Here is a 72,089-nt window from a genome sequence, read left to right as displayed (position 1 = left end):
TCCCAAAGAAACCTAGTACCTACCTGCCTCCTCAAAATAGCCCCTAGTGATGGGATTTATCTTCTCTAACTTTACTCATTCTAAAAGCTAAGTCTCAAACTAAGGTAGTAAAAGAGAAACTAGCATCTCCAGAGGAGAGTTCATCCTATTCTGAAAGAGATGTCTTAATAGAGATGTATCAACTGTGAGGTAAGACACTGGTCACTCTCCTTACCAAAGGATAATAGATGGCTTGAGGGCTGTCCTGAATGACACACTCAAGACCAAGATGGGTAAAGCTAAATGGATGAACAGTGTCTCAAGAGTCTGGGCATCTGATATCCTGAGCACAACAGGGCACAAGCAATCCAAGCAATTTCTGGAGTGTGCTGATGATAGCTTCCTTCTCCAATTAATACAGGAACCAACGAGGAGAGGTGTTATGCTGAGCCTAGTTCCCTGATGCTTTATTGAACCTCGTTCTCACCGACAAGGAGAAGCTGGTAGGCAATGTGAAACTCAAGGGCAGCCTTGGCTGCAGTGATCATGAAATGGTGAACTTCAGGACCCTTAGGGCAGTGTGGAAGGCACACAGCCAGCTCATTGTCCTGGCCTTCAGAAGAGCCGACTTATGCATCTTCAGGGTCAAAGCCCTCAAGAGAACAAGGGTCCAAGAAACATTCAAGGATCATCTCCTCTCAGCTCAGGAATGATGCATCAAAATTAAAAGGAAATCAGGCAAAAATGCCAGAAGATCTGTGTGGATGAAAAAGAAGCTCCTGAACAACTTCCAACCAAAAAAGGAAGCCCATAGAAGATGGATAAAAGGAAGGACAGGTTTTCTGGAAAGAATTGCCCCAGAGATTGTCCAAGCATTCAGAGATCAGGTTAGGAAAGCTAGAAAACTGAGAGAATTAAATCTGGCCAGGGACGACAAGAACAACAAGAAAAGCTTCTACAGGTACATGAGAGATAGAAGGAAGATTGGGGAAAATGTGTGTCCTCTCTGTAAGGAAACAAGAGACCTGGTTACTGAGGATATGAAAATGGCTAAGGAACTTAATAAGCTTTTTGCCTCAATCTTTACCAGCAAGTGTTTCAGCCACAACTCAAGTCATAGAGAGCAAAGTTAGAGACTGGGAAAAACCATACACTATAGGAGGTCATGCTTGAGAACATCTATGGATCCTGAAGGGGCAGAAATCCTTGGGACCTGATGAGATGCATCCACATGTCCTGAGGGAACTGGTGGAAGAAGTAGCTAATATTATATTTTATAACACTATTTATAATGTTTGAAAAGCTGTGGCAGTCTTGTGAAGTTTCCACTGGCTGGATAAGGGGAAACACAGCTTCCATTTTTCAATTGACAGGCCAGTCAGTCTCACCATGATGCCCAGCAAGATATGGAGCAGATCTTCCTGGAAACTATGCTGAGGCACATGGAAAATAAGGATGCAATTTGTGACAGACAATATGGCTTTACTAAGGGCAAATGATGCCTGACAAATCTGGTGCCCTTCAACGATGAGGTTATAAGCATTGGCATTTTACAGTGCCCCACGTGACATCCTTGTGTCTAAACTGAAGAGACATGGATTTGACAGGTGGACCCCTTAGTGGATTAAGGAATTGGTCACAGTCAAAAGTTTTGTGGTCAGTGACTCGATGTCCACAAGGAGAGACCAGTGATGAGAGGCATTCCTCAGGGTTTTGTACTGGATCTGGTGCAGTTTAACATTTTTTTTGCCAACATGGAAGGTGGATTGAGGACACCCTCAGCAACTTCGCAGATCACACCAAGCTGTGTGGTGCACTTGACATGCTGGAGGGAAGGGACGCTGTCCAGAGGGATCTGGACAAGCTTGAGAGATGAGGTTGTGCAATCCTCATGAAGTTCAGTAAGTACAAGGTTCTGCACCTGGGTCAGAATAATCCCAAGCACAAATACAGGCTGAGCAGAGAATGGACTGAGAGCAGCCCTGAGGACAAGAACCTGGGGGTGTTGGTTGATAAGCAGCTCATCATAACTTGACAACCACAGAGTCATGGAGTAGTGAAGGTAGGAAAATACCTCTAATATTATCAATTGCAACCATCACCCTAACACCACAATCATGTTCACCACTAAACCATGTCCTCAGGTGGCATAGCCACACAGTCATATATCTATGTGTGCTTGCATTCCAAACAGCCAAGTGTATCCCGGTCTGCATCAAATGCAGTGTGGGCAGCAGGCAAGAGAGGTGATTCTGCTCTGCTCTGCTCTGCTCTGCTCTGCTCTGCTCTGCTCTGCTCTGGTTAGACCCTTCCCTAGAGGTCTAAGTTGCTTTGTCCAGCTCTGAAGACCTTCAGTACAGGAAGGATCTGGACCTTTTGGAGTGACACCAAGATGAAGGTCGTGAAAATGACCAAGAGGCTGGAGCAGCTCTTCTATAGAGACAATCTGAGAGTGCTGGGGCTGTTAAGCCTGGAGAAGAGAAGGCTCTGAGACCTTATAGGACCTTCTAGCACCTAAAGCTGGGCTACTGGAAAGCTGGGAAGGGAGCTTTTAGAGGGATGGTGAAAAATCAAAGGGGAATGACTTTAAACTGAAAGAGGGTATGTTTAGATCAGATAAGGAAGAAATTCCTTACTGTGAGGGTGGTAGCCACTGGCACAGGTTGCTCATAGAACTTGTGGATGTCCTGTCCCTGGCAGCATCCAAGACCAGTTTGCATGGGGCTTTCATCAATGTGTTATATTGGAAGGTGTCCCTTCCCATGGCAGGGGCGTTGTAACTAGATTATATTTAATGTCTCTTCTAAGGAAAACCATTCTGTGATTCTGTGAATAAAGAATATTTTATTTCAAAATCATTATCTTGTTGTTTGCTCCCTGACTCTAAACATTAGCATTCTTTGCAGCTGTGGTACTCCATAATATAAGGGCAACCCTGCACTACAAAACAGTGGAGTTTGGCTTTGGTTGTTTCACAATCAAATTCACAGTGACTCCTCTAGCTAACAATAAAAGCACCTGCCACCCACTCCAGGAATAACATTCAACCAGCTTTATATTCCCTAACAAGCAAGGGTCTTCTGATATTTACAGAGTTTATTATTTCATTTGTTACAGAGTTTGTTTGTCAGCAAAGAAGAAAAATGTTACTTTACAGTACATTCACCTAAATAATACTTAGTTCCAGCTGGTTTAGTCCATTTTTTTTAATGTTCTTTGAAAGAAGGTTAAGCAAGAGGAGCAGGACTTTATTTTGACCTTAGGGTGTAGTGTTATAAAATATTATATAAAGGATAGATACGGACTTGTCAGAGTCAATTATGAAGTTGCGTTGAAGTTAGAAAGCTCAGCTGAGCTGATAGCCAGCCCACACAGCAGTGAGTCATTTTTGCCCCATCACACACAAAAGCACGCAAGTAAGGCATGTCAGTAGTGCGTCATACACATCTCACCAATGGCTGCAGATCCACTTGTGGACAAAATGCAGTTACTCACTGCACTCAGCTTCTTCTGAGACTCCAATAGCCCATGCTCAGGATGTCACACTGACATTTCACAAACACAAAGAAGTTACTTCTGCTCTGCTCAGCCAACTCTTTTCTGTATAAATGCACTAACCAGAGAAAAAAGAAAAAAGTACGTGCAGGGTTGCTGCTTCTGATTGAAATGCCTCTGCTCAAAACCATTACCAATTAAAATGTGTTGTTATTTAATATCTAGAGTAGAAAAAATAAAATTGTACTTAATGAGTATGAAGAGTGCAGAGGGACCTCAGGGATCTGGTGTAAGACCACACAATACGCGATTGCCAGTTTGTTTATCAACAAAAAGAACAAAGCAGTGTCTTGGTCAAAATGAAAGGCTTGATTCAATTGCCCACACAGAGACATCTAATGTCATTTAGGGTGTGCCACAGTGCCTGCTACAGACACCCAAGGCTGTCACAGCAGGTAGAAAATGCTTGTAACCAGTAGTTAGGCAGCCTTTACAGCATCTCTAGTGCCACAAGTTGATGTTTAGGGAAAGAAACTGATTTCTAATGTAGTGAAGCTTCCTCCTACAAAAAAATACATAAGTTTGTAGTGATTTTATTTCCAGCATCCAAACTGAATTGTTTTTCATGTCTAAGATCCCATTTTAAACAATGGATGAACTACTACTAATAATATTCCTATTAATCAACGAATGAGCAGTGCAGTGAATGTAAGCTGCTGAGCACTTTAGAGATGCCTGCTGTTGGATGATTTTCACTGTTCTCTGATCTTCTTTGATTGCTATGGGAGCTCAGACTCTTGTTTCATCTCCAAACACCTACATGTAGATATCTGCCTCTGGATATGCCTCCTACTAACTTTCTATATTGCATTTCCCCAAATACAAATGAGGATAGTAATAGGTGTCCTTTATTGATGCCACTGTAGGGAACATTCATTAGCACTTCAGAAGCAGAGCTGTCATGGTACTGTGAGTACAGCACCATGAGCAGCTGAAGAACACAACTGATTTAGGCAGCTTGCATTCAGTAATTTCACTGTTCAAGAGTTCTCTGAGCTTTTATAGAATGAAGTACCTACAAATATCTGTAACACACCGAAGTCACTAGAATCACCTTCTTGGGCTTGGGTGGGGATTAGGCAGAACAGGCAGCCCACCAAGCTATCCAGTATTCCAACTTCAGTTTCCAATTTCCTGCAAACTTCAGGTCCTTGGACAGCTAAATTGAGGAAGTAGGCACAGTCACACAACATCCTGCTCTAACTTAGGATACCACCATGACTTGTGGTGGTATCAGCTGGACAATGCCTCCCATGTAACTACAGCATGCAGCTTGAGAAAAATTTCTCAGATTTTTGTACATGTGAAGTATAATCTTTTTTTTATTCTTCATTTAGGACATATGATGAATAAAAAGTTCAATAAGATTCTTTGCTGAAACATTCTCTACTTTTATCATGATGTCATGGTTCAGTTCCTTAAATTAAAGGAGGAAACAGAACACGAAAATATGATATAATGAGGAAATTAAGCACTTTCTTTCCTAATTGCACTTCTATCTTTTGCTGAAAGATTCTTGCTCTTTCCTCCTATTATTAAAATAACATAACAATTTTGTTACCCCAGTTCTCAGGAAATCTTCTGATTTTTTTAGTTCTTTTTTTCACTGGGTATGACAACAAAGAGAAAGAGAGAAAAATTACTACAGGAAGAATTGTACAGCCTGAAAATTGCTTTTTCATTCAGTGGGGACAAAAATTTTCATGTTCACAGAGTCATATAATAGTTTTAGTTGGAAGGGACCTTAAAGACCATTAAGTTTCCAATTTCCGCGTCACGTACAAGGACACTTTCCCTTATATCACGTTGCTCAAAGCCCCATCCAACCTAACCTTGAACACTTTCAGGAATAGAACACCCACAGCATCTCTGGACAGCCTGTTCCAGAGCTGCAACACTCTCACAGTATCTTCTTTTCTTTTATCTTGTCTAAACCTACACTCTTTCAATTTGAGGCCATTCTACCTTGCCCTATCACTATATGCCCTTGTGGCCTTTTTAGGTACTGGAATGTTCTATAAAGTGTCCCTGGAGCCTTCTCTTCTCCAGGCTGAACAACTCCAGCTCTCTCAGTTTGTCTTTAAATCAGAGATACTCCAGCCCTCTCATCATTTTCATGACTCTCCTCTGGACTGACTCCAGCAGGTCCGTATCTTTCCTGTACTGATGTCTCCAGAGCTGGACCCAGCACTCCAGGTGGGGTCTCACCTGCAGAGTAGATTAAAAGGGCAGAATTCCCCCCCTTAAATTGCAAGTTTCATTTCACATAAGGCTGAGCATGTCATAAATATGTACACACACAAAGATGTGTTTGTGTATTATCAATTCAGGCTGCAGCCATACAACTTTGTACGGACTGCACTTTATTTTCATATTTATGTTTGAAGGGAGACTGCTGGCTTGCCGTAGTGATGTTGCATTTGCAAATTTAAGCTGGGACAGGGTCCTCTTAGGAAGAAAGAAGAGAACACAGTCCAGTGTAGAATGATCTGGTGCAGGAATATGAGGTCTGGTGTGAGGTGCCTCAGCCTGGGGAGGCAAAGATTTTGTAACAGATTAGCATTGTTAAAGTGAGAGTTGTGGCTTTAAAGTCCAGGAAGAGTAAATTCCAACCTCTGCCTTGGAGGATGGGCCCTGAGAGCCCAGGAAAAGTTGCTCCACCCTGGAGCAACCCTTGTTGGGGGGTAGCCCAAGGAGTTCTAATTTGTTTTGTGCCCCTGGGGTTTCTCCATCGCTATGTTCCTATTAGACCCCTATGTTAAACTCCAGCCTGATTCACAACCATAACCTGGTTCCAACCACAAAACCTGCCACTCTGCCTCTGTTCTGTGCTCTTTGTCTCTGGATTTAAGCTGAGTTTGTTCCTGTGTTGAATAAATGGCTTCCTGAGATTAACCAAGCAGAAGCCCCTCTCGTTGAGTCCCATGCTGGTCACCAGTAACTGTAGCCTCCCTGGTCATGATCCTGCAGCTGTGGAACACTACAGTCTGGAATCTCTCCTTAACTCTTTTATAATTAAATGCAGAGAGTTTTGCGGTCTGTGGTCAGCAAAAGCCCCAGAAACCGTAGATATGATGCAACACTTTGTGTATAGAAGAGGAATACTGACTGAGTGCTTCAAGCATTAAAATAAGTCTAAACATCTAAGAGATATTGCATAACCCTGATAACTAATTTTTAATACTGATTAACTAATAGCTGTGGGGTCCTGATTCTGGATCAGACCCTGTACAACATCTAGGAGCCAGTTTAGCATAAATCTTACCCAGCTAGAGACACTCACATCTCAGTTGGCAATGGAGAGGTGTTTCCAGGTGTTTCCATAGAAGCATTTACATGACCCATCTTACAGACATCAAACCAGAGTAAGATGAATCATGACTACACAGGCAAATTGGGGTGACTAACTCAGATGTGAATGCCTGCAATGCAAACACTTGGAGGTGGTCAGATGAGTCCTGCCTTGACAGACCAGGAGCATTTGCAAGATAACCACAGGACTAGAAAACAGCCAGGAGGTGGTACAACAAATATTACAATGCAATTAGTCATCCTGATAGCTACTAGTGCAATAAAAAGTTGGTCAATCTTTAATTGTCTCCATCCTTCTTTAGAGGGATGTGATTTACTAGGCTTTCCCCTTTTCTCATGCTTTTTCTTGTCATGTTATATCAGTCTGGGCAGAATTTCAGATAGATCTCAGGGGCCCTTAGCCTCCATATCAAGTTTTTTGGCATATTAAAAATAAAACTGAGCATTTAATCTCATAAAAGCCTGGATGAGGATTCCAGTGACTTCAGTTATCATCAGAAGGGAAATAAAATTTAAAAAAAAATGCCAAAAACAAAAACAACAAGCCAACCAAAATAGCAACAAAAACCAAAACAACAACAAACAAAATAAAGAAAAAAAACCAAAACAAGAAAAGAAAAGAAAAGAAAAGAAAAGAAAAGAAAAGAAAAGAAAAGAAAAGAAAAGAAAAGAAAAGAAAAGAAAAGAAAAGAAAAGAAAAGAAAAGAAAAGAAAAGAAAAGAAAAGAAAAGAAAAGAAAAGAAAAGAAAAGAAAAGAAAAGAAAAGAAAAGAAAAGAAAAGAAAAGAAAAGAAAAGAACAACAAAACCTGACAAAACTAAACAAAGCCAAACAAAAAGAAAACTATGCCATGCCAGAGAAAATCTAGGGAAAAAGTAGGTAAGTATAGTATAATTTTGGTAACAGAAATCTTAAATCTTACCAGAAGCATCAGTAAAAAAAAGGTTAAAAAACCCCATTTTTTGATGGCTAGTACCAAGTCTTACAAGCATACAAAGTTTTTCAGAAGCTTTGTTCTAACATTATGATTAAATGCATTAAGTAATTCAGGAAAAATAAAAGTTGAAAAAGTTGTTGCTTTATTTTCTTCAGAATTTTCTACTTGTGCAGAAAATTTTTACGTCACTTATGGACTCCTCATGCTGAGAATGCACCGGAAGTTCATAAATATGTTTCTAATGCTATTTCCTTTACAGTGGCTCTACTGGATCTTCATGGAGGTGTTTTGGCCATTAATGATAAAGCCAGCATGACAATCAGCAAAGCTGTCAAATGTTCAGCTCAGTCCTTGAAGCTTTATCCCTAGGATGTGACAGATGTTAACTGCAACAACATTCTACAAAACTAATCACCCAAAGTTATTAGCTTATGAGTTTACAGTTCATGTGAGTCTCCTGCATTTCAGGTAGGGATTTGAAATAAAAGGAGGTAGCTGCTGAGGCTTGATTTGTGGCCTTCCCCTTGCAGGGTGGTATTGTGTGAAAGACTGTTAGGGAATACAAAATGTGTCATGTTCAGATGGGGACTTCCAGATAGGCTCACTGAGCTCAGTAAAGTGACACTGAGAATGATCATTAGCTGAATTGCTCTTTGAAGACAAAAGATTTTGCAGGGTGTTTGGTCAAGTTGACGGCATCAATCATGTTGTCAATTCTTACCAAAGAAATTTATAAATTATGCCCTCTACCTAAGATACTTCAGACCACATTTTGGCTGCATTCATGCTTTTAGACAAGTGGTAAATGTTCATCATCACTTTTTTACTTTCTTGGCATATCTGTCCTACATTAGCATATCAACGGAGCCATAAAATCTGCTTCATTGTCCAAATATTCATCAGCATGTTCCCTTTTGAAAATGCTGTAATACTAGTGAAATACAGCAAATCAAGCTGGTGCAGAAAGCTACAAGCACATTTGTGTGCCAGCTTTGATGATCTGCCTCTTCCAGGTTTCAGTGGGTTTTCATCTATACTGACATTGTCTCTTTGTAGTATGCAATTGTTAATAAAGTCTGGGAGATTATTTGTGTTTTTTCATCAGCTGACCATGTCCTGTGGCTCCATGGCTGCCAAGAAGAAACAAAGCCCACAGACAGTTATGTCCCACACTCTCTGACCTCTAAAAGGACACAGATGAGTCATAAGCTCATGATGCCTTTCTTCTGAACTGCCTGTTGTAGCAATTGCATGGTAGATTTTAGATATTTTCCATCAGAATCAATATATACTGGCACTCATTTCTCTGAAACCTTTATTTCTGACAAGATAATCACTGTTTTTAGATACTCTTCTGGAACATGTAATAGTTTTACTAGTACTATACAAGCATTTCAGACTTTAGGAGAACTAGCTATTCTGATCAGAGAAAGGCCGAACATGACTAAAAACTGTCTTTAGTCCTGGAGTTAATACAGGCAAATTGTAAAGCTCTATCTATTGGTTTAGAAACCTACACTATACTTTTCCATGTATGCCATATCGCTACTAAAGCTCCCCTGGGCCTCATAAGAATCCTACACTTTCTTGGAGAAGATACTTATAAACTGCCTCTGTTCCATAAAGTTCTTTGCTACAGTGGGGAAGCCTTAGTCCACATTTTACCACTCCCATTGTAAAAAGGCAGGGGTATTAAGATGCAGAAAAAGACACCAGCAATGCTTTACAACTTATTCAGTAAAACAAAAAAATAAATAAATTTAAAAATAGAGGAATGATAGGCAGTCTGATGTCACTAGAAAATAATTTAGAAGTATGGACTGAGATAATATCCAGACTAAAAATACCTGAATATCTTCTTTTCAGTTCATCAGACTGCGTAGCTCTCAGAGGTTTCAGACATACATCTGTGCTTTTTGTCCATTTCCAAAGTTCCATAAGTTGTAGGTCATTGGAATTTCTTCTTAGCTTCCAGTGAAAAGTCCAAGGAGTTCACCATCCCAATGAAGACCCCACTTTGTGGTTTCAGCACTCAGGGTATATAGGACAGCCAGGTCCTGAAGTGCATCGTTGAGATGGGTTAAATAGAATGCTGAGTTTTTAGGTTAACATTAGGTTAACAGGTCACAGAAAAGGTCTATAATAACCTATAAGAAGGCTGTTTGAACCAGGCAAGATTTAATGTGGCACCATTTAAGCTGTTGTCAACTTAATTATCCAAATAGAGTGTTTAAAGCCAACACAGAACCAAATAGTATATCCTCACGCCACTTCTGTTCAGAGCACCAAGTAATGTAAAAGATATGCCATAATTTTGAAATGAAACAGCAAAACTTTTTATCATATTATGTTAAAATAATTATTAAATTAATACTAATTATATTTTTACTACATTTTATTTGTAATTTTTTTTTTTTCACTACACAATTACTATGCTGAGAAAATAAAACATGGAGAAACACAAATCCTATTTCAGTTCTTCCTGTTCTTGACAAATTTTTACTCCATGCTCATCAGCTTACTTTCTTAGTTCTTCCCAAGGCAATTCCAAGAGCTGAGGTGTGCAGAGTTCACTGTTTTGGAGTGTGTTGTTCAGTGCTGTGTGCTGCTGAATGCTTTGTTGGAGAAATGCCTGGCCACAGAAATACCCCTTTTGGTGACAGCAGAAAAGGCAGAAGTGTTTCCAAAAGCCATTTGCTCTGACTGGAGATCACTCCACAGCCTGGAGGACTCCCCAAAGAGCCCAACACCTTGGTGTGTGATCATCCCCCGTGGCAGAGGACTGAGGGTGACCACTGAGCAGGGATGAACACCAGCACTCCTCCAGTATCTGGGCTGCCTGGTTCTTACTCTCCCCAAACCACTTCCTCTAGTCCAGGAGATCTTTTCTGTGCCCTCCCAGTGCTGACCACAGCCTTTACTCTTCTCCCCACCAAGGTTTCACTTAAAGGGGGTCTGGAGGTGTAAACACTCTTGATGCGATCTCATGCTAGACATTCCAACCAGCTGTAAGGGAACAGAAAATAATTTCAGCTCAAAATCTTCAACATAAATCTGCACTAAATTTGATCATTGTTGCTCTTCTACTAAGAGGACTCAGTCATAATACTGGTAGAGATCTTACTGGCCCTAGGATTTATAATAATAGAATAGAATGGAATGGAATGGAATGGAATGGAATGGAATGGAATGGAATGGAATGGAATGGAATGGAATAGACTAGACTAGACTAGAATAGAAAATATAAAAATTAAATATATTAATTACATCAATACATTAATATGTAATAGATATTAATATAATATATAATATTAATACAAAGTATTATATAATTTAATACAATAAAATATTGATATAATATATTAATATATTATATTATATTATATTATATTATATTATATTATATTATATTATATTATATTATATTATATTATATTATATTATATTATATTATATTATATTATATTTGTATTATATATATTATATATATGGAAACAGCTATCAAACCTAACTTCAGAGCTCAGATTTTCAAGGAATATTTTGATGAGTATGGGAATTATCCCATATATTGTTCTAAAGATTTAGATTTTAGATTTAGATTTTAGAATTAAGTTCATTGTTGAATAGAGAAGGCAAAAACACAGGGACATTTTAATGGGAAAGAGAAGGCATTCACGTGCCTTAGGTCTTCCTGGTGTCAGAATTTTCCTTTTTACATGGCAAAGAGTCATCCACTTACACTCTGCCTTCACCCAAGCCTGACTGGATTGTTTAATGATGGATTTGTGTGCTGCTCAGCACACAAATACATAAATAAATAAATAAATACATAACATAAAATGTATTTACATTTTATGCTGATACCACAGACTGCACATAGGAGTCTTCCTGATCTCCCTTCCAACCTGAATTATCCTGCAATCCTGTGATTGCATAAGGGCTTTGGTGGTCATCAGGCAAAAACTGCCTGTGGTAAGATGAACTTCGGATGCAACCTGGGATATTTATAGAGGACAAGTCACTAGAGAAGTACAGCTGTCTCTGTGTGCGAGCACTCCAATTTAGCTGCACTGGCTCATGGCACTTGTGTGTTCACACAGGCAAGTGATTCTGTCTGGTGCTGTCCTTTTTACAGTTTCGAATACAAGCAGCTGGGAAAGCCCGTACTTAGTCATCTGTCTGGTTGTCTCCTTCCAGGAACTCCACAGAATGCCCATATGTTACCCTGTCAAAAATGGCATCGCTGTTATCCACTGAGAGCAGAGAAACAGCAAGGGGAATGTTCACAGAGCCCAGTGCTGAACAAGATCTACTTTAAATAACCCAGGTTCTAATCTGTGCTATCACTCTTTATTTAGGTATAACAAAATGATATGACATTTAGATGAGTACAATCTATAAACATTATTTTTATACTCTTAGGCCAACAATGCTTGCATATAAAGAGCATATAAACTGTAATAAGCCTAACTGTAATTGCTGGGGCCTTTTAGTGATGCCTATCACAAAGTAAAAGACCAGATGCTGGTTTCTGTCAGCATCATTACAACCATGGAAGAACTATGAAACCAACTGAAGATGTCTCTGGATCAGAGAGGATTTGGGTTTTTTTGGGGGACTTTGATGTTGATGTTGGGGATTTTTAATGGTATCTTTAATCTTCTTGACATCAGCTGGAAAAGCAATACAACAGATTCAAGCAACCCAGAAGATTGCTGTAGGATTCCACATCTCTGGAAAAGATGACAAACACCTGGATCTGCTATGCACTATCAAGATAAAACTGGTGACAATCTTGGCTGTAGTGCCAATGAAACAGTGGCCTTCAAGGGCTTGAAGGGTCTGAGAAAACCAAGGAGAAGAGCACACAGCCAGGATTTCCAGCCAGCAGATTTCAGGCTGCTCAGGAAGGTCAGAGGTGAGTTTCCATGGGAGACAGCACTGAGAAGAAAAGTTGTTCAGGGTAGCTATTGGATGTCTAAAAGGAAAGATTGATAAAGTGATTCAAGTTCATCATAGGACCAAAATGTTCAGGAGATCATAGAATCATAGCGCTCTAGAATGTTCTGGGTTGGAAGGGACTTTAAAGATCATCTCATTCCAACTCCCCTGCATTGGGTAGGGACACCCACTAAATCAGGTTGCTCAGACCCACATTAAACCTGGCCTTGAACACTTTCAGGGATAGGATATCTACAGCTTCTCTGAGCAATCTGTAGTTGTGACTGACCACCCACACAGCAAAGAACTTCCTTGTAATAACTAATCCAAATCTGTTCTCTTGCAGTTAAAAGCCATTCCCCCTAGTCCTGACACTAAATGCTCTTGTGAAAAAATCTTTATCCATCTTTCTTGTAGGCTTCCTTCGGGCACTGGAAGACCGGTTAGGTCACCCCGAAGCCTTCTCTTCTCCAGGCTGAACAGTCCCAATTCTCTCAGCCTATCCTCACTGGATAGGCTGAGATATCCTCACTATCATCCTTCTGATGCCTTGGAGTGGCCACCTAGAGCAGAAGCTAGACAATATTAAGAGATTAAAAGCAGGTGTTTAATAAAGGCCTTCAATAGGTACACCTTCAGCAGCCAAAAGCCTCCAAGAGGAGCTACACCCAGGATGGACAGTGGTCACGAGTTTTTCAGGCAGATATAAGTTTGGTCCATTTACATATCAGGGGTTAAACTTCCCTTTAAAGCTTCAGGTATTGAAGTCATATATCCCCGGTTTTCTGCCCCCAATTCACTTTTGGTTATACTTTTCAGTGCCTGAGGCAGTAGGGTGTCCTTGAATTTCAGGCTTAGAGGATTGTTTTGTCTGACCCAAATGTGAAGAGAGTTAACTAACACTCTATGTGGAGTTTAGAGTTATATACAAATGCAGTACAATATTTGAAAAATATAAAAGCTAAAATCCTAAGGCATCACCTCTAATCAACGTGGTGCCCCTCCTCTGAACTTGCTCTAACAGGTTGATCAGCTTCCTGTTCTGGGAACCCCAGAGCTGGATGCAGAATCCTGCTGTGGTCTCATGAGAGCAGAGTAGACAGGGCACTCAGCCTGTGAGGAGACACTGAGGAAGCTGGACTTGCTCAGAATGGAGAAAAAACAGCTTCAGAGGGACCTTATGGCAGCCTTCCAGTACCTGCAAGTAGGTTTTCAAGAAGATGGAACCAAGCTCTTGACAGCTGTATGTGGCCTGAGAACACGTAACAATGGTCACAAACTGTAAGAAGAAAGGTTCTCCTTGGATATAAGAACTTTTTCAGACACATCCAGACAGACACGTACTGGAAAAGCTGGTCCATAAAGGCTGTAGAATTTTAATCCTTGAAAGATTTTCAGGGTCCAGCTGACAAAAGCCCTGAGTAATTGAAATAATTTGGTCTGACCTCCTAGACGACCCTCCTTTAGTAAGGGGCTGGACTAGTGATGTCTGGGCCCCTCCCAACCAGAATGATTTTGTCATTCTTCTGCTGCCATCATGTTTTCATGCAATCAACAAAAATCTCAGTGTGTGTCAAACTCTGGGAGCTATGAGGTACAATTCTCTGGGGTCATCCAAAAGTAATGTGAAAGGCAAGAGTTACTGAGATAGATACACCACAGCAAACCATCCTATTGAAGAAGGAAAATACAGAGATTTTTATAATTGCATTAGAGGTGTCTTTAATATCTTGAAATTTAGTAGAGATTCATACCAAGTGGATCTGCAGAGCATGATGATGACAAGGGAAAAAGAATGACATGAGCTTATCTGAATGAAAAAAAAAATCTGGAAAAAAAAATAACTTCACTTAGTATATCATATAAAAGCAATTTAAAAAGAAGTTTCCTACAAATATGTTTGAAATGCAAACAAAGGAGAGTATAAGTCTAATAAGTCTCAATATTATTTGCAGATCATATAGCAGATAATGCAGAGAAGGCTGAAGTATTCATAAGTTTCTTGAATTTTTGTTTGGAAAGAAAAAGCTTGCTAACAATTCATGTGAATTTCAACAAGATAAGAATTTGGCTAGAATGCAGAAAGGACCCATTAAATAATGAATTTCAGTTGGCAAGGCCTGGTGGATTTCACACTAGAAATTATGCAGAGCCTGTCTTCTCTCATCCCATTTTCCCTAGAAATGAAGAGGAACAAACCCAGTACTTATGTCATAAAAAGGAAAAGGACGTGCACATGAATAAAAGACCCACCATTTAGAAATAATTTTTGAAACATCTGACTGCTGTCAGAGCTGCACTTGTGTAAGTTGACAGTGTCTAACTTTGATGGAAATATAGAAGTAAAGAATTAGCCATCCAGTATTACTCATAACTTGAGGCCTGATTAAAAGTAACCTATGGGAAAAAAAAAAGCAAAACTCTTATTGAATTCAGGTTTTTATAAGTCAGGCCAATTCCTTTAATATTTAATTTGAAAAACAGCTTATGAAAAAGATATTCAGTTGTCAGTTATGAAAGCTTATTAATACAATTTTCTGTAGATCTGCAGGTTCAGAGAGAGGCAACAGATATAATTCAGCTTAATGAGCTGTTAGGAAACATCTTGGCCTTAGTGTACCTCAAGTTCAGAAAAGTTCTGCACCAGGTACATTTTTTTCCAAAGTTTAGATCAACCTCTGTTTTAAACTTTAGCATTAATAACTTGCTAATTCTCTCCTATGGGGCCTAAGAACATATCACTCTGTATGCATCCTATTCCCAGCTGATCATGCATGATTCAACATAGAACATTTCTATGAGTTACATTCATTTAATGATCTCATAACTAATTAAATGCTGGGACTGAGAAGGATCTGCAACTCCCCTTGATAGAGTCCAGAGCACACAACACCTGGTTACCTTTTGGTGCCTAGTTATGATAGTGATCTCAGTGATTGCCCAAGTCCATTCACATGTTCAGTTTCCTCAACAAATTCATTACTTAAATGAAAGATTTTGGCACGATTCAGCAATGAATTGAGACCATAGAATAGAAAAGGGCTTCAATATAGACATTTTCTTTCAGTTTCACCTTAATTTCATTTCAGAATTGATCTTGCCAAGTCCAAGAGTTAAGTCCCTGCTCCAGCTCCTACAAAAAAAAAAAAAAATAAATCAGTAGACATTTAAGGTTATTACTTAATTTCTGTTTATTCAAGTTGTCTAGACCTGAGACATGTGCCCTCTAATCCTAAGCACTACAAACCAAAAACCACCAACTGTATGTAAGTCAATTAAGCTGCAACATTTTGTGCCAGCCAAGGAGCTAGCATTCCTTTTTAGATAATATAAATTAAACAAGTAGGATCATCTCAGAGGTCTCAGTCTTATTATGAGTTCACAGCAGGTCCTACTGTTTTGAATTCTAAGTGCTAAATGCCTTTAAAACCTCTGCAACAGTGTGGATTTTGAAGATGCCAGAGTCTAAGGAAGCAGACTCCTGGCCCCATGGAGAGAGGAGCCCACACTGCTGCAGGTTTGCTTGTAGAATTTCTGACCCCTCTGGGGACTGACCTTGGAGCAGCCTGTTTCTGAAGGACTGCATCCCATTGGGGACCCAAAGTGGAGCAGCTGATGAAGAGCAGCAGCCCCTGGCAAAGACTCACATTGAAGACATTAGTGGATGACTGTCTCCCATGGGAGGGACCACATGCTGGAGAAGGGGATGAGTGCTGAGTCCTTCCCCTGAGGAGGAAGGAGCAGCAGAGACCATGTGTGGTGAGCTGACTGCAATCACATTCCCCATCCCCCTGCACCACTGTCAGGGAAGAGGTAGAGAAATTGAGAGAGAAGTTCAGACCAGGAAGGAGGGAGGGGAAAGTGAGGGGAAAGATATTTTATTATTTAGTTTTATTCCTCATTATTCTGCTCTGATTTGATTTGCAATAACTCAAACTAATTTCCCCACTTCAGGTCTGTATTTTCTATGCTAATAATGTGTGAATTCTTTCTCCTTGACCTTATCTCAGCCCAGGAGCCTTCCACTCTATTTTCTCTCCCCTGCCCAGTTGAGGAGGGCACTGATAGAGTGGACTTGGTGAGCACCTGGCGTCCAGCTAGGGCCAACCCACCACATTTGGGTGAGAGCCATTACAGGCTGACTTTTAGACACTTCAGTGCATCTCTGCATACAAAGTAAGCTTCCTTTATATTATGTGGGCTTCCATGACTGATGTCTTTTGTATAAAATATCAAGCTCTAGTGCTGTTGCAGGTACCCCGTGGTATCCAAAGCACCTGTGTGGGATTTGTTAATGCAACACAGAACCTGTGTATGAGCTGTGATACTCTGGACTTGTAGCTGGTACCAAGCCAGCATACCTTAGATACTCCAAGGCAGCGAACTGTCCTCCAAAAACTGAGCTGAAGTCCTAGTCAATGTTGCCAGTAGAGCTCCCCGAATGATCAGCCTCTACATGCCTGCTTTAAGATGAAGTGAATTGTTCTATCCCTTGACTTTAAAGAATAGGACTCATCTGCCTGGGCAGATGTTTCTTGTATTATTTGAAATGGTGTAGGATTGCTGCTTGGAGGTGCAACTCCAAAAGGGCACAGGTTTGATGTATGACCACTGTCATATCTGCCAGCCCTGAGCAGAGGTTTTGATCAGCCTCAAGGATGTCACATAACACTGATATACTGAACTGCAGTCAGCTGAAAGCTATAATTATAACCCAGACACACAAATGGCATACAGAAATCCACATGGCCACACCCTAGTTTAAAGAAATTAATTTCAAACTGAATTCTTCACAGTTTTGTCTTAACTCTGGTACATACTTCACCAAGCTTCATGTACTCAGGTGTCACAGATGAGATCAGCCAATTTCAGGAAACTGTGGGATGACCTGAAACAGTCAATGATGCTTCAAGCAAGAGAAAGCAACAAGTATCTGTGTGGGGGACACAATGAGATTACACTAGTGCCCATTATACAGTATAATGAGAAGCAGTGACACTCGGTGTAATGAGCAGTGGTGATTGCAGTGCATGATCACACTCTCGCTGACAGTCTGGGAAATAGAACATGAAATACATGAACCCAGAGACCCAGTGATCTTGAGTCGTGTCTTGCTCATCATTAACACCTATATGAGTCATTTGAACATGGTGAAGACATTACATGAACTTTTATTCACTATCTGCTGAAAACTGCATTGTTTAGCTGTTGTTCTCACTATAAAATTCATTTCTATCAGAAGCTATGAAAAGAAAAAGAAAAAAGAAAAATAGGAGTGAGAAACATTTCTGCTTGTCGAGGATAAATTGCCAGTCAGACACCCTCTTCCCTGTGATACAAATCTACCAGCTTGGTTAATTAACAAATCATCAAAGAAAATAACTTTTCACCTTCCATACAACTTCAGTTATAACAATAATTTGACAGGATGGACTTCAGTTTAGTCATATTTGTGATAAACCAGGCAGTGTTGGGCATGAGACTTTTCTCATCATCATTTGAAGGCATAAATGTTACTGGGGCTCTAGCTTCAAAATCCCATGGACCATGGTGAAAATGCTTACTGATTTGTGTCAGGTATACACTGACAAACTGTTCCTGCTCTGGTGAATCATCCTGAACATACTGCATTTGTTTTTTTTCTGGGCAGTTGGTCTACTAAAGGATATTTGCAGCCTGGCAAAGAAATACTGTGGACCAAAGGGGTGTTGTGAGATCTGGGATCTTGTGTGTTTAACACAAGTTACATGGTTGACCTCAGTTACAGAGGACAGGATTTGATTTGATTTGGTTTGATGTATGCGTATTGATCAGCATTTGAGTGCTGGTCATAATCTTTTTTAAAACTTCTTTTCTAGTCTACGACATATATCAGCAAAAACCCCAACAACCCCTGGAGAGACTTGAGAAAAATAAACAACCCCTGTGTGTGCAGGGGCTTGTACCTAAGTGTAAGAGCACATGCTATCAGTCTGCCTAAGATACTCTAAGTTTGACACTGTGGCTGTGGTCTCTGAAATGGGAAAGAGCTGAACTATTCAGAGCTGTGTTGCTGTTTTCTTTTAAGGGAAAAAAGAAATGCAGAGATTGAATTTGTCACATGCTGCATTATGAAGCAGATATGCTTAATACAATATGTCTCCAGAAAGAAGTACAAAAAAGCCTCCTTGGTGGTGGCTATTGTGTCATCAGATCATGGAGGACTGCAGCTGGAGCACCTATCTAGCTAGCAAAAGTAGATACTCTTTTTCCCTCACAGTGGTTATTTGCTTTCCCCCTCAGCCTGGCCAAATGCTGCCTTTCTCACCTTTTCTGCTTCATGTCTGCCTTATCTAACTTGAATTTAATCTTTGTAGTACAACAGGTCTTAAAAATTAGTAATAGTGTCTTAGCACTCTCTGAGCCAGACTCACCTTGCCTAACTTCAGAGATAATGAGACAAGGCTTCCTTTCAAGAGAGAAACCAATTTTGCAAGTGTAGATGTCAATCTAGGCAAAATTTTCTTCACTCTGCAATCTGCTCTATTAGAGACTAGTAATTCTGGGTTTCACATCTAGTACCTGTACAAACAATTTCAAAGCAGCATATCATTAAATTTCAGAATTTCTGATATGTAGTTATTATTAGAAGCCAACCTACTTCCCTCATCTGCATGTTTAAAGGTCTGTGTTGTGGCCAGGACAATTATTGTACCTGGCCAGAACAAGCATTTCAGCGTGAAAGAGGCCACCAAGGATCTAATGGAACTCTACTGTAGATGTCTTTCGTGAGAGCACTCTTGAGATGTGGTTCACTTGAGCTTTATTAAATATTTATTTCAGAAGAAAACCATCACCACAATTTCATCACAAAAACCATCTCACCTGCTTCACTAATTTACAATTACTGGGATTGTGAACAAGTAGTTCAACAGTAGTTGAAAATATCACAGTCAGATGAATCAGCCCTAACTTTCTCTACCACTTTGTTTTCACTGCAGAAGACACTCACCTGCTATGCTAAAAAGATAATTCTAAAAAAATATATAAATAGAATTACACAGTTCTCTTAAACTTTATCCTAGTTTCATTATATTGATCCTTACTGCCCTCAAGTAAAGGGCCAACAAAAACTATGGCAATGAATAAATAAAAATTGTGATAATTTTTATTTTGGAGTGTCACAGTGAGATTGCATCTTGCATACCCATTTCCTCTAGAATTTTAATTTCTAACAAGAAGAACTATATTTTATGTCTTAAACCACCCTAAATGCTGTCAGTGTTCAACAGACCCTGATGGCCTTTGCAAGACATTGGGACAGCACAGTGATGATACAGCAAACTGATCTGCTTCTCTCAGCTATTTAGCATCAGCATAATTACAATGAGCAAGAAACCTTCTTCAAATATTCATAAACACTACACATCACCTTGCAGATATTCTGGAAGAACAGCCACTTGAGGCATCAAAGAATTAGCCTGACAAAGAGAGCTGAATTAACACAAATGCCTTCTGGCTTATTCCCTGTGTTTATGTACAGCCTGCCACCAGTTACCTGTATTTAGGTTATAGCAGATGCAAAAGAATGTAATGAAACTGAAGAATCATTCTGCTCCCCAGCTTAACTGTGAGTCCAGAAACTAATAGTGGACTCATGCTGACCTTGGATTTACTGGTCATCCTTTCTGCTTGCATGGGCATTCAAGCATGTTGATGTTGATAGATAGGCCTTGGGACATACAGACACACTGGTCTGTTGTAAACCCTCCTTCTTAGCTTTTCTCATCCTATTAATTAATTCATAATCTGTGAATTTTTTTCCTCTGAAGAAATGTGTCAATACAACTCTTATAAGAGAAAAAGGTGGAAGACGAAAATCCACTTTGTTTTAAACACATTGTTTCCTTTAGCAGCACAAATTATTTCATGAATTCACTGATAAAAATATTTGGTTCATGAAGGCACTATGTTCTGCAATGCATGAAGACAAACAGCAATGTACTTTTCTTCAAATGAGTAACTCTGATGTTTAATTTTTTTAATGTAAGGAGATGTTAAATGACACTCTTATTCTCTGCTCTTTACAGTAGTTTTTAATGGAGCTATTTATCAAAGAAAATGCACTTGTATGCATAAACACGTGGATATTAACTGATATCAATTCTGAATGAAAATTATGAAGGAAATTTCCTGTTGAACATATTGGCAAGATGCCATGAACTTTGCCAGTTCTTCAAACAATTACTAAATCCATTCTGCACTTGGGATCTTCATACCTGACTCACAGGGATGTCTGATTTTCCTTAGGCAAATCAGTGTTTGAGCTGACTGGTATTTTTTATTTATTAATAAATATTATGTACTTAAACATCGTATTTCACACTTCTGAAGACTCTTCAGGCAGGGAGCTGCTCCCCATTGAACATCAGAGGTGTTTTTCTAATAAAATTATCCATCCTTATAGAATATTTCACAGTACTGTAAAGTTCATAGCTTAATTATCTTCTCCAAGACCAGCTGTTTTGGTTGTTACCAAGCCCAGTTAACTTGGGTAGATAGGGAGCCTGTTTCCTCCTCCTCTGCTCCTAGATCCCTTCTTTCCTCCATAAATCCAGACATCTTTTGTCACATAAACCTCCTTGACAGTCACAATTCATCCTTAATGGCTTTCATAGACAGGCACAGGTCTCATGCAAACAGCCAGTTGAACAAAATGGGAACATAATTATAATGCAGAAAAAAGCACTAGTGATGTTAATATATTTCTATTTTATGTTGGAAGGGATATGTCATCTTGCAGTCTGTATTTCCATTTGCTGTCCATTCATTGTTCAATATAGATTCTGTTCAATTTCAGGCTTCATGTTTCACACAGCTTGTCATTCCTTATTCAGTCACTCTCTTCAACATCAGCATTGCCAGGCACATGAATAAGTAATTGCACATTTTACAGGCATGTCTGTGGGAGGGCATGAATGAGTTATGACCTTGTCTGATTTACAGTCAGGAGCCTCCAAAAATTCTGCTTTTAGAGTACAAATTCACCTTGTTGCTAAGACTTAGCTCTGGTAGCAAACCTTAAGCCTCCAGTCTGAGTTTGGTTTACCGCCCTTAACCTAGATTTTGCATTATCTCCGCACAGAAAGCTGCCTCCAAACCCCAAATAAAATATTTTCTCAAAATAATAACCATTTTTCTTTACTGTAATAAATCAGATTATTTCTCTCTCTCTCCTTAATCATAGCACATGTGGAAAAGAATTTATCATTGTCTATTTTATAGCAACCTGTTACAAGAGAAAGCTGTATTTATACTTTGTCTCATGTTTTCTTTATCTAGATTAAACATATCCAATTTCTTTAGATCCTTCTCTTAAGTCATGTTACCTAATTGTTTCATTATTCTTGGAAAGAGTTCTGAGAGCAATCAGAATTTGTCTACATTTTACTTAAACACAATGCTCACACTGTATGCAACACTTCAGTAAGGCTTAGCTTACCTAAGTGCTTAGTAGATGGGAAAAAACACCAACTCTATCTTATCATTTCCTCTTTTATTAATGCACAACACAACTTGTATTTCCAGAAAAAAAAAATATTGCACTGAACCTCAATTTTTTTGACATGATAATTTATTGGGTTAGTTTCTGATTTATTGCACCCCAAAATCCTTTTTCTGCTTCTCTTCAGCTGAGTTACTCATCATTTTTAGTTTTCTGCATTTGATATGCTCTTCCTAAAAGTCATTCTCCCTGATTACCTGTATTGAATTTAATCTTGTTGATTTAAAATTTTGCTCTCCGCAGTCTGCTGGGATCCCTTCACTTACAGAAATCCTTGCAGGCAATTTTTAATGGGTAAGTTTTTTAATGACTTTAGAGTGAACGTCTGTAGATCTGAACAAATTGAATCCATCTAACTGATCTAAATGCCTTTAATGTTTCTCTGCCCTATCTGGCTCTGCACCTCTACATTGTCATTAAAATTAATTTAAGTATCTGGTAATGGCTGACATTGCCTTTTTTGCATTGGCTCAAATGAAGCACTGCATACCTCCATCATTTCTACCATAACACTCATAAACACCTCTTCAATGTTCCCTCTTTTTTCACAGGAACTATGGTGAAAATACACAATAAACGCATCAAGCAAACAGATTTTCCTTCCCTTTCAAAATGAAATCTAGCCCTGTTACCACAATGAGACCTGAGTAAGCTGAAACACATTTCTAGACTCTAGTATGCTTAAAACATAACCAAGGTCAGACAAGAAGATATATAAAACTGGCACTTTCTTACTTAGCAAAGTTATTCCCCCCATTGAGATGAAAGGATACTAACTGGGCAAAATATCTTCTTTTTCTAACTAAGCTGCATTAGTTCTGGTGAACCAAGGAAGAAAGAGATACATTCAGGTCTCCTTGACTGAAAAAAATTCTAATTAAACTTTTTTTTTTTTTTTTTTTTAAATGCAGATAATGAAACAATAAGAAGACAATCTCACTTTTCTTTTTTGAAGATTTTGAGTTTGTTGCTGGCAATCAGATGCATCATTTGAAATCTGAAAAACATAGAAGTATGAAACAGCATTGGATTATATATACGGGCTCTTATGCCCATTGTTGCCCTGATCCTGCAATGAACTAATCATGGGTGCATTTTTGTACTTGAAAAATTTACATTACCGGGAAAGTAGCTGTGGGCTAGAGCAACAAATCAGAGTATTATCTCTAAGATAGTACTTGCTGTAGAAGATAAATATATGAGAGTCTCATGGACTCATAAAATAATTCAGGTTGAAAGGGACATCAGGAGGCCTCTAGCCCAACCTCCTGCTCACAGAAGGATCAGACCAGGTTATTCAGACCTTTATCCCTCTGACTCTTGAAAACTTTCAACCACATGCTTGTAATCCACAACTTCTCTGCACAGTCTGTTCCAGTGCTCATTTGTCATCTCAGGGAAGAAGTGTTTCCTGGTGTTCAGAAAGAACGTCTTGTGTTTCTGTTTGTGTCCATTGCTTCTGGTCCTGGCACTGGGCTGCATCCTCCAAGGCATCAGCTCCCTTCATCTATATATTGATATTGATGAGATCCCTCTAAGCCTTCTCTTCTTCTGGAGATGCTCATTCCTCCCTTATCCCTTGACTGGACTGTCTCCAGTGTGTCCGTGTCTCTCACATACTGAGCAGCCCAGCACTCAACCCAGCACTCCAGGTCTGCACTGACCATTGAGTTCTCCCTCAATACATCCCCTAAAGCAGCCCAGGATGCAGTTGGCTGTTTTTGCAGCAAGGGCCCATTGCTGGTCCACATTCAAACTGCTGTTCAACCTTTCTGCCTAGTTTCTCCTTGACTGGGTGGCCCCCAGTATATACTGGTGCCTGGGGCTGGTCCTCTTCAGGTGCAGGACTATGCACTTCCTTTTACTGAACTTCATGAGGTTCCTGTAAGTCCATTACTCCAGACCATCCAGATGCCTCTGGGTGGCAGCACAAACCTCTGGCATATCAGCCACTCCTCCTAGTTTTGTTTCATCAGCAAAATTTTAAGGGTACATTCTGTCCCAGCACCCAGTTAATTAATAAAATTGTTGAATAAAACTGGACCCTTGATGTGCATCATTCATTATTGGCCTTCAACTAGATTTCCTGCCATGATCACAATCCTCTGAATTCAGCTGTTCAGCCAGATTTCAATCTACTGTATTATCTGCTGATCTATCCCTCCTCTATGAGAATGTTACAGAAGAGAGTATTGAAAGCCTTTCTTCAAAAGAGCCATCATTTTGTACCTTCTCCTGATGTTTTTCCTCCAGTGACTTCTCCCTTCTTATATGAGGTTAACAGTCACAGCTCCTGACATTTTCTTGTGGATGTTTCTTGGGATGTTCAGTTGTTCACTGTAATCTTCTGTTTGTGGAACAGCACTGCATTTGAACTCTTCCATGACTTTACTATGTAAGCTTTGCTAGTAAACTTCTTTGGTTTCGGATGAGTCACCCCTGTGATGAGCCCATGCACATTACAGCACTGATTCAGACTCTGTGCAAGAACTCTACAGTTCTTTGCCTCACATTCTCTGGACAGAACTTGTGTCAAGCCATCAAATCTTTTCTGCAGTCATGTTGAACTTTTATCAGCTGCTGGATTTGGAAGTGGAGACTTTCATAACCTCATGCCTTTCCAACCAGTGGCCTAGAAGTTGTATTGCAAGTGAGGTGTAAAAACTGCATGTTGGCAAAGGAATGAGTGACAACAAACACTCTTGAAGGAAGACAAACTGGAAGGAGATTAGAGAGGATAAATGCACTGACATGATCACAGATTGAGCTGGTATTTGCAATGCAGAAGATACCAAGATACAGATGAAGAACTGGGAGGTTCGGTGACCAAAATACATTGAATGAACTCTGGGTACCAGTCATCTAATGAGAATTTTGTCTGAAAGTTGAGAAGTCATCTACTGGAAGCAAATGAAAGAGATGAAGCTGATTATTCTTCAGGATAAGTATAAGCTACCAAAGTGAAAAAGGGTATCCTGCAGTAAATCAGTTCAGGAGTTTCCCACATGGAGCATGAAACATTGCATAAGATGTGACTCACCCAGAATGTTGTATACATTCACTATTCATGTCCAAATATTAATTTGAATTTGAAAAGCAGTAATTAAAAGCTAGGATAGTGGAGGAAATATGAGGACTCTTAAAAGTGGGTGTTGTGTGTGACATGAGGTATTGAAATGTGACTACAGTGATATAAAAATGAGATTATTTTTGTCTGATTTTGGTTTTTTCCTACTTCTATTTTCAGTATTATCACATTCCCAGCATTATTGATTATCAGTATTCTTAATTTTCTAAAAATCTCAGGAAAATTCCATGGAAAGAACTAAATCTCTGAGAAGTAATCTTAACTATTCCTCTAAAGAGATACAGGGTTATGCAGCAAGGAAAGGGAGACATACATGTTAAGAGAAAAATTACTAAATTTTTTGTGCATAATCAAATCTTTTTATTATGTGAAGTGACTTTCTAGTGTCTCCCACTCAATGGTAGTTGTTTGACTTTTTGTAAGAATGGAAGTAACTTTTAGGGAAGTACTTGAATGAAAAGAGATGTGTATACTGGTAGGTAAGCTCAGAAAAGCGTTCCTAGGACAGAAGAGGTAGAACTTTCCAAAGAGCTCTGCTATGAAACTAGAAAAGGCAAAAATTAACAACTGAGGAGATTAAATATACAGAAGTGACAATGTGATGGAAAATCCTAAAGGCGTAAGAAGAATGACAAACTTCATGGAGTAAAAAGGAAGAAAGATAAAACAGGCTTTTGCAGATAACAAGGCAGCACTATTTTAGAAATTAAAATATGTTTTGTGTAACTACCAACAACCACAGATCTGGAATCCAGATATCACCCTTGCTCTCTATTCCTCTTCTCATTTTATCAACACTGAAGAATCAGTAATTAAAATCCCATCATTTCCTCACTGACTGATGAGGACAAGGAGATTCCAGCTCAGTCTTCCAAAGCACTGAAGAGTCCATCCAGTATAAGTTGCTGGCTTTATGCCAGATGAAAACAAAACTGGCCCCAAAAAAACCCTATGGTGAGTGTTAAAAACAATATTGGTAAAGTCAACTTTTTGGTCTTGTTGCAGTCTTGAATTATTTTCATGTGCTTCCCTGTTGGCTACTTTTTCTGACACCTCTCATCACTCTTGCTTTCTCGTGTAAATTACACCAATTTATTAGACTCCAATTTTCTGGCATGTAAAAAAGCTCACTAGCTTCAACAGCACCTCTGAACTTAATTCTGCCTGACAAGAACAAGTCACAGACACATTGCATGTGGTGGAGACAGAAAAAATAAATGCCCAGAGCAGCTTGATATATCACATGGTGGTAAAGCAGAGTTAACAGCAGCTTGAACCCTTTGCAATGAAAGCACAGCTATGGCCTATCAATTTTCAGAAGACCTTGGGAGCACTTTTATGTCCACAATCAGCAGTCCTACAGAAGGGAAATTTTTATCTATTTGGTTTCACACAGGTTTTTTTTTAAATCCTTGAAGCTGTACACTAAGAAAACCTGCAAAACCATATTAAATGGTGGAGTTTTTGGACTGCTGTGTGCTGCACTGGTGGGAGCAGATCAGAAGAACTCAGAGCTCAGAGTACAGGGAATTACTTGCCTGTTCACAGAGAGAATTTAACACAGTAAGCCCTACAACACCCTTGTGATCTTATTTTATGCTCAAAAAATTAAAGCTGGAGAAGAGTCCCACTCTGTAGTACTCTTTAAAAACAGGTTTTTTTCATTTAAAAGACAAAAATAATTGCCTTTCAGCATCCATCCTAATAGTGATTTTGTGGAAAGGAAGAGATGTTTCTGACAAAACAGGAATTCAAATCTTTTTCTTCTGATCCAGCTGCTGTCTAAACTCTGCTGCTAACAGAGAGGGAGTACACTCTCTATGCACCTATTGCATGTAGGTGCATCAGTTTGTGAAAATGGTTTGTGATTAAATAGATGAATTTCATGAATTCTGTCAGTGAAAATACTAATCTCTTTCCTGAAGGTAGTTTTTTTTTTTTATAAATCTTTTTAGCTCATTAAAGCATATATGAAAGAGCAAGCCAGGCTGTGTAATTTGGACATCATGTCTCTGCTTTTAGGGATTAAGGTCACTAGAAAGAGGACCATTTACTTCTTGTCAAGGTATTCAGTCACACTCAAACTAAATCACATTCAAACATAAATACTTCTTTGCTGGATTAGAACTGGTGCTAAATTAAGTATTTAAGAAATCTGCAAGGTGACAGAAGTTCTGCATTTTCTCTTTCAGTTATTACTTAATTCCAAACTTTAAAAACGGTGGGATTTTTAAACTGTAAATTCTTGTTTATTCAACAGGGGTTGAAAATCAAAGTGAGGTTTGTCCCAATCACAGTCTGAAATAATTTCAGAAATGCCTTTATGGGGAGACAGGGGGCTGTCAGAGCAATTTTACATGTAGTGAAAAAAACACAGCATGATAATGATAATTTCAAAGAGTTTTCCTTATTAGCAGTGCTGGTAATTAGAAAGTCAAGAGCCCCATTGACTACCTGAGATGAAATCTAGTTTGCAGGACTAAAAATTAGATTTTTGTTTTTGAACTCAGTAGATCTGCTGCTGAGTCACTGAGATACAGAAATATGGCACCTCTTTGTTTTTTCTTAGTCCTTTTTTCAGCCCGTGCACTGTAAGCACTTAATGGATTTGATATAATGGCACTTGGAAAGGGAACATAGATCAAAACTACGTTGCAATCTGTATATATCCTACCATTACGTTACCAAAGTAAGTTTTGCCTCTAGAGTAGTCAGAAAGTAACACATAAGATCAATTTTACCATGCAACAAGACAGGTGAGACTATTATTAGCATGGTCAAAATCAAAGCTAAAACATTCTTAGTGATGGTTCAAGCCCATTAGGAGTAACATGATCTCGTTTAATAATCAATAGCACTGAAACCAGTTTCTCTAAAATCTGTCTGCAATAGTCTGTAAAACTGATGAAGAAATTAATGTACCTTCAGGTATCCATGAAAACTTACAGATTTTATATGTTGATACTCCCTTGAGTACTGATCAAACAACAAAAAAATCACTTTTTCATACTGGTTGTGCCACTGGAGTCTCACAACAGCTCTTCAGATTTGTATTCCACTAAAATACAACTTAATCTAAAATTAACCTCCCTTTGCTGTTTCTTGGACACACTGTGTAAGTGTTAATATGTGAAAGCACTCCATTCATAAGCAATCAGTTACACTCCCAAAACTTTGGGATCTCTCCCCCAGCCTACATCCCTTCTGACTGCCCTCTAATGACCACACTGACAGGAAAGAAGCAGGTCAGCAACCAGCTGAAGACAGAAACAGCACTTTGCTCATATTTACATCCCTTCTCTGAGATCAGACTCTAGGTCCTCTTTGGAGACCTTCTGCCACTCAGCCTATTTCTGCTGGGATGTATTTTTCAAGGCAAAAAGTGACTGACAAGGCATGAGTGGAAAAGAGCAACATTTGCCAGGCCTGGCTGTGAGACAGTGTTCAGGCAGGACCCAACATGTGCCTGAAGCTGCTGCACAGCTCAATCTTGCACAAGCATCTAGGTTTGAGAGCACCCCTGTAATGATGTTGGACTGAACAGGACAAGCCTCATTATGAGGATGCCACACTTCCCAGATGCTTGGTGGCAACTGCTCAAGAGCACTCAAAAGACCTTGGTCTGAGCAGCCATTTTAGAACAAAAGGTTTAAATTTGGAAGAATTTTACTAAAAAGTGTAAGATTTAGCAGATAGGAATGTGGCTGTGAAAAGCAGAAGGCTGTTTCTTTACCCTGTAAGCTCAAATGGTGTAAGGTGGCTAAGTAAATGTCTTGGAATGTTCAGTGAGAGGCAGCAGAATGAGGGAAAACCAGAAGACAGTACCAGAGGTGCAGGTTTTAATTCTGGAATTAGAGAAGCTACTGACCTTAAAGGATGAGTGAAACACACAGCAGCTCTGTAAGCACAGTTTCAAAGTCAGAATGGGTTTGCTACAACTCTTTGGGACACCTGAAACACCAGGATGAAGAGAGACAGAGTGATCCAGACCAATGCAGAGTAGGGACTGATAATAATAACCGTGCTGGGAAAACTGGAGAGGAACTCACCACAGCTGCATTGTTATTCAGCACACTGTGCATTATTCCAAACCCAGCTCTGACAACATGCAGAGGAAACTAATAGCTCTTTTAAGCAACAATACTGTAGTAAATGGGAAGGAATGGAGATGGGAAAGTGAATTGCTATCACAAGGAACTGAATTTCCAAGCAAATTAAACCAGTTAGAAAAACGACAGTGCTCTTAAACAGGCATACCTTTGTGAAATGATGGGTTAAATGAGGGAAAGCATTAGGGTGTCAGCAGGGGTGCTTACCTAGAGCAGCAGCAACCACTGAATCAGACTGGGAACCACTTATTTGGCTGAATTAACACAGAGGTTCCAATAAGCAAGGAAAATTTTGAGAGATGAACATAAGAGATAATAAACACAGGAATGAGCCAGAGTTTTAACATTTGCTAACGATGACCTGCAGCAAGCGGACTTAAGAAAGGGGGATAAGAGTGAAGCACTGTATAGGTAGGAGAGCCAAATATGGTACAAATCCCAGAAGCAGAAAACAAGAAAAGAAAAAGCAGCATCAGCTCCAAGACGCCTCCAACACGCATTTTGAAAAGTTTTGGAAGAAAAAGAGTACTACATACAAAAGAATATCTAACTGCTAGAGTAGCTAAAATGTTTAAAACTGCAGAACCAGACAAGCAAAGGCAATACAATTAGAATGAGAATGAGCCATTCCAATTCACAGAGAGTATTGTTAAATTCAGTGAGGCATATGAGGAGGTGTATAAAAGAAACCTGGGGGGTGGTACATTGTCTACAAAATCAACAGGAAAATAAAAAGGACAAACACCAACAAAGTGCTACATAGCCGCATGTAAGTAATTAACAGTTGAAAGGATGGTGGATTAGGTGTGACCCTTCAATGGGGGGGGGGAGAGAGAGAGAGAGAGGGATTAGCTATTTCTTAGAACTTGGAGAGATCTAGCTCTTGAATACTGAAGTTAAAACTATAATTTCTAGTTATGTTGTTATAGCTAGTATAGTATAGTTTTAGTTATAACACTATATTTTTAGTTATTTTATGATTTTAAGTGACACGTGAAAACCAGTATTTTTTCAGAGTACAGATAGGAAATGAAAAACAAAGCAAAACAAAACAAAACAAAATTTGCCCCAAAAACAACTAAACAAAAGGAAAGGAAAGGTTATGGAAGCCTATGCATATATAAGAACTGCTAATTTAAGATAAAACAAACCTATCAGTTATAAATAATAGATAAGAAATGGACAATAAAAGTTAATTGAGTACGTATAAACAATAGTATAGCCATATTAGCTGATGAATTGCAAGAAATAAAAAAGCAAACATGCAGTTAATCAGGCCTTTAAGATCACTAGAAAATCCTGTGGAGAGAGATACTTAAACTGGAGTGACTCGGATAACTATTAATAACAACCCTTAAGCTGGAGTAACTCGGATAACTATTAATAACAATCTTTAAGCTGGAGTAACTTGGCTAACTATTAATAACAATCCTTTCTGCTTTATCTGCCAGAGGTAGAACAGAAAAGGAATCTATTCAAACACTACTAATATATTTAATTATAAGTTGCTTTACTTCATTTCACTTGATTTTCATTTCATTTTATTATCATATCTGAAATGGGGTAGATGTAATACTTTTATAATTCAGTTGCCTTGTCTGGTGTTCTCACTGATGAAGGATATATCTTATTCTATTAATATGAATATGATTAATAGATCACCAGCTCATAAAGGTGTGTATGTAATATAAAAATGCTGATGAATATGATGTGGTCTGTTTATAGGACTTACTATTCCGAGAGTTGAAAAGCAAAGGTGAATCAGTCAGACACACAAATGTAAGAGTTGTATTTTAAAAGACTGCATGTTTATGTGGTGCTACAGCCAAGACTTTTTAAAACAATTATGAATAAAATCATGGACCTGGGGTAGAATAAGAGATTAAATTTTCTGGGTAGTCTCTACAGAAGGAAGACAGCAAACATCAGGGCAAGGCAGGCGTTACACTTAGGAAAATAACAGCTTTCTGCTCCAAAAGTGGTCAAGAGTAATTCTAGAATTGTCCTATCCATATCTAATCTGTAATTGCCTATGCAGGCTGCAATGGTCTCTGTGTGTGTTTTGTGCCCAAACTACCATAAGCTAAATTATAACATGTATGTATGTGAATATTTACTGTAAACTCTATGGAAGGTTACTAAATACATTTTAAAATAACACTTATGAATGAAATTATTGAAAATGTGTGTTATAATGGGCCAGTAAATTTTTTGGGTGATTTTTAATCAATTGCAACAAATGCTAAGGGTATTTACAAGGTGATCTGAGTTGGGCTTGATGCCTGAAGAATGATCAGGGTGATTTTGGTGGCTGCAAATTGTGTGGACTACAGCAATTCAAAGGAGGCTGGTATATAACCAGTACTAGAAGATATCAATGCGCTGCCCTTGGACTTTTGCAAGTTCTCACATCACAAAACCAATAGGAAAAAGTCAAAGCCTTGAAGAAGATTCATTGCCCTGACCTGATTCTGACCTTAAGTATAATGATTTAAAATCTCAATATTAAAAACTATTAGTGGGAACTTTGTCCCACTAAAACGTTTGCTTTATATAAACATGGATTTCAGAATGGCTTTGCTGACACAAACATAAATTTTAGAGGCACATCCTTTATTTCAGTCTAACATTTGATTTTTTTTCCCAAACAACTAAAGTTCTTAACAATTTTTCTCTAAACTATCTGACATGAGGTAGCAGTACCAGAGGTACAAGTGGTCAGAACTAGAAAAGTGCAGATTAAAGCTCATAGGCACTTTACTCAAGTGCCAAAACCTCATTGCAACATAGGTGTATTGGTGTACTCCTACTACAAATGTCAGTATGTCTGTAGGAGTTACAAAGCTGGGAGACTCCAATAACACAGCCGTGTTAGGCTAGTTTTTTCTTTCTTTTGAAGCCTTTCCAGTCTCATGGAAGACAATCAGATTTTATATCAGTGAATAAGAGCATATCTTAGTCCTAGAGATGCTAGTGGATAGCAGGCTGGACATGAGCTGGCAACACAAGAGAGCCAATCATATCCTGGGCTGCATCCAGAGCAGCGTGGGCAGCAGGACCAGGGAGGGGATTCTGCCCCTCTGCTCTGCTCTGCTCAGACCCCACCTGCAGGGCTGTGTCCAGCTCTGGGGTCCCAGCATGAAAAGGGCATGTAGAAGAGCCATGAAGATGATCTCTGGCTTGGAGCACGTCTCTCATGAAGACAGGCTGAGAGAGATTAAATGGTTTAGCCAGAAGAGAAGGCTCCAGGGAGACCTTACAGTAGTCCTTCAGTACTTAAAATGGTCCTACAAGGAAGATGGGGACAGACATCTTAAGCCCAAGCCATGAACTCCTGACAATTGCATAACAAAAGACATGGGGACCTGTGACCCATCCAGGTGACCAGACACTTAGAAATACATCAGGATCTGGAGGAAGAGATGAGACTTGGACTGTGAGAGTATAACAGCCCCAGGGGTTCCCTTGTTCAGGGTCCCTTCTCGAAGGCACTAGCTTGGGTTTTATCTGTGTTGCTGCACCACGAAGAAATTGCTTTATGGAATAAACCAGTTTATGGGACTCTACTATGGAAAACCTGGGGTGAACTCTGGGGTTGAAATGTGCGGTAAGGAAACCTGGTCTGCCCTGTGCGTGACTGTGAGGTGTGTCTGGAGTCAAGCAGGGTCCCGTTGAGTCACTGGAGCTGCGTGCTGTGAAGTGACTTTGGTCCCAGCCTCTGGCATTGAGAGTGTGACTGCCAGAGAGTCTCATGAATGGCTAGACTGGGAAGTTTACCTCCATCCAAGCCAAACTGTTCTATGGTCTTCCAGCATGCTCCTTAATCTTTCCAATTAGTTTTTCTTTTCATTGCTTGGTCACGTTTCAGTGACACAGTTTTAGTTAGAACTGCACAAAGTAGTATAAATGCTGCCATTCCTGCTAGACCCATTAAGCTATCCTCCTCCAGCTTCACCTACTTGGTCCCATGGTCTCTGAAAAAGTGCAGCCTCCACAATCATAAACAGGGAACTTATATAACAGTGGGGAAAAGACAGGAAAATGTTTGCAATTTCAAGGGCCTCTGAGGAAGTCTTTAAAACAGCTTTCTAAAATTATGTTAGTTAGGAATATGAAAAAAATAAAACAAGATCGGAAAGTTTTTAATGAAGGAAATGCCGGTAAAATCATGAAAGCTTCTTCAAACATTGAGACACAAATTTGGGAATAAAGAAACTCTACTATAAATATAGAGGCAGAAGGACTGTGATGCCAAGAAATGGTAATCATAGCTACTAAAAAACTGACTGAAGGAAAAGGTCCAGTTTGTCCCCAAGGGTGGCCAAAAAAGGGAAAAAAAAAAAAAGTTTAAAATGACAAAGCAGAAAGACATGCACATATATGGATCTAAGACTGAAGATCACAGACATGGCTAGGCAGACACTTGGGAGAGAATGCTCTGGAGCTGCTATTCTCTTCCTTTTCCCAGAAGATGTTGTAAGAAATCTCAAAGCTCACCATGAGCTTCTGCTACAGACCCTCAAGAGGATATCAAAACCCCACCATGCCCCCTGTTGCTGATGCCTCCTACAAACTGAGCTGCCTGGACCCAAATTTTAGGCTAATGTAATGCTGTCTCCAAAGTTACAGGGCAATCCTGTCCGTAGCTTCTATTCCCCTCTAAGATGTATGAGCTTTTGTCAAGTTCTAATGCTGACTAAAATGGGGGAATCCCATCTGGGCAAATCCCCCCAAACCTGCAGAGATTTTTCTGTCTCCATTCTGTGACTATTGTGAATACCACCTTAGTGGAGTGGCTGAATGTATTTCATGCCTTCAGTACTGCTCACACTGACCTGACTTTTCATGGTTCATTTGAAAGCTGCTTTTTAAAGTTCTCAATCCTGACAGGGACTGGACTGGGTTTATGACTGGAAATGAGAAAAAAAGACCTTTAAGTTCTCATTTCCCTTAAACCATGTGAACACCCTTACAACACACAAAGGAATTTTCCTTCACTTAGTCTGGAAAGGACAAAAATCAGCCCAAAGCAAGTCAAAAGAAGGACATAGCAAGGGAAGCTGGTCAGTTAGGACAATCTGCCTGGCAAAAGCTGGTAGAGGGCCCAGCCTGCTCAAGAAGCCTAGGCTAGACTTTCAGAAATGAAAATGAAGAAAGCAGCAATATAACATGAGGTACAGACAGGTACCTGGGGACAGGAAAAGGGATCAGCAGCAAGGGAGAAAGAAAATACAGGACTGATTGATATTAAGCAGGAAAACGATGGTGAGACTGGGGAGACATAGGAGCAGGGGAAAGGGTGAAACAAAACGTCCATGGTTTTGAAAGGAGAGCTAAGTTTTGCTAGGCAAAGAGACTGCCTGTCCATCAGGAAAAGGAAGTTCTGGGATCTCAAAGAAGCTCCCAAAAGGGATACAAGGACTGTCTGGGAAAGCAAATAGGAATGAAGCAATAAGGTGGTAGAAAAGGAGATAAAGTATGAACAAGGTGTGATACACCCAAAGGCAGAAGATGTGGATGAACTTGATAGGATAGAGCAGAAGGAAACTTATATGGGAGAATCAGCTTGAAAGGTTAGAGCCCTAAAAACACAGCTTTTCCATACTCTAGAATGAAACCCAGATTCCTGAGCTTTCTCTGTCTTCTGCTGAAATCAAGTGGCCATGAAAATCAATAGCTTCAGACTAATTTAATGCTGATGAAAAAAAGAGAGTGACAACAAATTGTAATGTCATCAATGTGAAGAGAGCTGTAGAAAAGATTTAAATACATAATGTTCACTATTAGTGACAGCCCACAGGAAGGTCAGTAATCCTGAATGACAGAGTATTTGATTTTTGGGGTTTTTTCCAAAAACAAATCTAGGACATGACAAAAAAAATAATTCCAGGAAACTGCAGGTTAAGGTTGCCAAGTCATGTGTCAGACAAATAGTAAAATCAATGTTGGTAAATTCTGAATTCAATGCTTTTTGTGTCACCCTATGTCATAGTTGTGGATGACCACTTACTAATGGACAAATTCCATAAGTGTTCCATAAGTGGATCAAGTTTTGCCCACACCAATGGGGAAATGGTGTGGGGAAATGATTACTAGGTTTCTCCTGACAAAAGAATGGAGTATTGTCAATTTTTGTATCTCAGTGGTGTACTGGTGGGTTTTTAAATGTGGCGCCTCTGAAATTTTGACTGGAAAAGACTATATATTCTATTGTTCTTTATATACTACTTTAGAGACCTTAACTTTAAAAATTGGAACTGGTTTTGGTTTTCCTTCCCTTCTGTGAAAGCTTGGGTATGATAGTTTGTATTGACTCACCCCTTATGATACAGTGCTTTTTTTCAAGTACCCTGTTTTCAGTAATGCACTAATTAAAATTCAAAAGTAGAAAAAGAGGCTATTTTTGTTATGTCTTCCTTTCCAAATTTTCATCCATGACCCATACCATTTCTCCATAACCCATGCAGCCCTTATCTACTGCCAGCTAAGTTTCACTTCATAAAGCAGATACACTGCTTTCATTTATGTTAGTTTTAAACATAATGCCACCACAGCATTCTCCAAATTGCTTCCTGAATTCTTCCTTGTTGTTCTGCTCTCAGTCATATCCTGCATGCCGGCCATACCAACCCTGACAGTATCTACTTTCTTATTGTTTGAGTTAATAATCATACTGAGTTAAAAAACAATTCTGAGCTACTTTCACAAGCATACCTCCAGGCATTTTGTGCAGTTAACGAATTCCAGTCAATGAAGAATAGTTAACATTTACTATAAATACAGCTTTGTCCTATATGATTTCGTCCTTTGTGCTAGGAGAGTAACAGAAAAGAAGCATGATTATGCACATAGATGAAAAAGTAGTTGGAGATTCCTTTGAACTTGACACAATAAAATCCTAAACTAGCTGTATATTTTCAACATTAAGAAGGAGAAGAAGAAGACTCTAGTGCAGTGAATGATTTAATACACATAAAACCACCTCAGTAACTTTAATAGATGAAACTCGCCTGGAATGAAGGCCATCACAGGAGCACCTCTTAATCTATTACAATAATGTTTCCCTCTTAAAGACTACTAGAGTAACTGAAGTGATGCTTAGCCTTTATGTTGTTTGCCAATGAGGACAGACAGAGAGCATTGCCCCTAAACAGCAGTTATACCTCGGGTGGTAGATTATTCAGTGGGTCAGCTTTTGTTATTCAGGCAAAGCAATGAATCCAGACAGTAAGCTTCAATTTACACCATGATCTATTGTTCTGTCTCCCAACCCTGAGAAACACAATCCATCTTGCATTGCAACTGAATGACACCACTAAATCAGCTACTGCTGACTCACTGGTGGTCCTGTTAATTATCAAAGTCAAAGGGCCAGACTCTTGCTGCACTGGGTTTGCATGGCCATGTTTTGGTATCAGGGGGTGACAGGGTTGAGAAGCTGCTGTAAGTTTTCCCCATATCAAGCAGAGCAAATGCCAGCCAACTCCAAGCTGGATGTGCCACTGGCCAGGGCTTGGCCAACCAGAAACGATGGTAATGCCTCTATGATAATATATTTAAGAAGAAACCAAAAAAAAGTTACTGCACAGATATAATTGTGGCCAGAGAAGAGTGGGGCAAGAATATGTGAGAGGAACAGCCCTGCAGACCCAAGGTCAGTGCAGAAGGAGGGGCAGGAGGTGCTCCAGGCACCAGAGTAGGGATTCCCCTGCAGCCCCTGGTGCAGCCCATGGTGAGGCAGCTGTGCCCCTGCAGCCCATGGGGGTCCACAGGGATGCAGAGCTCCACCTGCAAACCATGGAGGAGCTGGTGGATGCCTGAAAAGGGGCTGTGAGGTCACATGAGGCCCCTGCTGGAGCAGGGTTCTGGCAGGGACCTGCAGTCCCATGGAGAGAGGAGCCCATGCTGGAGCAGGTTTCCTGGTAGGACTTGTACCCTGTGGGGGACCAACAGTGTAGCAACCTGTCCTTGAAGGAATGCACCACATGGAAGAGTGACCCACACTGCAACAGTTTGTGCAAAACTGTTGGGTGGACTCACAGTGGAGAAGTTCATGGAGTTATCCTGTGGGAGACACCCCATGCTGGAGCAGGGGAAGGACTCCTTTCCCTGAGCAGGGGCAATAACAGTGTGTGATGAAGTGACCATAACCACATTCCCTGCCTCCCTGAGCTGCTGGGGTGCAGGAAGCAGAGCTGGGAAGGAGCGAGGGGTAGGGGAAAGGTGTATTAAGGTCTATTTTTACTTCTCATTATTCTGCTCTCATTTTGTTAGCAGTAAGTTCAGATAATATCCCAAATTGGAGTCTGTCTTTCCTGTGATGGTAACTGGTGAGTGATCTCTCTTGGTTCTTACCTCATCTCATGAACCCTTCATTATATTTTCTCTACCCTGTCCAGCTGTGGAGGGCAGTGATAGAAAAGCTTTGGTGGGTGTCTGGCATTCAGCCAGGGTCAACCCACTACCTATGAATCATAGGTAATAGTGGGAAAACAAATTCAGCTCAGGATGTAATTTGGTTGGCGTGATGGTGGTTATCAGAAAATTATATATTCTAATCAAGAAATCACCAAGTCTGACTCATATTTTATTTCCAGGGGCCATGACGATCCAGCTCCAGTCTCAATTCATACTTCCCTGGCACAGAAGAACATATGTGAGAAGAGCAAAAACTGGATATAGCTCTTGGCAGTCTTCATGGAAGTGTCCTATTACAGAACCACTGTAACCTAAACTTCCCATGAAAACTGGACTTAAGATATCTAGGCCTTCTATTAACATATCTGGCCTATTCTCAGCCTGTCCCAGAAACTTTTAAACTTTTGCTAAATTGCACCAGATTTGAGTCCTGGCCCCAAGCTTTGAGGTTATTGTATTTTCAGACATTTTGTAAAAATTGCAAGCTGGGTAGAGGAGCCAAGTTTCCACTCCTTTGGGAAAAAGGCAGCTGTAACTGTGCTTTGTGTGTATTGTATCAGCCACCTGACTGATCTCAGGTGATGCCTCACATCTCAGTTAATACCCGGACACCATGAGAAAGCCCAAGACAGCACAGTTCATATTGTCTTGGGGACAACACTGGTGGAAACTGGTGGTGAAGAATGAAATCATGACCTCTGTCTTTATAAAAAAGTTGTATTAAAGTTTTGAACTCATTTTATACTCCCAACCAAATTAGTGCTTGGCTCCAAATTTTAGCTCATGTTGAATGCATGGTCAGCCCGGTGAAGCAGACCATCCGTTACTGCTGGTATTGGCAGAGAGCTGCAGGCTTGTTTTTATGCAGCTTAGACCATTTGTGACAGCTTTGCATGAACTTAAAAAAGAGACAATAAGCTGCACAGCAAATTAAATTTATTTTAAAACATTAATAAATTCAATTCCCTTCCAAGAAGTACATAACAGACTTTCCTTAGCCTTATTTTAATGCAACAAAAGAGACAAAGAAACAAAATTAGTTAGTTAGCCTCAGTCCCATGGTAGATTCATGGGACAGTCACCACCAGGACTTCAGAGCTTCCTGACTGCCAGTGCATCGCTCCCTCCCCAGCCCGTCTAGGCCTTCTGGCTGCGACAAAACTAGCAGCTGCTTGCAAAAAACAAGCTGAAGGACAGAGATAACAGCACCTGAATGCTACATAAACATAGGGATTGTGGTAGCTCTCTCTAATAATATAAACCAATTATGTTCTTCTGGCTCTGGTTTCCATCTTAAAAAGGATTAGTCATAGGGTTATGCAGAATAAGGGATTTAGCCTTTCACCTCTGAAAAATGTAAGTTCAAATATTAGTTGAGGTCATGAATGAAAATCAGTTTCTTCCACTCCAGCTTGTGGTTATATGTTAGGAAAACACAACACAAATTTGCAGAACAGTCCCAGGAGAGGAATAGCAACAGCAGCTATTCCACACAGTGTGTGTGTGTGTACATGTATTGTATACAGAGTACATACATACATATATCCACTCACACTAAAGAATGGGGAGGGTGAAATAGGAGAGCGTGATTAGAGATAGGATGGCTTTGAAATGTTTTGGAATTCGACACTGAATCCAAGTCAGGAGATCTGATATGTAGTTTTAGTCCTGCAATGACCCTTGGGGTAATCTTCCCCAGGCAAGAGTCCCCTTTAATCACCTCACACTGCAGTACCTGGTCTAAGCTAGTCCTCAAAGCCCCTCTTCAGTTTCTGCAGAAAGACACGCACAAGGGTATCCATTCCACCTACTTCCCACACCCATCCAATGATCACAGGGCAGTAAATGTGTACAGTCCTTTGGAAGCTGACCTCAATTTCTCTCTCTCCCTTAGGTTCAGATGTACTCAAACTAAATCCCTTCCCACTCCACATCTCAGTTTTGTCCAATCTATTGACTAAAACTTCAAAAATGGGTGACTCTTCTAATTGAAAATTCACAGCAAAAGGACCCTCTTATATGCCATGGAAATTCAGTGTGACTAGAACATCAATACATTATAGACTGGAATGGCAGATCTCATTTTATGGGCAATTTCCAGCAGGTATAAAAGGGTCGGAAAATTATGGACAACAAAATTACCTTCCTCTAACTAAGGCATTAATTTCTACATTAAAATATTAACATTGCACAGAAAAAGACAAATCCCAGACCAGAAAATGTTAATAAGTGAATCCTCTGTTCCTACAGAAAATAAAGACTATTCTTGATCAGAGAAGATACACCTTTTTTTTGTACAGGCTCATGATAGCAGTGGACAAGAAAACAGACTTTCATTTGAACAGTGGGCTCAGGTTGACTTAAAAATATAGACCTATATAAAAAAACTTCAAATTGTATGGAAATGGAAGAGGTATAAAAGGTATAAGACTCCAGTCCCTGCCATGGTGTACACTGTGAGAACAGTCAACTCAAACTGAGATAGTTAAAAGTAAGAACACTATTTGGGAACTGCATTTTAGCTCTAACTACCCCTTGGTTTTGTAGAAATGTGTGCTGAAACAACAAACACAGGGGAGATATATTTTGTTCTTCTGTGGAATACCTGAAATTCAAGCGATTTTGCCAAAGGGATCCTCTGTCCTGAAATGTCATTTGTGCTCATGAAAAGTTTTGACTTCTGTGACCAGTTACAGATTCAGAAAGTCAAATCAACAAATCACAGAGAGCAAAGTGCTTGAATGTATCTCCAGGAAGCAGTCATTTGTCTTCAGAATGAAAAGAAAAAAAAAAAAAAAGAAAAAGACAAACAAGAGAGTTTAGCCTCAGGCAGCAGAGCAATGCATGGAATATTTGATTGCACCACCATTCAGGCAATTCCTGGTCTTACCCTGAAACGCAAGTAGGGTTTGCCTTTAGAAAACTTTAGATTGCTTTCAAAAAGAAACACAAGACACAGTCAATTTTCCTAAACATAGAAGAAAATTTCCCCAAATTTAAAAATATAAAGGTTTTAACAATCCAACTGTGAAGAATATATCTCTTTCTTTGAGATGGAGAGCTTTCTGCAACAATTTCATATTAACTGCAACAATCAATTGGCTTAAATACCCATTTTATGTTCAAAGCGAATTTGGTTAATTTGAAATAAGGCTACTAAAAAGCTGAGTAAAATCATCCACAGATCGTTAAATGGAGCCTAATCAATCATTTTACAAAGCAAATAAGATTAACATTTATAGTTTGTCTTTTTACAGACAACTCTAAATAATTCCAATCTATGTTTCTGATACTAATGAAGAGAGTGGAAATTCAGAGCAGATAAAGAACATGCTCTTCACAAGTTGATGAGGCAGGAAAGGTACCAGTTCTATTCCTACCTGCTTGTTTTTCTACTGTCAAATGCCAGTGCATCCACAAAAGTCAGACTCTTGTTCCAAAGCCAGAACACTCACTCTGTTTCACATTTTGTGGCAGACTCATACTTCAGGCCAAGCTCAGGCCATAGCTTTCTAATTTTTCTCTAAATCACTTGGCACACTTTTGGGAGTTATAAAACAAAGTGAGCGATGATACATAACAATTGTGTGTGACAGGTAGAAATACATTGTTCCTCTTGTGGGGACAAACTGCAAACCTGGATAATGCCAGGAGCAAAGCCTACCTTGAAAAGCCACATTTATGCTCAGGGGCAGTTTAAGCTTTTGACAAACAGTTAAAGATAAATCCTGTAATAATGACAGACAACAAAATGGTACAGTTCTCCTGAAAGCACTTACACAGATTCTGGAAAGATGCCCAGAAAGAGCCTCAGGCATAAAAATAAATGATAATATGTGTAAGTTTTCCATAACAAGTCTGTAAGTCTAGAGTAGTGCATAGATAATGGGCAGTGAGAATAACAACTTTCTGAAAGGGGAAATTGGAACAGAGGCAGATAAAGGGAAACACTGTAACACGAAAGTTATTCTTAAGCTATTCTTAAAGATCATTACTCATTAGTGAAAAATCCTCCTTTGCACTGATAAGTACAGAAAATAGGCATTTCCTTGGATCAACTACCTTTTCAACTTGTGGAGCAAGAAAAAGAAAAATCAAGGGAATTTTGGCTTCCATCAAGAATGAGCCTGTTCTGTCAAGTGTGCAATTATTACTTTCCTTTGATAGAACTGCAAAATAACTATTTAGGAGTGATAATTCTCAGAAGAAGGTTCTTCTTCAGTTCAAGACATGAAGCCATGATAACTCCAGCTGTAGTTTAAAAAGAATCATGGTGCCTCACATATTGCCTAAAAGCATCTGAAGTAGGGTAGCTTTCTCTTTTTTTAGATCAGTGTAAGTAAGATGGGCACAAAAATCCACATGCATGATTCTATGTTCATTCCAACTAGGACTACTTCAGCTTATCTAAAACTGACTAAGAATTTAAGTCGAACAACAATAAACTATTTCTAATTTGACAAAAAAAAAAAAAAAAAAAAAAAAAAGAAGAAGAAGCCCACAAACTAATTTTTAGCGATTTGATTACACCAATGCACGTTAAGTCTCAAAGAAGCAATGTGCCTCAGTAAGTTATCCGCCGTTAGAAAAGCTGGAAAAGAAACTTATCCTGTTTTTCCAAACTAACTCCACAAGACACGTTACCTCGGGATCTAATTCTTGAAAAACTGAGGGGCATACCTGCCTCTGAAAGCAGGACAACGATACAGCGTGACCTGGATGGCCTGAAAGCAATGGGAAGTAGGGCACAAAACCCTCCCGAGTTACGTCTGCTGAGAGCGGCCCTAATTGCCGGTGCCCGCTGCGTGAGCCCGGTGTCACACTGTGCCACGCCGCCAGCCAGGCACGGCGACACTGGGGCTGTGCCCTCCTCTGCCTCTGTCCCGCGTGTTTATTTAATGCAAACGAGCATATGGTAGCTGTCACTTTGCGGGCTCAAAGGAAACTCTATGCTTCAAGAGTGATCGCAGAGTGAAGCCCGTCGGTGCCCTTCCGTCTGCCCCGCAGCTCCAAAGGAAAATCCTGCTAAACGCGCCCAGCCTCCGAAGCCTCCGTGGCGCTCGCAGTTATCGTCCCAGGGGCGCTGCCCTTAGTCTCGACCTGCCCTCTGTGTTCAAACGCGAGGCACAAGGCCACGGCGAAGGCAGTGTACAGCCCCTTCAGATCTGCTGCCAGCCCTTCGGGAGGAATGTGCCAGGAGCAGCCGTCTGGGCGCGCCGTGTGCCTGGCGGCGACAGGCGGGGGGAGCGCTGGCCTTGCGCTGCCGGGAACACGGCGGTCCGAGCCGCGGGGCAGGGAAACAGCAACCAAAACAACTCCTCACAACCAAAACACAAACAACCCCCAAACTAGCGCTCTCCCGGCTGCGGATGTTCCCGGCTGAGCCCCGGGGCAGGAGCAGCGCTTTGGGACAGGGGCTGTCCCCGCGGCTCTCCGGCCACGCAAGCTGGCACCGGGGATGGCCGAGCGCGACCGCCTCCGCTTCCCGCGGCTGCTGCCCCCGCCCCGGCAGCCCCCGGCAGCCCCGGGCAGCCCCGGGCAGCCCCCGCCGCTCCCGCTCCGCGCCGCCGCTCCCGCCGGCCGCCCCCTCGCTCGCTCGCTCGCTCCTCGGCAGGCGGGGCCGTGCCCGCCCCCGGGCTTCCCCCGCCGCCCGCGAAAGGGGAGGGGGCTCTGGCCCCGCCCCATCCCGCCCCTCCCGGTGGAGCAGCGCCCGGCGCGCCCCTTAAAGCCGTTCCCGCCCGCCCGCGCGGCCAGTCCGCGGGGCCGCCGCCGGTCACCGCGGGGAGGCGCCGGGACGGGGTGGCCGCGATGCTGGAGAACGGCTCCCTGAGGAACTGCTGTGACCCGGGCGGGCGCGGCCGCCTCGGCTTGGCGGAGCGGGAGGCGGCGGCGGCGGGCGCCCCGCGGCCCGCCTGGGTGGTGCCGGTGCTGTCCAGCGTGCTGATCTTCACCACGGTGGTGGACATCCTGGGCAACCTCCTGGTCATCCTCTCCGTCTTCAGGAACCGCAAGCTTCGGAACTCAGGTAAGGGCTTGACCCCCGCACCCTGCCCCGGCGGTGGCAGGGAGCAGCGAGCGCCGGGAGTCCCGCCGCTATCCTGGTGCTCGCTTCCAGCTGTCCTGGGGACTCCAGCCCGCTTGTGGAGTCCGTGCCGGCTGCCCGCTGAGGGCGGGGGATCAGAGCCCCCATCCATTGGTTCTTGCCCTGTAGGGTGTGCAGGGACCCGCAGGCGCTCAGGCACCGTTCTCGGCGCACCGCCCTGCGCTCCCCTCGGGCTCCGTCCTGCGCTCCATCTGGGAATGCAGGTCGTTCAGTGGTTCCTAATGAGGCATTATGTGGTCTCTATGGAGCTCCCGAGGAGGGAAATCGGTGCCGTCCGCTTAAAATACCGGCAACAGAAAGCGTGCCCAAAGCGGTCGGAGGAATGAAGGAGGAGCTTTTAAAACTTGCTCAAGAATCCTAAGGATAGGGTGCTGTGCGTGCGTGGGGAAGCGGCTCAGCCCGCTCCCTGGAGCTTCCATCGGAGTTCACGGTAGTCTTTCGTGAAATCGCCTTCTTGTCTCCTCATCGTATATCCTTCAACCAGAACGCAACAAATAAACTGGGGTGCTGTCTTTGAATCGTGTCTCTAGTTTCTCCTTGTGCGTGCTAGAATGTTGCTCTGGAGCTTTTACTCGCTAAACTCGCTGGCTTTATCTCCTCATCTCTGCCTGGCTCTTTACACGTGTTTCAAACTACTGAACTCTGCAGTTACGCACCAGCTTCTGTCATTTGCCTCCTGGCCAACTTCCCTGATTCTCACACGTCCCTGATCCCGCTGCCTGCGGATCCTACATTCCCCCGGCTCCCCCCGTCCGTGGAGCCCATTGCTCCCTGATGCGCAGAGCTGGGCACAGCCGCATTCAGCTGGATGCTGGGTGTCGGGGCACTATAAAGTGCTACCCCCGAAACTGTGGTGTATCTACCACAGCTCTCACAGCGCTCAGCTGTTCCCGGAGCTCCTCATTCCTCCGAGGCTCGGGTTCCCTCGTTTTGCCATGCGCACGCAGGTCGGGGTAACCAAACTTTGCCGGGAGCCGGCACAAGCCCAGAGCACTACGTTCCCCGCACTCGGAGCCACCAGGGCTCTGCCATCGGTCCCTTGTGTTAGCTCCCTTGCCACGGGGAAGGAGGGAGAGCTGCTGGCTTGTTTCTCCTGGGGACGGAGGGGGTATTGGTTTGGGTTTGGGTTTTTTTAACCAGTGTCGCTTCCCGAGCGCTGTCGTGTCTCACGTGCGGTGACTGCAGCTCCTGCTAACGGGGAGTAGGCGCTCGTTCGCCCTTGCCTTAAGTTAAATCCTCCTTAGGGTAAAAAGCAGTTTTATGGAGGGGAAAATCGTCGCTCCCCACTCGCGGCACGTCTACCTGCAGGCGGGGGACCCGCCAAGTCCCGTTTGCATGGGGCTGAGCCCTCACACCCCACCGAACCCGAGAACTTCTGGAAGGGTGCTTTGGCTGAGCGAGGGAGGCACGGGGAGGCAGCTGCTGGTCCTGCGCTTGGGCTTGGGCTGGCCGTCCCAGGGAGCAAGCCGAGAGGAGCAGAGCCGTGCCGAGGCCGGGGATGCCGGCACGGAGCGGAGCCGGAGCCCTGCGTGGCCCGAGCGGCACCGGGGCCGCCGGGCGCTGCCGCGGGGCTGGGCCGGGCCGGGCCGGGCCGAGCCGAGCCGGGCCGGGCTGGGTGCAGCGCCGCGGCGAAGCGGGGAGTCCCGCGGGGCCCACCGTGACTCACCGGAGCTCTCCCGGCTCTCTCGGCACCGGGGGAAGGCGAGTTCCCCAGGGATTCGCCCCTGCGCTCCGCGGGGAGGAAGCGCCCAGGGAAGGGGCTCTCGCTGGAGAGGGCCCCCGGCCCGAGGGATCAAATCCCGTCCAGGGGGAGGAAGAGAGGGGCTCTTCTGAAACGTTCCCTTTCCCCAAACAGCAAAGGAGAGGGTTTGGACTGGAAGAGAGTGATGCCTGGAAGAGTAAGTTTCAAGATACTGATTAAAGTGCTCTGTGGCACCCTGTGGGACTGTAAGGGGGGAAAAAAACCAAACCACAAACTAAAACAAAACCAAAAGAAACCAAACGTACTCGTCTTAGCTAGTTCAAATACCTACTAATTGATTTCCTTCTAGGATAATCCTTAATCTGATGTCGCTGACCCTGTCCCAAGGATCTCTTTATCACTGATAAGTACTGTGAAGAACAGCAGCGAGTTCCTTCTGCATAATCTTCATAAGGTTAAATACCTTTCAAATTGCTAGTTCTTAGTTTTCCATCAGGGAGACAGGACTCTTGGAGGTGAAACTGAAAGGGCATAATTTGGTAAATGTCCACAGAAGTCTTTTCAGGTAAAATTTCTTAGGTACGAAGTAGAGCGGAAGAGGGCTGGAAACTGATATGGGTGGAATGATAGAGGGGATGGGAAAGTGGTGGAGGGCTAAGGCAGTACTTGGGAGCCCTTAGCCTCCGACAAGGAAAGAAGATGGAAAAGCAGGTGGACTTGCAGGTTTCCTTTCAGAGCAAACGAGAAATGACACATTTGTACTTACAAGGGGAGCGGATGCAGTAGAAAGTGAAATGGGGAAAAATGGCATGAAAGGAGTTAGACCTTGTCAGAGAAGAAAAAGATGAAGCTAGGAAATGGTTATGACATCCAGATGATGGAAGGAAAGAGGAGGAGATACAGCATCACGAGCACTCGGTTCCCTTTGAAGAAGGTAATGAGAGATTTTTCTTGGATGAGAGTTTGGGACTTCAAATAAGTCACAGGTGCATAAGAAGCAAGTTAACTAGCTCTGCCTATTTCTGTGGCACAAGAAGTAACCATTCCTTCAAAGAACAATACAGGACTTTAGCAGTTTTTCCAGGATTTATCAACACTTTTCTCTTCTAGACTTCACAGAGAGATCTGATAGCTGAAAACAATGCTATTATGGATCACCCTCCTTGAAATTAAAGCATGACCAAAAGTAGATCTATTGTTACATAATGGGAGGTGCAAGAATGAAATAAAATTACCTGTTAGCCTTTGGGCTTGTATCTATCATGTTCAGCAGGAGAGAAATAAAGAATGGAGGAGTGGAGTTTCTGGACATTGCTCATTCACTCCTTAAACGTGGGAATTTTGCCAGCCTAACGACAGAATGATTGTTTCAGATCGTACAGAAGCCTCTTTCCTACATTCAAATTTGCTTTTGGGGAAAATATGTGAAGACTCTTCCAAGTAAGGCATAGCATAATTGGTATGAATCAACATGCTTGTCTTACATAACTGCACCCAGTCTTTCTGTGAGAGGCTGAGCAACTTCTGATCTTTTAAAGTGATTTAATTTACAGAAATTAATGCTTTTATCAGTTCTAATTTAGGAGGAGAGTAATTTCATCCAACACACTACAAAATTAAATAAAACTTTGTATGTGGAAATAATAGAATTTAATCAGTCTGTCTTTCTATTTGAAATGTCAAATGTGTTCTGAATTTTCAAAAACAATTATTGATTTTGTGTGTCTTCAGTTAAACATGCATGGTTGAAGGCAGTTTTTACATTGCTGAACTTTTGAAGTGTTAAAGTTTACATGAGCTCAACAACCCTTGCTGGATGATCAAGTATCCTGAAGGTACATCAAGTAAATCAAAGCCACTAGATGCTTTTAAGAACTTTAAAGATACTTTTGTATAGCCATAGCTATAAACATAACATTATGGGCTGGGGTAAGAACCTGGTAGGAAGCACTCTAGAAGGTGGGAACCAGCAAGGCATCTCCCAGAGGACAGAGATAAAGCAAACCATTTATACTTCCTTGGCCCTAAAGCCAGCATAAAATCAGTGAGAAGTGAGAATTATGCACATTAACTCAATATCATTTCAAATAGTAATGAGGACTTGGGACCCTTTGACTTTTGGCAGAATATTAATATTAACCTTGGTGCATTGCCAAAGAATGCATTAGTGGAAAGTGGTATTTTTAGTGCATTTTGTCAGCCCTCCTCACCCTCTCTACTATTTTCCTTTCTATATATATCAGCTAACACAGCACAATGAGACTCTGATTTCCATTTGAATAGCAAGGTGCTGTTGGAACACAAATTAAATAAAAATCCATGTTTCTTTTACCTGTAAGAACCTCGGTGTATTTGCATGTTTAGTTCTGTCTGATTTATATGTGGCTTTAGAGATGGACAGTGCTTCTCATATGTACATCTGTACAAAATGGACAATCCTGCTTGTAGAATTATAATATTGGTACTAATATTATTAACTATCTAATAAATAAGACATGTTCAGTAATGTAAGCAAGTCTTGTAGTCTTTTTCCATTCTCTTTCTCTTTCCATAGCCTTCACTCCACATCTCTGTGATATAGATGAAGGTAAGTGATCCCCATTGTTAAATGCTGTTTTCAGTTATTCTTCATCTCTTTGACCACACTGATTCTCTTTCCTTCCTTTATTTCTCCCCTATTATTGTTCTTGTCCACTGGGATACAGGATTTGTTTCCTGTGATGGAATCCATCTCTTACAAAACTAGAGTGGAGAGACTTGTTTCTGAAACCACTAGGAAAAACTGTCCTTTAATGCCAGCAGTGATGCTGACAGGAATGTATTTTGATGAGCAGATCATGAGATCCCACTCTGACCGTTTCAGCTTTTGTACTCCTGAGTTCTTGAACCCTGGATTTACTGAATTCTTAGCTACAGGACTGGAGTGTTTGGCCTTAATATTCTGTCTCACATTCAGCTTGAAGGTGCTCAATCCTAAGAAGCTGGTGGGTACATAGCTTCAGTATTCACATAAGTTCACTGAACCCAACACTTAATATAAAGGTCTTCTATCTCTTACCACTGTTCAAACTAGTTTTTACTTTATTTTAACTTTCTGATTATTAGTTGCTTACTTAGAGTGGATATCTTTATTTGTAGAATTACAATTGTCATTTAATTTGAATGGATAGTTTTTCCACCTGTTGAGAACTTTTGTGCAACGTTAATATGGGGGTAAACACATGTTTACCCCTCAACCTTTTTTTTTTTTCTTAGTAAACGAGTCAAATACTTTTAGTTTCCTCTAAGTAGCTGCGCTCTTCATTCCCCTGGGTTTTCTAGACCTTTCCGATCACTTATCCAAACTAAATTAATCTGTTTTAAACAGAAACACTGACCTGTTCCCAGTAATGCAGATGAAGTACCACCAAGACCCTCAAGAAAATATTAATATTCTACTCTGTTCTGTCCTTTCCTGGATGGACAAAATGGACCTGGTATGCCTTGAAGCCACATTTTCCTTTTATGTGGTAGCATCATATAGGTGACTGTTCTTGGTGCAGTCACTTGCTGATGCAGCTCTTCTTTTGTTACACAATTATTCCTTCAGTACCTGACCTCATATCTCATGTTATTACGCTCTATCCACTTTCTGGTCCTTTAGTCCTCTGGCAAAAAAAGATCTTGACATTTCCGTGTATCAGTGTAAGCTCTCAACTTCGTAATAGCACGAAATTTCATTAGTTCTATTTGTGTTTTGTGACATAATAGTTCTGAAACAGACAAAATTATTTCAATGTAGGTTATCTCCCTTTGGTACAACAATTTTCTTTCATCATTGTCCAGGCAGTGGGAGCAACAGAATGTAAGTGGTGCCCTGGTGATTCCAAGGCTAGATCTGTTTAGAGCAACCTCCCAAATCCAGAAAGTCCAAGTCCAGCTTTCATTAAATAAAGATGATCAGATGAGTTGGTTCAACCACTTCATATAAGCTCACATTAGCTTTTATTCCATTTGTCTGTACATGCATCTTTAATTTTCCTATCCCTCCGAGTTTGTCTCTCTACTCTTGGCTACAATTGAGATTAGGAGCCCAAAGATTTCTCAATTAATTCTTTCCTCTCAACAATTTCCCATGTTTCATTCTTTCTTTTCAACGATACGGGTGCCATGTTAGCACATATGCTATGGTAGACAAATTAATCTTCCAGAGGTGGCAACACTGTTTTACTGTTCTTATTACTCCCTGACTAATTGCTTTTCTGACTTACTGCGAGCACCATTCATGCAAAAAGAAACAGCATTTGTGCAGCACCATAGCAAAGGAGGAGGAAATGGGTAGTAAAGTGTGAGAGCACCACAGCTGCAAGTGAGTCATGGCAACACTGCTCTTTGGGATGCATGTGGGAGCCAAGCTCTGAGAGAAATCAAATCACTCGAGCCTGAGAGAAATCTGCACTTCCCTACTGGCAGTGAGGACTAGAGAACATTTCAGCCCCTTTTTACAGGTCCCACATGTAGCTCTCAATACTTTCAGAATACACCACTATCTCTGAGATAACAGATGTTAAAAAATTCCTGCCATCAAGTATATTCAATCTTTCTGATATTTTTGCTTTATTGTAGATATGCTAATTCCTCACCTGTCACCCTGCCTTGTCCCCAACACCACCATTATTGTCCTTATTAAAAGATCTAGCAAAATCTTTCTTCAAACCAGGAGCCATTTTAACTTGATTTCCAGGGCCCCTCTCTCTCAGTAACTTATATTTCCTTTCCTCTTTTTTACTGTGCTGAAAGGGCATTTTAATAATTTAAGAAATCTTTACAAAGTCAAAGAAGTTTGGGGGGTTTGTTAGTTTCCATTTTATCAATTTTTGCTCTCTCTAGTAGTTTCCTTTGGTGGACGTACCTTTTACTTCCAGCCTCATTTCTTTCCCCCAGTATCCTTACTGAGACAACAACTTCTCCATTTAGATCTGGAACTTTTTCTTATATATTTCCCTCTTTTGGATACAAATTGCAGAGAATATTTTTGTACCTTTAATATGAAGACATGCCAACCTTCCTCCACATTCAAGTCCCTAAGCTCCTCAATACAGCTGATTTCACTTTCCTAATTAGCTTCTTTTATTTATCAAAATGTGCAAGCCCACTTCTTAGTTATGTCTGCTTTGTTTATTCTTCTGTTTAATTTAACCAAAATAATCTCATGTGTTTTCAATACAACCTTATTTTCTATGGCAGGCTCTTCAGGGATGTCTTTGTTCTTTATGAAAACAAAGGCTGGGGTATATTGGCAAATAGACTCTGAATTGAAGAAATCTGCTGGGTGTATGTCCAGAACTCAGCTGCCAATTCTGTGCTTATTTTCCCCTTTCCATAGGAGGACTGCATTATCCTGAAGTTGGCTCCATTAGTGTTTTTGTACTGAAAGCGAGGTGTTCTCATCCTATTTCAGGTTTCTGCTTTCTTCACTCCACATTGTCTTTACAACACTTCCCCAATGTAATTTTGGCTTTCACCAGGATATCCTCTATCTCTATCTCTATCATCTCTATCTGTATCTCTCAATTCCTTTTATGAAGACAATGGACCTTTCGGTTAGTATTTCTCTTCTCTGATCACTGGTGCAATTCTATTCTAAAAGAATTGTTTCCATAAAGTTTTATTTTTATGTCTCACTGTATTTTATTGCATAGGTTCCTGGCACCCTTTAACTGACTATACTGCTTTTTATATTGCCACTGCAGTTGAACTCCACAATGTTTGAGCTCCTATTTTCTATACTTTTTGCCACCACCTTCCTGAAGCCAAAATTCCCTTGCCCTGGGTGTTATATGAAGAAACTACATGGTTTCTTCTCAAGCTCTCTTCCCATCTCTTAACTTCAAGTTCTTTTTATTCATTCTGCCAGCTTGGATTGCAAGCTGGTATCCCATATGCTTAGGTGAAGTCTGTCCATAAAGATATGAAACCGCTTCACAGAAAATACCTCCAAATGATCAATACTCCAAATCCTTCTATATAACTTCTAGAACTATTCAGTCATGTGCCCGTGACTCATCTCATACTTCTAATTATGCTTCTATTCTCTCCTTGGAGAGGAAACAGAGTAAGTTCATCACCAATTCTGTCCTCTTTTCTGTGAGACCTGGTTCAAACAGTAACCAAATGAGAAAATAAGTCTTCAAAGTTACTTATGAAATAATAACTTTAAACTTTGTTAACCTGTAAATAATTTTAAAAGTAGAAGAGCAAAATGAAAAGCCAATATTACTAATTTTCAAAATAAGAAAATTTCTTTAACAAAGGAGGTAAATTTATAAAAAAGTGAGAAGTGGAAACCCAAGATTGTTCTAGAAGAGAAAAAATATAAAGAATACAGAATTTTTAAGTATTTCAGAAATAGAAAGTTTGTAAGGTAGTTATGAGCCTAGAGGGATTGAAAGAAGTATTTAGGAGTACAGAAACATTATAAAGTAGAAAAATAACTTATCAATCTGTGTCACAGGGAATCCTGTTTAGGGTAAATTTGTAACTTGGGGCAGATTATTCTGCGGCCATGGGGTATTTTTTATCCTCTTTTGAAGCACTTGGCAATACATTATTGCCAAGTTATCATTGTTCTAAATTATCATTTCTTTTTATCCTATACAGTAAGTATTCTATTTATTGATAAGAAAATAGGAAATTTATTGCCAAGACCAGGTCCAAGATACTTAGAATATATAATTAGATACTTATAATTATAATTAGAATATATAATTAAGTCCTATTCCACTTAGCAAGTGGAGCTCTTTGTATGCTTTATCTTTAGAGGAAATAGAATGATAAGAATTTATTTGAGCTGCAGAAGTATGTTTTCTTGAACTTGTAAAGAAGAATCTGAAGGTATATTAATGTTGTGTATTTCATTTGACACAAGTCTAATCTACCCATGTTTCAAGGGAAGGAAAACCAAAGGATGCTGTTAGTGCAGTGCTTGTTCTGCAAGACTGTTTCCAGGCTCTCCATAAGGCCTAGTCTAACACAGTCACATTGCTTTTGCTTTTGGGGTTTTTTTTCACCTCAGAGTATGAATAAGTTTCCCTTCTTGAAATAACCAGTGCAAACACACTCTCAGATACAGGAAATTAGAAGGAGCTCTTAGCAGCTGTGTTGTGGCAGTTCCTATGTGTCTTCGGAGCACTCCCTTTCCTGCCAGCTCTCTCCTGGACTCTGGACTGACATTCCTTCTGCAAGACTCACTGACTGCATGAGGAATGACCTCTCTGCAGTAAAGCTCTATTCTTGGATGGACCAGCAGAAGCAGTTCAAGGATTCATGGTGCTCTTTGGCGCAATCAGCCAGAGCTAGGAGACCAAACCTCTCCACAGAGCGCTAGGACAACTCATTTTGAAAGACTAATTTTTTCATCTATTCTTAGCGGATATATGTTCACCAGGTGACTTGAATCACTGTGTTGAAGATGTTATAGGAGACAACTCTCATTCCATTAAATCAGTGACAACCTGTTCTCTGCCTCTAGGAGTAAATTCTACTCCTACTCCAATTCAGATCTATTATGAGTACCACTACCTTCAAATATGCTTCATATTTTAGCTTCTTAGAAGTTATCCTTTACTAGTGCATATTGGTACCTGGACACAGACTGGCAAGTACATTGCCTTGTTCCCAAGAATACGTATGAAAACAGGCATGTTATCCTGAGCTGATAAAACCATTTTTCATTTGCAGAAAGAAATGCTAATGCTATGGCAGTTTTCATCTTCTAGCAGTTGTTCTGCTTTTTAACCTTCCACCTTGATATGGGCTTAAAACTATTTTCTGACAGCAAAATCCTACAGAAACATGTCTAAATCACTGTGGATGCAACTATGTGGTGTGTCCTCCCTAACAACAGTAGCTGCTTTAGAATCTTTTGGTTTACTTTTGATCTCCATACTAGTAAGGACTGATCTATATCAGAGAGTCAGAATTTTCCTGGCATTTCACCTGCATATGGGACAGCTATATCTTGACATGAAAACTGATAACAACACCCTAAACATGTTCATCAAATGACTAGAATCTTGATTGTTTGGATTCTTTTTTTAATGATTTATCGATTGTAGAGGTATTTGATTGCACTGTTTAGTAAGTGCTACTTAAATTATATCTGCAGAAAAAACACAACCCTTCTGACAGACTTATTACTTTTTTCAGCCGTTTTTTATGGACTTGGATCAGTTTCACTGTTTAAATACCATATGAAGATAATAATAATTTATATGATACTTCCATAAATATTGTCATCTTTTTGCTATAAAACAGCATCTGCTTACCTGTGGGTTTAGATTGCCATATTTGCACAACGTAGGCAACAATTGCTGTCAGAAGGTATCACATGCAGCTACTGGAGCTAACAGTCTAACAGGAAAAAATATCCACTTGGGATCTCAGCCCTTGCAAATATAATTATATTAACTAATTGTAAGTTTAGCACTAGCAGCAAATTGTAAAATATGCCACTGCAAAGAAGACAGGAACCAATAAGAGGCATCCTCATGTCTCTGATTTGCTGCAATACTGCCTGAAATTCTCAGTGTCCTCTCATTCTAAAGCCAGTTTCATTTATCCAAACCATTCAAGTATACACAACATTTCAATTGAGTGCAAATAGGGAAAAGAACCTTTTGTGAGATGACTGTCACCTATGAATATATGTAATAATAATCAATCTAGGTATTTTTATGTCCTACTTTTTATTCAAGTAAAAATAACCTACTTATTGAATGTTATCCACATAGTTTAATGAAAAAAGTGTCTATTCAAGATGCCCATTCTGTGCAGATCCTGTCCATGGTGAAATTCATTGGAGTTGTGATCCTCAGGACTTTTAAAACATGTTCCTAGAAGTAGTCAACTCTAATCTGATTTTCTACTGAAAAATAAAAGGCTGTTATATTAAAAAAATGCTGTGTTTCTTCAGGACAAATAAAAACATGCAGTAGCATAGTCACTACCTGTCAACTGGGAGTTGTCCGTCCCTCCTTTCTGTGAACTCTCACTTAAGGTTTTTAAGAGTCTTGGGAATATATTCAAGAGACTAAACCTTCTAACCAGCTTCCTTTAAATTAGTTGTTACTCACTGGAATGCACAGGGTGTAATTTTTGAATTGTTACAGAGGAAAAAAAAATTGATTAATAGGGGACTATTATCTTTGTATGCCTTTATGTTGTTATGTTAAAGGTCATGAAAGAATGTTTAAAATTCAAACTTTCCTGCCATAAGTCAGATAGTACACCATTATACTCCAGGTGTTTTACTGGCATAGAATATAGTGTCAGAAAGTGAGTGTTGTGGAAATTGAGAGCACTCCTATGAAGGACAAGAAGTCTCCCTGTGATATTTATTAAGTGGCTGCAAAAGTACTTGTTATTAGATTCACAAGTGGGGTTAGAGCCCATGGACAAAAGATTACTTTCTGAATCAGTTTTCATTTTAAGCAAGACTTTCTTTTTTTTATTTATCCCTTTGTAGTCATTAGAAGCAAAATGTATAGCACATTAATCAGATGTTGAGGTAGGCCTTGTAAAAGAATGATTTAACCATACTGATTTGCCTAGAAAAAATGATCTACTGGTAGGTGGGTTGAAAGAGTTGATAAGATTTTACCTATGATTATGGTGCTGGGTATGAAACCTCAAGTACACAATCCAGAGTCCAATTGCGGCACTGGACATCTGTTGCTTCAAAGTAGAAGAAAAATTAACCAATTTGAGGTCCTGTAATTATGCCTTTGGTTAGATAATCTGAAATACAATCCTCTTTAGTCAATCTTACGAAACACCTGGTAAGCTAGAACTATAAGGATTGTAAAACTTGCTGTACAGTCAGCTTCCTGGTTAAAGATGAAGCAAGAATATCTGCTCTGCTTATGGAAAGCAAACAAAATAGTGAACTAGGTGACCTTCAAATACCCTCAAACATTATCATGCAGTATATATATAGTGATTTCCATTTGAGCCTGACTTAATAAAAATTACATTGATTCGGTCCAGTTTGCAAGTGAATTCACAGAATAAAAGAGGTGTGACTCAGTAGGTTAGGAAGACAGAAGTCACCCACAGCTCTCTTTCTGGATCACAGGTCACCAGGTCACTCACTGGGGTATCAGCAAGAACTGCCACAAGGGGCTAGTCTGAAGGGCTGCTTGCTGTCAGTTCACAGTGCTCAAAGATCATCAAAGTAGCATGTGGAACAGGATTCTGCAGCCAGGGTGAGCTGAACCCAGTATGTGAGTATCTAGATAAGGAGGAACAGTCTAACCTTGCCAAAGCCAGTGGGAATTTATTTCTGAAAATGATTTTGCTAGGAGCTGGTGTCTCCTGCCTCTTTCTGCGCAGCCCTTACCACACTCCATGCTTCACATTCTTCCAAGGTTCTGTACCTTTACCAGCCTGTAGATTTACTGGTCTGGAAATACTTCTTGGTCCAGGTTCTCTGTTTGGCTCAGACTATTTTTGTCTAGTCAAAGATTGTTCAAAAAGTCCTGCTGTCACAAAGAATCCAAAGGCAGAAGTACAAAAAAAGCCAAAGCCCCGTCTGTTCTAACCTGCACTGTGGCCTCTTCTGACCAAGCAAGTCTGACTCACTGGTAATGACCTCGTCTGGTCTTTGCATGCATAGTAACAAATATGATCTTAAGCACCCTCTGCTATTTAGCAGGTCAAGTAGACCCCTCATCTGTTGCAAAATTGACAGCATCTTGCCTCTATTCCCTAGTGAAAACAGTAAATACACTGATTCCTTACGGGAACAGGTCACCCTGAGAGGCTGTTGAATCTCTATGGCTGTAGACAGTGAAAGACTGACTGGACGTGGCCCTGAACAACCCACTACAGTTTATCCCTCTTAGAATAGGAGGGCTGGACTAGATGAACTCTAGAGATAATTCCAACTTTTATGATTCTATGGCTAATTGGTTGCATGCCTATCACCCCTCATTTACCTGTCTCAACAATATCATGACTTGCAGGCCCAGCCACAGCAGAGCTGTCTTGTCATTTTTCAAGGCTTCTGCTCTCAGAAAAGACCTTGATTCAGCAAATGATCATTACACACTTTGTCTGTATTGAGTTGGAACACAAAACAGCTAATACTTCAGAAGAGAATACACAATCATCTTCTCTAAAAGCATTTTATTTATTCATCTGTTCACATGCTGTTTACAAACCTATGAGTATCATTATAAGATGAATCATGTCACTGTATTTTGCTTTAAGACCTTGTTTCCAAAAGAAGCAGATGGCAGAGACTGACAACAGCTTCTGAAGACATTCATCTCCTTATGCATGTACAGTAATGAGGCCTTCCAAAAACAGAAAGGGTAAGACTTTTCCTTACTGAAAGGTTATAATGGCCATTTTCATCAAGTATCATCTATTTTCTTCCTTGGTAAAACAGGAAACAAGAGAAGAAAAGAAGATTATAATGAAGGGACTCCATAGCATTTTAGAAGCATTGGCAACTTGTCAACATTAGTGTTTCCCAATTAGATGTTCCCATGTACTCTATTTACTGCAGTGTATCATTATTTTATAAAAATCCAGGATACTCCACCATGTCTTGGAGTTGAACACAGGAACACCCAAAACTACATAGCAGGAATAATGGGCTTAGATTTGGTTTATTTTTGCAGATGGAACTGGTTGACAAGTTCACAGTTTGCACATACTTGTCTCGGTAGCTGTCACAGGCTGCAAGTCCTTCACCTGCAGCCCTGTGGAGCAGTTGGGCAAAGCACTGTGGAAATTGCCACTTGCACGACTGCAGTTCTGTAAGTGGAGATCCCAAAATTTGGGACACTGGTCAAAAAGTTCTGGGCTGTTTAAATTGGTCTGCAAGGCCAAACTACAGGATGCACCTTATCTTGGTAACCATATCTCTCGGCAAATTGGTTCTGAGTGTGTCTCATAGCTTCCAATAGTCCCCAGTTTTATTCACTTCATATACCAGACTGTTAGCCTGAGTATCTTCAGTAATATCTTAAACCTTATATTTTGAAATAGAACTTTTTAATGTCTGAGATTTGTTAGTTTTTCTTTTTAATTCAACTAGTCTGCTAGCAAATATTAAAACAAAACAAAACAGAAACCAAACAGCTTAACAAAACAAAACATTGTTTTAGTTTGAACAAAATTATTTTAATTTTTCAATTTCCTGTCTTTCTTTTCTAAAAGAGGGTGGAAGTTAAGTTATTCTAAGGACTGGAGCAATGTTTTGTTGCAGTAACAAAGAAAAAAACCAACATAATTTTCTTTGACACAAACACAGTTTAAAGACAGTAGCAAAGATGAAAGTAATAATGAAGGTGATGGAATGAACTGGCGTTTCACACAATAAAAATTAAAATGTGTCAAGGCATAATAAAGTTTTTTCCAGAGCTTTTAGAAGTGAAATATCCTTGCTTTGCTTCCTTCCACACTTCGGTCTTTTATAGTTGATCTGGAACAAGTTTTGGGGTAGGGTTTTTGTTTGTTTCTTTAACAAAGTAATATCTTATAAAATGCTACATATTTCACCTTTTTTTTTTCTATGACATGCTATATAGTGCTGAGACACTGAAAAAGAAAGTTATTAAAAATTATAGGTTGCCCAGCTCTTTATAGGATCTAACTAGATTGCACCTGTTGTATTTTATAGCTTTTCATATTAGTCCCTTTGTCAGCAGTAAATGAGTTTTCATACTTGCAGTTGTACAAGTAGGTTTCCTATTCTTTCTTGGTTGAAGCAATCAACAGCTGTGATTACTTCAAGAGAAAAAAATTAAACTGATATGTACTGGCAGATACAAAAAACATGACTTCTTTCATGAACCAGTGAAAAAACAGTCTGTTTTTGTTGTTATTTAGTGATTGTGCCCAGCAACCGGAGGTTCTGAGGCTGGGCTGCCACTGGTGGCCATCGTGCTAGGCCCTCAGAGTGAATGTGTTGGCTTCGCTCCCCGGGTGACATCTAAACTGAAAAACAGACTTTAAACTAAAGAGGGTAGATTTAGATTAGATATTAGTAAGAGATTATTTACTGTGGGACACTGGCACAGGTTGCCCAGAGAAAATGTGGATGCCCAAACCCTGCAAGCGTCCAAGGCCAGGCTGGGTGGAGCACTGAGCAATCTGATCCAGTGGAAGGTGTCCCTGCCCATGGTAGGGGGGTGGAACAAAATGATACTTAAGGTCCCTTCCAACTCAAACTATTCTACGATTCTGCAAGTCTATGGTTCTCTCAGCAACAACATGGGCCTTTTCCATCCTAGACTATTCTCAAGGCAAGAGCCTGACTTCACTGTTAGACATGGATATAAGGGATCTTCTCCCCTGAGCCAGCTGCAAAATGCAGCTCAGTTTCAGATGGCTGGACACACAGAATGAGGCATAGCTAGACTCATACGCTGTCTTTTACAATAGATGGAAGCAGGCACTGAGGAGAAAAAGAAAACAGAGCAACCCTGCATGATGCTTCTGTATTATTACCACTTGTGACTCCTTCTATCTCAGAGGATTTCATAAACCTAGTATGGCATGGCTGTTAAGGAACCTTCAAATGTACTTCAAATAAGTACTTTTACAAGTACTTTTCCAGTCTTCCCTTGAACACAAGTAAAATTTTTACATCTGCAAAATCTGTTAAGTATTTACTACCTATTGCAGCAACCTTTTGTTTGCTTTTAATACAACTAGCCTTATTTAATATCTCTAGCTCTTCTATTGGCTCCATCCCTCAGCATTAGTATGCCACTATGATGTCATTTGGGAGAAGAAAGCTGGACCAGTGCTGCCACTTTTCCCAGAGTATGCCTAACAGAGATGGTATTATCTAACAGGGAAAAGTAAAAGAAAGGTACATGAACCTGGAGTATTCCTCCTAATCAGTGTCTTGGAGAGTTCCTGCACCTGTCTATCTCAGTTTGCCAGCTGTTAAATCATGAGAAGAATTTTTTACATTTTTTAAAATAAGCATACTGATAAAGAGCACTCTACAATACAAGTGATAACCTGTGTATTCTGATTCTAGGCTGAAATTCTTGAACATAACCTAGAAAGAGACAAGCACGCTAACCCCAGAAGAGCAGCAGGGCTGGTGAGTAGGGCACTCTCTGGGGACTACGGGAGACATAAACTTAAATCTTTTTCAAAGAAGGGTTCTTCTATCATGGAAGTGTCCTAACCACTAGGCAACAGTGACATTTCTAGTAGTAGAGCCTGTCTTGCCTCTTCTGCTTCCCCTTTTCTCTTCGAAAATACCTAGTACTGGAAAAGCTCCTGCAATCTCAGAAAGTATCAGAAGCCCAGAAAAGTATTTATCACCCTGCAAATGTAGTTTCTGATTAAAGATCAGTGTTTTGCTCTGGAAGAAGCAGCCCCTGGTGTTTTCCTCTTGCCCTGCTAGGTGATGCAATATGTTGTCTCTGCTGTGGCTTCCACATGAGGTGGCAACAGAGAGTCTCCACTGTCCCCACCAGCACCACAGGAAGCTACAGGCAAGCAAAACTGTACACCCAGGGGCTACAATCCTCAGGCCTTTTTACTCAGCTTTTAACAGCACAGCACTTTTCACCTGTAGCCTATTGAGCATGCAGAAAAAGTGACGGGTTTTTTTTTGGGTTACATTCATGCCTAGTTGCCAAGCATGCCAAAATCATGATCACTAAAACAACAGTGCGACTTAGATACCTCTTTTCAGTAAATCTGTGTCCACAACTGAGAGATCTGCCTAATAAGCCCAAAATTCACCTCCTGCAAATGTAGCTTCCAGCACTACTCATGGTTGCAGATGTAGGGCCAAGAACTTTGTTCCAGTCCAGGAGTCTGCAAGTCACTTAGCCACAATCTCAAATTCCTTTTTACATGCTAAGCTTTTGTTCTTGTGCATCCAGCATTCTTCTTCAGGCCAGTCCTGTCTTATATCTTTATCAGTGATCTGGACAAGGGGATTGAGTGCCTCCTCAGTCAGTTTGCAGACAACACCAAGTTGGATGGGAGTGTTGATCTGCTGGAGGGCTGGAAGGCTCTGCAAAGGGATCTGGACAGTGTGGATTGATGGACTGAAGCCAAGCGCATGAGGTTCAACAAGACCAAGTGCTGGGCCTGCACTTGGGGTCACCACAAGCCCAGGCAGCCCCAGAGGTTGGTGGTAGGGACTGGGAAGCTTCTTGGTGGAAAAGGACCTGGTGGTACTGGTCCACAGTGACTGATCATGATCCAGCCTGTGCCCAGGTGGCCAAGAAGGCCAATGGGATCCTGGCCTGTATCAGCAATGGTGTGGCCAGCAGGAGCAGGGCAGTAACTGTTCCCCTGTACTCAAGCACTGGTGAATCCTGTTTTCAGTTCTGGGCCCCCTCTACAAGAAAGACACTGAGATGCTGGAGCATGTCCAGAGAAGGGTAACAGAACTGGGGAAGGAGGCAGCTGAATTAGTTGGGGGTGTTTAACCTGGAGAAAAGTAGGCTCAGAGGACACCTTCTTGCTCTCTAAAACTACCTGGAAGGTGGTTGTAGCCAGGAATGGGTTGGTTTCTTCTCCCAGGTAACAAGGGAAGGGACCAGAGTAAAATGGACTCAAGTTGCACTTAAGGCAGGTTTATAATAAATATTAGGAAACGTTTTTTCAGTGAAAGGGTTGTCTGGAATGGGCTGCTCAGGAAAGGGGTGGAATCACTATCCCTGGAGTTATTTAAAAGGGGTGTAGATGTGGTACTGAGGAATGTGGGTTAGTGGTGGACTTGGTGGTGCTGGGTTAACAGTTGGACTTAGTGGTCTTGAAGTTCCTTTACAATCTGAATGATTTTATGGTTCTACTTCCAGTGGTGGGTTTTATTTTGTACATATAAGAGGATAATTATAGTGACCAATAATTCTAAACAGTTCCATAGAATACACATTTCCTAAAAAATAAATAACCTGGATGTTCCATAAACTGAAGACCAGCTTTGCTTCATTGTTTATGCTATATTTTTGTCTAAGTCTCTAAAATATGCTATTCTAGTGGAAATCTATTGCCTATCCCTTTCCCTTATATCAAAGTATGCAGTAAACCTCACTAATATCTGAAAACATGAAACATAACTACAAAAGAGCATATCACTGCCTTTAAACTGTCATATTCAAAGAAAACAAACACCCATCTGGTATTTTTTTGGAGCATTGTGTTACACCTTCTGTTAGAAACACACTGTTGAACATTATACCAAATTAACATGTCTCAGTAAATCAAAGCTTACCCTAGGTCTTGGCTTGTTCTGTCACAGGGAATTCAAATGTCAGTGTGTGAAAGATTTAATTCTCTGCTCCACCTGCTGCTGATGCCATAGGCTGAAGAGGGTGATGTCTGTATGCAATGTATAAAAACTTGTTAAACAATTGTGTAACAACCAAAACACTACCTAAACAAAAACCCGAAACAACACCATGATATATAATTAATCATTTTCACTAGCTTAAAACCAAAGACAGAAGAAAAACCATTAGAAAAATAGTTGCTCATTGCAATTGCTTCTGATTTTAGTAGAGACATTAAAAGTCAGCTGTCTTTTCAGAAGGCAGATGCTTAGCCCTTAAAAGTTTTTGCCTTACCAAAAATTTTGTTCCATGAGTAAAGTGCTACAACATCAAGTCATATCAAGATTACAAGAGGGTGTGACAGTTCTCCTTCTCCTGTTAGTTGTAGTAAGCAAACCAATAAGCAGGAATGATTCATGAAATACCAATCTAGCTCTGTTGCACCCAAAGTCAATATCAGAACTTATTTTCTTTTTTATGCATACAACTGTCAGTGTTTAAAACAGTATAGATGTGCATCTTATTGAATACCTCGCAAGACATTTGGCTTCTAGTAGCTACTACTTGTAATTAAGGGGTCTTTCCATTCCAGTGTAAAAATGAATATACCTCTGAAATCTGAAATCCAAAACAAAGTTCATCAACTAAATTCCAGAAGCAATGATAATAATTCCAGCTAGATGAAAATTCTGTGCTTTCTGTTTTGTTAGAAACAACACAAAGATACCTTTTTAGTTATGTTATGGATGTAATTCAAGCCACTCTAAAAGCCCTGGGTTAGGTGTATCAAGGAACATTTACTTTCTCCAAGCACGTAAAAGATGTCTAAGACCTTTGATTTCTCAAAATGTTGATTATTTATGTTTTATGAATTAGGAAAGTTTCTCTCTACTTCTGTAGATTATTCATTGCAGTAATAAACATTAAACTTAATTCTGCAGTCATCCACAAAGACAGAAAAAGGCCATTGGACCTTACTTTGCAGTGTACAGTGGAACATTCAGCCATCTAAAAAGCCATTGAAGTGACAAATCACCTGAGGCCTTTATAGATATTGGACCATTTTTCTTCTGGGTTGTAAACTAGTAAATTAAGTTTTTGACAAGTTCCTTGCTCATTCTATTTATTCACTGCACCTGGAATTTTCAAGAAGTCCTAAATTGCACTCAAAACTTTGAAAATATCTTGCTAAATGTACTTTGCAGTAAATTTCCAAATGTGATTGAAAGAGCTGAATGCCCACTCTATTTCAACTGAACAATTACATTTTGGGTAGAAGCTGATGCTGGGAGGCTTTAGACTTTAGATTAATCTTAGTGCACACACTAGACTAAATTCTCTCCTTCTCCAAAAGGCATTCTAAAACAGAAAATACAGTCCTTCCTTCCTTCCTTCCTTCCTTCCTTCCTTCCTTCCTTCCTTCCTTCCTTCCTTCCTTCCTTCCTTCCTTCCTTCCTTCCTTCCTTCCTTCCTTCCTTCCTTCCTTCCTTCCTTCCTTCCTTCCTTCCTTCCTTCCTTCCTTCCTTCCTTCCTTCCTTCCTTCCTTCCTTCCTTCCTTCCTTCCTTCCTTCCTTCCTTCCTTCCTTCCTTCCTCCCTCCCTTCCTTCCTCCCTTCCTCCCTTCCTCCCTTCCTTCCTCCCTTCCTTCCGCCACTTCCTCCCTTCCACCACTTCCTTCCTCCCTCCCTCCCATAAATACATTCTGATAAATATGCCCCTGTTTTTTGTTCATTTTGGTTTTTTGTCCTGTTTACCACATGGCTGCAAGAAGCCTTCACAGTCATCTCATCCTTCCTGTAAAAAGGGATCAGCTTTATCTAGGCCATTACTGACTAATACTTGTTTTATGTTTTCTAACGATCCTCAGTGGCAGTCTCAAATCAAGGTGTTCCCACACTTCCTTCTTCTTGACGTTATTTTTTTTCCTCTCTGTGTCTATTTTGAAACTTCCTTGTTGTGACTGCAGCTTGCTTGGACTCACAACAATCATAGGAATGGGTTATATGCTTCCTGCTTTGCTTATTTGAAGTTATCATGGTCCACTCAATCATCTCCCTAATTTGTTCAATCATTTCCTCGCAAATCATAAAGCTGCAGCTATGGAAAGACTCATGTAGTTTTTTAAAATCTATAAAACAGGCTACTAAATATATAACAAGAAACTATCTAAAGTAAGCTGTGCACCACTCTTGAGATGGGCTATGTTTCTGAGGGTACAGATGGATAATCCTGCTTTCCATTAAGTTTTCTTGCTGTTGTGCAAATTCTGATGAGCATGGTGGTTCTCTAAAGCATATGGGAGAAATATAGCTCCCCATTCCTTCATTCAGGAAGCTACAGATGTAAGCAGGTGGAGCAAACAGAGTAGATGTGAAATTCTGTCATTTTTGATGAGCATATTTCTACGTGGTTGTTGCTTTTGCGACTTCCATTTAATACCTTTCTTAATATGACATGGAGAATTGTTTTGTTAGTTGAGGACTATTAAGCTCAGAATTTGTAGAGTGGAGCATCTAACTGCTCTTTTTAAAAAATTACTATGTTCCATGCACAATTTTGAAAATTGCTTGAATTTTTTCCATATCAGTTCATGCTGTGAAGGACATGCAGGAAAGAAAAAAGAGTATGCAAGCCATATACAAAACCACACAAACCATATACATTTTATGTTACCTAAATGCCAAGAACTCAAAGTTAGTACCTCTGTCTTCTAGAGTGAAATTCCTGAGGATCATTTTTCAGGAATATAGTTTATTATCTCATTATTTTATAAAAATACCCTTAGATACAATGTCAGAAATTTCAAATTGATGAAAAGGACACTGGTTAAAGAGAATCTATAGGGCTCAACCATATTGCCTATATTCCCTTAATATCATCAGCAGAAAATATGAACACTTTCTCTGGCATGCCTGGAACTTTCCTTTGTATAACTAAATACACCTTTCTGCAGAGGGTGGTATAGACAGTTCACTCTTCCTTAGACAATCCAGTGAGAAAACAACTGCAGTATGGATTGGCCATTCATGCAGAAAATATCTACAGAGTATTGGGTAGCAATTTAGAGTATACATAAAATAACACATCCTTGCAATAGCTATATATCTAGTCTTCGTATATCCTTCTCCTTTATGCTTGTCAAGCCTGTTAGCATTCCAGTGATAGGTTAGAATGGCATAATGGCTTACCTAACACAATTTAGGTAAGCACATTTAGCACAATTTATCCTTTTTTTCTTTTTCATTTTATCAATCCAGCTGTGGAGTTAGCTACACTTAAACAACTCAACATGTGCTTATGTAACAGCTATGTTTTTAAAAGATATAAAGAGCAAGTAGGATATAATCCAGTCAAATAATTTTTCAAATTTTTCAAATATTCAAATAATACTTTGAAGCATTATGTTGCTGCAGATATTTCCACGGTATTTCAAGTTACATTGTAAAATCATTTCTCTATTGGTCCTATATACCAGCTGCTTGCTGACATCACCAATAATTTAGCATTGGAGACATCCAAAGTAATGTAACATTTTTCTTCTTCTTCATAGCTATGCTTGCTTTCAGACTTACGCCTCTGTGTTTTTCTTCCCTTCCAGGTAACGCATTTGTGGTGAGCCTAGCTGTGGCTGATCTGGTGGTGGCCTTGTATCCATACCCACTGGTGCTCTTAGCTATTTTCCACAATGGATGGACACTGGGTGAAACTCACTGTAAAGCAAGTGGCTTTGTGATGGGACTAAGTGTAATAGGCTCTATTTTCAACATCACTGCAATTGCAATAAACAGATATTGCTACATATGTCATAGTTTTGCCTATGACAAAGTATACAGCTGTTGGAATACAATGTTGTATGTCTCCTTAGTCTGGATATTAACAGTAATTGCAACTGTGCCAAATTTTTTTGTTGGTTCTTTGAAGTATGACCCACGCATCTATTCATGCACGTTTGTCCAGACTGCAAGCTCCTACTACACAATAGCTGTTGTGGTCATTCACTTCATCGTTCCTATCACCATTGTCAGCTTCTGCTACCTTCGAATTTGGGTTTTAGTGCTTCAAGTTCGAAGACGAGTCAAGTCAGAAACAAAGCCAAGGTTGAAGCCAAGTGACTTCAGAAACTTTCTTACCATGTTTGTTGTTTTTGTGATTTTTGCCTTTTGCTGGGCACCTCTAAACTTCATTGGACTGGCTGTAGCCATTGATCCTACGGAAATGGCACCAAAAGTTCCTGAATGGCTATTCATTATAAGCTACTTAATGGCCTACTTCAACAGCTGCCTTAATGCAATAATATATGGTCTTCTTAACCAGAATTTTCGGAATGAATATAAACGAATTTTAATGTCACTGTGGATGCCAAGACTTTTCTTCCAGGACACATCCAAAGGAGGAACTGATGGCCAGAAGAGCAAACCTTCTCCTGCTTTAAACAACAATAACCAAATGAAAACTGAAACCTTGTAAATGTGTAATAGTCAATGCAAGAGATTGTCATGAAGAAAACCAAGATCATAGTTGTAATGTTCTGGTTCTTCCTGCTTAATTTTGGGGAGTTTCCACTTGGATCACACTTTATGACTGGAATACTGTCTTCATAGTAAAGCAAATTGCTCTGGATTTATGATTTATACAAGATATTCATTGAAAATGTGTTTCAGAATTAAAGCAGCAGGTGGGTGCAAGCTGTTTTAGTTCTGAGAGCTGAATCCTGCTTCCAGACATATGAATGAAGTATTTTTTTATTTCAGCGGGAGTTTTGCATTCTTTATACAAGATCAGGATTCATTTCTTAGAAGATGTAGTGAGTCTATGTGTACAGCAGCTCATCAAGGCTCCAGAGTGGTATTTTCCTCCCTTCTGTGTCTGAACAGACGGTGAGACAGACACTCTATTGTCCACACATAAGCCAAACACTGCGTCTCTGTGCATGTACTGGTGGCAGTAATGGTGTCTTTCAATCCAGTTTGTAAACTGGAGAGAAGAATATTTGTGTAAAAGCAAATATTAACATTAGAGACTTTCCTCACAGGTTTTTCATACTTACATACACTGAGAATGGGAATAAAGTGTGTCTATACTGTTCATCATCTGTGGGTAAATTTATGGTAGATAATGTAAGTGGTTGATTTCTCATAGCTTTACCTTACATAATATTCTTTAGAAAAGAAAGAATTTTTGTTGAAGTTCATTTATTTACCAAAATATCTATATAAAATGTCATTTGATGCACTTTAGCACACCTTACTCATTTGTGACAGACTGGAAATTATAATATATGACCTGTGATCTATGGAGTGGCAACTGAACACTAGACAGGGTATCCTAGATCATCTCAAATAATGCTAGACCAAAAGAAGAAGCCCTTTTGACTATTATGGTAGCTGATATACTTGACTCACATGTCTACATCCAATCTCGAACAAAACCCACTGCTCATGTCTAACCTAAGACAATCTTCAAGGCTCCCTGTAGTGGAGATATGTTTCCTTCCATCTGTGATGATTAACACACGCCCAAGGGTAAGATGAATTGCTTTGTGGAGGTGCTGGTCTCCTTTCACTGACTTTAAAAGCAGCTTTGATTACTAGTTCAAACACCTAATTTTGGATAGCTAGAGAGGGATTTATCTTGCTTAATTTGGGATGAACCCAGTGTAGATGTTTGCACACAATCCATTTTCTAAATACTTTCAGTAGTCCTTACAGTTCTAGGAAATTATTCCTTTTCTTTTGAAACAGATATCTTTATTGATCAGGAGAGCTGATCAGCTGAACTCAGTAATTGTACCTTCACTGACTGTAAAAAAGATCAGGTAGCACACATACACACCTTTCAGGCAAGGACAGGTCATCTTAATCCCATAAATAGTTTACCTACCTAATAGTTTCATATTTGCAGTTGATAAAAATATTATTTTCCACTTTACTTTTAAACTCAGCTCAAATTCCAACTGTATTTCTGCTTTTCCAGGTAACGCATTTTAACAATGACTGTGCAGATCAGATTACAATTTGGGCTATCCTCCAGAGCATTATAGTAATTCATACAATGTGGTGGTACAATCTCTAAATCAGACTAGGAATCTGTGTGCAAGCACACAGTCAATGAGTTTATTTTATCATTAGGCTTGAAATGCACATTACTCTTAGCATTTCTTAGCAGTGCTGTTCAGGGTAGAGGAGCTGGGTCTCTGGTAAATCCATGTCAGGTATTGAAATGGGACAGTGAAGAATTCAGGTTGGTATTGCATTCCAGTTTGGATTTCCTGACCTGGCTATTATGAAAAATATTTCTGTAGTAATATTAATTTGTACAGCAAATATACTTCTGAAGCCATAAAGATGTATTAAACATCACCCTTATGTTGCTAGAGTGATAGAAAAATATCAAAGTACCACAGTATTTTGAATGTTGTATTTGCTTGCCAAAAGCCTATGTAAAATACAGCAATGTAACAAATGTGATTATTATTTTAGCTGCTTTCATGTCCTTCACATGATTTCTGATAATCTCAGAAATTCAGTACCCTCAGACTCATACAGCAGTAAGTTGATAAGAAGCTGAAAACTTTGTGCATAGGGGTAATAACGAGATGGGACAAATATAACCTCGTGGCAGAAAATAAAAATATTGTGGCTAAAAGTAGCAATCATTAATAAGTAGGTTTTACCTGGAATGTAATTTTGTAAGTCTGAAACAATTTTGATATGTGTTGTCTCTCTTCATGACTTCTACAGCAAGCTACAGAATCAATATACATTTTATATATATGTGTGTGTGTGTGTGTATATTGTATATATATTTCTATATATATACAGTATACATGATACAAAATCAATATACATGTATATACAAAGGTAAAATTTCCCCTAGAGTTAATAAGGAGTTCCAAAATCTCTGAAACTTGTAGGAAAGAATATAAAATTTGATTCCTGACAATCCTGCTTTTTCTGACATCTCTGAGTACTCAAAATTTTGACTTGAAAGTCAAAATTGGTTGTCTGACTTACAGGTGAACTATTATTAGAAGTAAATTGATAGAGCTCGGTTTATCTCTCACTGGAATGAGTCAGAATAGAGTCCAAAAATTATTGGTTTGGCTCCATAAAGTATATTTAAATGTTGGAACCACTTCTTTGGCCATAAAAATGAGCTGCTATCACTCTCAATACTCATGAGGAGAAGACTTGAAATTTGTATAAAGTCATTTTACAAATTATATCTGCTCTTTAAAAATTAAATATCACTTTCAGAATTCTTGTTCTGATATGTTCCCAACTATCCTAAATGAAGCTCACACAAGTGATTGAATAGAATCACTGAGTCATGGAATGGCCTGGGTTGGAAGGGACTAGAAAGATCATTTAATTTCAGCTACTCTGACCTGGTCAGGGACACCTTCCACTAGACCAGGTTGCTCAAAGCCCCATCCAGCCTCGACTTGAAAAGTTCCAGGGATGGAGCATCCACAACTTCTCCAGGCAACCCGTGCCTGTCACAGAGAGAAGTGTTCCAAAATTGGATCCTGCCTCAGAAGTGATGGAAGATTTTTGGAACAGTACTAAATTATTAGGTGTGGATTTTACCACCACAGCATTACCTGGAAGGGACCCTGCACTGCATGGTGGTCACAAAGCCAACTTTGCTATTATTGTGCCGGGTACCACTATTTGCTGAGCCCTGATGTATGGACAATAACTCATGCCTGTTAAAATCAGTTTTATATCATGTATTACTACAAAGTGTTGCATTTGAGTTGACCTGGAAATCAATCAAATCCATAGAATTTAAATTTTTCTACAAGTCAATCAATTACATAAAAATTACATTTAGATGATTAAATGCAGCTCTCAATGGTAAAAAGTCTTTGTGTAGTAATGCACATTACATCAGAAGCCTTAAATTAATTTTGTCCCTTTTCTTACTTTAATTCAAAATCCATTTCACCAATGTTAAGTTTGAAGGAAAACTTTATAAATGCACTGTCAAGAGAGTTGATAAGGTTATAGCATGATTTGAAAGTATAGTCAGGAAGAACATATCAGCTCTGAACAGATTTATACATCTTTGAGGAAATTATTACTTTTGTTATATAAAAATATTTACACCAGCATATCTGATATAGGCACTTTAAGAAAAAAGAGGAAAAAAGTCAGGTAGACCCTGTGTCTTGCACAAGGTAACTAGTGAAGGAAAAACTAAGGCCTCAGGGAAAAAGTCTGTTTGCAGAAAATGTGGAGTGTTTTCAAACTTTTAGTGTTACCTTGATTAAAGAGTGTTGTATTTTCTGTTAATTAAAAGAAGTAAATGTATTTTAGAATTGTTCTTACAGTACAGATTTCAGATTAAAAAAAAGCTTACTCTTGCATTGATGGGTGAAGACCAATTGTATATTCTATTTCAGTAAAGAGAGAAGTGGAGGTGTGGTAAAGTCTAAATGAAACTGAAAAAATGCAGTCTTATCATTTCTCTCTGGGCAAGTGAAAATGTCACTCTCAAGGAAGAATTAAAACTAAAGGCACAGTCCTATTACTGTTGACTTTGATGAGACTTCTCAGTAAATTATTGACTGAATGGAATAATTCTGCCTGGGTCATTCTCAGGGGCAGAAACACATTTCTATCTCTCCACTTCTTACTTTCAGAACATACTTAGATAAAAATTATTACCTTCATTTCCCAGTTGTATTTTAATGAATTGCACCAGTCTGGAAAATTGCCAATGAATAAATATATATGGAAGATTGTATATATTTCTTAATATGTATATAAAACAGTTTTGCTCATCTGAACAACTTGTTGCACTTAAAAATGTTTACAGATTTAATGGAAAATGAGGAAGACAATTTATTTTCAGTCATCTATTGATATGTTACTAGTTTAACTGGATCTTGCACATCATTATTATCTATAACAATAAATCAATATTTTACCTCAAGTTACAAAGAGCATGAAGTGAGACCACGATGAATGTCAGCTGCAGAACAAACAACTGATTCCTGTTCCTTGTCTTGTTAGTAACACCTTCATCAGGTTAAGAACATGATGCAGCTGTGAAAAATTGGATACTGCTAATTTAAAAGCTGGAGTTGGAGGCTGAACCTGGAGGTGACACACTGTGTGACCCCCTGGACTTGGTCCCAGGGGTGGAACTGTCCCATTCACTAACCATAGAGACTCTTGTGCCCAGCCCTGGGGGTTTTACTCCTTGTGGGTAGCTGGGAAGGGCCTATGGAATGTTGCTGTGGTTCACTCACAGAATGAGCTAATCTCATGGGATAAACTCCAAATAGTTCAGTGGCTGCAGAATGAAGGCCTGAAATTGTGTATAAAGGGGAGAATTCTTTGGGAGAACAAAGTAAAGATGGCCACAATAACAGCATTTTTAAAAATAATATTTTATGTCTGAAATACATAGCAATTAGTTTTACTCCTCTGTAAACCTACTGAGGTTCCCTTTACCTACAGTCATGTGATAAGATCAGCTAAATGCATGTGAAATGATAGTAGACACAATTATAAGTGAGGTCTGTTAATACCAGATGTGTTTTATTTAGAATCTAATGAACAGTGAGGTTTTGTTCAAGGAAGAAAAAAAAAAAAAAAAGGGACCCATAAAAAAGCCTGTGAATGCAATTCATGTGACCATAATTTTAAATTGCTTGTGGCAAATAACCAGTTTGCTTGTATTTAGTGTAAGTATAATCATTACATCCTGGGAACAAAAATCCAAAAGGCTTTGCGAAAACTAAATTATACAGTCCTGTTTCAAGGCAAAAGATACTCTACTCTAAGAACATGAACTTCCCAATTCCTAATTTTCAGAAGTCTCTAGAGGACACTGAAGATATACATGGGATGGTGTGAGGGCAAAATGTGGAAGATTGCACAATTGTGAATTTAAATGCTTTTTATTTTGCCCACAAAACAGAGCTTGCCTGCCTACTCAGGAAACACGCCTCGAAACTGTTAAGGGACTTTAAAATAAAGACTGCCTCTGGCTTGAAATGTTCATATCTCTGTGGCAATCAGTATATGAGCAGACAGAAATTTTACCTCACAATCTCAAGAATACTGTCAGAATTCCAGAATCATGT

The 72,089-nt window shown here is 40.1% G+C and overlaps 1 protein-coding gene and 1 long non-coding RNA gene across 3 annotated transcripts; one reads left to right on the top strand and one right to left on the bottom strand.

Moving 5' to 3' along the window:
- Window positions 1–43,690: 43,690 nt before the first annotated feature.
- Window positions 43,691–70,930, top strand: MTNR1B (melatonin receptor 1B). Of its 2 annotated transcripts, none has more exons than XM_086882158.1 (2): window positions 43,691–43,907; window positions 65,589–70,739. In XM_086882158.1, exons 1-2 carry the CDS (start codon window positions 43,691–43,693, stop codon window positions 66,455–66,457), a joined length of 1,086 nt encoding a protein of 361 aa, XP_086738284.1. In that variant the 3' UTR covers window positions 66,458–70,739. The 2 variants fall into 2 exon arrangements, with proteins under 2 accessions (XP_086738284.1, XP_086738286.1); XM_086882160.1 differs by lacking the exon at window positions 43,691–43,907 and adding an exon at window positions 59,731–59,794 and having other exon boundaries at window positions 65,589–70,930.
- LOC111924859 (uncharacterized) lies at window positions 56,839–63,401 on the bottom strand. Its single transcript, XR_002861863.2, has 3 exons — window positions 63,257–63,401; window positions 61,934–62,040; window positions 56,839–57,105 (listed from the first exon to the last, which is right to left on the bottom strand). It is a non-coding gene; the product is annotated as an uncharacterized LOC111924859 (long non-coding RNA).
- Window positions 70,931–72,089: the final 1,159 nt, after the last annotated feature.

This window comes from Cyanistes caeruleus, chromosome 3, assembly GCF_971803275.1.
Source record: "Cyanistes caeruleus chromosome 3, bCyaCae1.hap1.1, whole genome shotgun sequence".
NCBI lineage: Eukaryota > Metazoa > Chordata > Aves > Passeriformes > Paridae > Cyanistes > Cyanistes caeruleus.
This window is presented reverse-complemented; position numbering and strand designations above follow the sequence as displayed.

Coding starts and splice junctions, on each gene's coding strand:
- MTNR1B (XM_086882158.1), top strand. CDS start 43,691: ATGCTGGAGAACGGCTCCCTGAGGAACTGCTGTGACCCGGGCGGGCGC. Junction 43,908..65,588: donor CCGCAAGCTTCGGAACTCAG/GTAAGGGCTTGA, acceptor CTTCCCTTCCAG/GTAACGCATTTGTGGTGAGC.